The sequence below is a fragment of the Coffea arabica genome, chromosome 6e (genome assembly GCF_036785885.1).
Source record: "Coffea arabica cultivar ET-39 chromosome 6e, Coffea Arabica ET-39 HiFi, whole genome shotgun sequence".
Classification (NCBI taxonomy): Eukaryota; Viridiplantae; Streptophyta; class Magnoliopsida; order Gentianales; family Rubiaceae; genus Coffea; species Coffea arabica.
Genome location: NC_092321.1, coordinates 45,770,735 through 45,842,823, shown reverse-complemented (window position 1 = coordinate 45,842,823; position 72,089 = coordinate 45,770,735). Strand labels below are relative to the sequence as shown.

Here is a 72,089-nt window from a genome sequence, read left to right as displayed (position 1 = left end):
AGTTCCATTAGAGACCAAAAGATTCCAGATTTCTGGAAAAATTTTCCCCTTTCTGTCCGTTTTTTTTGCACCATGTTAGAAGCCGAATTGGCCTTATCTTAAAACATGAAAGTTGTAGGGAATGACATTTTAAAGGTTCCTACAAAATTTCAGGACAATCGGAGTAGCGTAGAATGAGAAAAGTCGAAATTACCCTTGCTGTCCTGTTTCTACCCGAACCTGAGAACTGCGATTATAATTGGTTATTTTGGTTTGGACTGTTTCAGAATTGGTTGTTGAGGCCTTCTGATAGAATTTATCCCTGTTTCTTAGCTTTCAGCTGGTTTTGGAATTTCTGGATTTGGACTTATGTAGGCTGTTTTATGATGTTTGTACTAGATTACGGTTTGTGAACCTGTTTTGCGATTCTGGTGTAGTATGTTACATTTTTGACGTAGTTACACTCGAAATTTGACTGAGTGGCCTTCTTCAACATTGTAGCCTCTTAAGTCTTCAATATTCCTGTAAAATTTTGGGTCAAACGGATTAGTGTATCATGAGTTATAGATGAAATACTCAAGCCTGTTTTGAACATCAGGTTCTGTGCGTTTTTAGTTTAGCTTCTGTCCGTGACTTTTTCGGTTTTGATCCCGTACGATCTGGGTTTTGACTCCTTCATAAGAAATGTAGATCTTGGTTTTGGCTTCGAAACGGTATAAAGTGAATCGAAATCCGAGTTCCGTAGCTCCTGTTATGACCAAAACAAAATCGATCGTCAGAACTGCCTTGAATCTGGACAGTTCTGACGAGTACTTTGACACTCAAATTTCGTTCTGTTCTGAGTGGATTCAGGTCTTGGCCAAAACATAAAAGTTTTAGCCTTATGTCTCAGCTTTCTAATGCCTTTAGAATTTCCTGATTTGGATTTGTGAGCTGGGAGTTATAGTCCAGCAAACATACCCTGTCCGTTACTCTGGAGTGCAAATTCCTGGAACGGTTTTCTGCACTTTCGACCTATTTCTGTTCAGATCCGGATTTAGGTGTCTTCATGAAAATTGTAACCCTTCCTCTTAGCTTCGTAAAGGTACCTCATGTACCTTGATCCGACACTCATAGCTTCGATTAGGTTCAAAACAGTTTTGACGGCAAAATGGCTAGGCCGCCATTCCCGTTTCCGTGTGTCGTTTCCGCACTCGTATGTGCCGATTTTGCCGTTTTGCTTGTTTTAGGCATATTAGTAGCCGTTTATGATATTTTGTGACGCAATCTTCTATTTCAGACGGTGGTGAGTTACGTGGAGCCGGTGGGGCCTACTAGCTACTCTTCGCGGCACAAATTTTGAATTTTGCTCTTTTGTTCGTTGTGTAAGTATTCAGGCCGCTCTTGTGTGTTAGTTGCTTATGTGTTTCGATATGTATGAAGAGGGTACCTAGGCGAGGGTGTACTTTATTGCACTCGACCTAAACCCTAACTTACGCACATATTTGTACATGGCTTGTGTATATGAGCAATTTTGAAACTAAAACCCTTGAGCTTGTGGCTCGGGGTGACTTTTGAATAATTTTGTGAAGTTTGTGAGTTTGGGGTTGATCTTCCGACCTAGATGGACTATTCGAGCCGGTCAGGACTTGGTTGAAGCCAGTCCAACTTAGTCTGAGGTCACCAAGTTTGTGAATCCGGTTCACCGAGAATGTGGACCAAGTTTGTGACCCGAGCTTGTGAACCAAGCTCAAGTTTGTGATTTCGTTCGCTCGAGCAAGTTTGTGAGGTGCCTGGCCAGAGAGGGTGATAAGATGTACGGTGGGTGTACAAGTGAAGTTCTACGGACCATTATTTGAGGTCGACGGAGTGTCGGCAGGAGGTCACACATGGCAAACGATCTGGCTTTGGAGCCACCCGTATCCTTACTATGTGATGTTATCTTTCTGCTTTTGCTTTACTCTTACCATATAATTGGTTGATACGTGAAAATTTACGCTTTTGCCCCTGTTTACTTACTAAGCATATAGCTTACCCCGTTCCATTTGTTTTCCTTAGCAGGGGGACGGCACGGGGATCGCTCGGGAAGGTGGTTAGATTTTGAGCTATAGAATACTTGAATTTGTATTTGTTAAAAGTTGACGAGTAAGATGTACATAGTTGGCGTGGTGATTGTAGTTATGAGGTTTTCTAGGTTTTACTTTCTGGTACTTGTGATATGTAATTCTTGGAGAATTGAATGTAATATTTGAGATTTATCTTATACTTCATTGGAGGACTGTAGTGAGTGAGTGAGTCCCGGCGAGAGTTGGGCAGGCGACCCGCCGAACCCTGGGGTACGCCCTAGGGGAAAGTGGGGCCGTCACATTAAGTGTGGTAAATGTGATGAATGTGGAGAAGTTTTATGTATGGAGATTATATTACATGGTATTATGAGCTAATTAGAGGTTAGCTAGTTTAATTAAATATTGGAAGACAAAGGAATAAGATAAACTTGAGAAAAGCCACATGTTGCATTCTTATTGGAGGTTGGACTTTTGACTAGTCTTTCCTCGCCTTTACTAAATCAATTTTTGACCAAAAATCATCTCCATTTCCTTCCTTTTGGCCGTGCAACTAGAGAGAAAAGAAGAGAGAAAAGCTTCGTCAATTTTCCTTCCTTTCTTGCTTAATCTTGTAAATCAACCATTAAAATTCTAAATTTCTCCACATAAGTAAGTTGATAAGCTAGTTTAAGGGCTTTGGTAGAGCCATTGGTGAAGAAGAACCACTAATTACCTTGCTTCTTGGAGTTGACAAGGTGAGTTGCCAAAATATCTCCTCTTTGATGATGATAATGATCAATTATGGGATTCTAGTGGTGAAGCATGTCATCTTGTGGATTATTTCATGAATTATGGTTGAGTTGTCCCATTTTCTTATTTATTGAGGATTTTTTTCTGTTTTATATAGTATATTATAGTTAGCCATGGAATGATAGCCTTATATTGAGTAATATAGGACCTCTATATGTCAATGGTGGTTTGTTGCGGAAATTCCAGCCTTTAGCGAAAAATTTCAGTTTTAGGGTTTATATATTTGGAGCTTTTCTATAGTTTGCTCATAAGTTTGTAATTGGTTGAAATTTAAGGGTATTGTGACCTTAGTAAGGTGTATTGACTGGCCTACTGACTGTGTTTGCTCTCATGGTCGTTTTGTGTGAACATTGGTGATGAGCGATAGATTGGAAATGTGAAAAATTAAAGGGGAAATGCTGTCCAATGTTAAGGAGATTTAGTAATCTTGAGTTGGGAGTGATTTTGAAGAGGTTTTACGGTTGTTCATACCTAACACCCACTGTCACTCCATTTTACGTTTAGTTATATTATACTAGTAACTCATTATAATGATTTGACTCGTGTTCGGGTCTCAATTGTGATTTTCTTGCTTGTTATAGGTCGTGCCGGTGATCCGGGGCTTATGTCTGAAGCGAACTTGTGAATTTGCTTATTTACTTCGGTGAGTGTACCATTATATGGTCTAATGCTTAAATGACTGTTTATACTTGCAATGTGAACTTGAATGGCTTGAATGAGACGAGAGTGTACTTTATCGCGCTCTCGATCTCTTAGTGGTACTACTGTTCCTGTTTAACTGTGCAATCATATCTGTGTATGTTTTGATATTGGTTGGGCTATGCCCGACAACGTAACTGTGATATTTGAGCTCATACACCATTGGTCGTTATTCGAGTCGAGCCGGCAAGGGCTTGGGCGAATCGATAACGGACCTTGGGTTCACTGTTAGTCGAGTGGAGTGTAACTCCTCGACGTTTTGGTATACTCGAGTATTACCCTCTTTGTTACTGTGAGGTGTTTGGGCCCGGTAAGGGGGAGACCGGTGGAAGGAATGTGGTGTAAAGTGGAAATCTACGGTTTGTTCTTCTCTTCAAAGGTTGACGGAGTGTCAACGGGTTTGAGATCAAATACGGCAAGTGGAAAGTGGCTCTTGAGAGCCAATTGTATCCTTTTATATTGCCTTGTTTCCTTATGAGTTTTGGATAACTATGTGACAGTATATGTTTACTTGTGTGTCTTGTTGGTACCTCACGAGCGTAAGCTCACCCTCGTTATTCTGTTTTCCTTACAGGAATCATTTTGGAATCGTGTTTGAGAAAACGAGTTGAGCTAGTTAGGCATTTTGTTCTTTTGTATAGCTCCTCGATTATTGGAGAAACCCTAACTGTAATCGATCAAGCACTGTTCATCAAATCCGGCCAAGTTCTGGCCGGATATGCAAGGGAAAAGAAAAAAATTTTGGGATTTGGCATCTGGCCTGAATCCGGCCGGATTACCGGCCGGATTGACAGGGGTTTTGATCCCTTTTGGTTTTGGCCATTGCCTCCTATCCGGCCAAGAATTCGACCGGCAATCCGACCAGATTCCGGCCGGATAGTGACGTGGCCGGCACTGTTCACCCGCGGCAATTTTCGTTTCTTCGTTTTCCGTGACCGTTTAAGCGTTCGAACGCTGTGTTGTTATTCATGATAACATTTCTTGTGTGTGAATGACTTGATAAGCTTCAATAGTTCATTTTATCGGGATTTCTCTTGGAAGTTAGATAGGTTTGTTTGTTTCGTCTCCGTAGTCCTGGCGAGAGTTGGGCAGGCGGTCCGTCGAACCCTTTGGTTTGCCTTAAGGGGAGGTGGGGTTGTCACAATCTCAGCCAAGAAACAAGATAAGAATGAAGAAAAATCAGCCAGTCAAAGCTGGCTGCCGAAGTGCCACGTCACAATCCGGCTGGATTGCCGGCCGAATTTCTGGTCGGATTCAAGGCAGTGGCGAAATCAATTTTTTTTCAAAACTCCAAGGCAATCCGGCTAGGTATCCGGCCAAGAACTGGCCGGATTCTCCAAAAACATTTCTAGCCAGAAATTTTTTCTTTCTTCGTCCTTCGTGGCTTCACACAACCAATAGCAACATGGATAGATTAGCTAAAACCACCTATGAGATATTTGAAAGATTAGAGGGGAGGATGGACCAATTGACCACTATGTATATAAATGTTTGTGAGGACCCCACCTCCCCTTAGGGAGTGCTCAAGGGTTTGGCAGACCACCACTTGTCCAGATCTTACCAGGATTCACTCACACACTGCAAAATTTACAAAACAATAACCTCAACAGTAAGAGCAATAGCAATTCCAACCTTAGATGTATATCATCGAGGGATATCAAATGCCAAACAATTCCTAAAAATAGTCAGGGAGTCAAGCTTACAAAATAAAAACCAAGCAAGCCCACTAGAAAGTTAAGGAGTGCTCATGCGAGCAGCAATTCCAACCTTAAAGACTTTGCCTTCTCCAACTCCCACTCTCACGTTCTCACCCCTGTAAGGAAAACAAATTAATGGAATGAGCTTTCACCCGGTGAGGTTCCAAGAAAGCATGCAAGTAAACTAACAGGCATGATACAATTCACAGGATATCAAGAAGCAGGTCATGTCCAGATAGATTATGACATAAAGTACAGTAAAACAGGTAATCAAATAGATCATGTGTGAGATTTTGAAAAAAAAATTTAAATTCTTTTCTCGTTTTGCATGCGTTAAATAACATTTTGACTTACTATAGTTTAAATCCTTTAATTTCTAAGGTATTTTTATGGTTGAGTTAAATTTTAATTGTTTGTTTTGTATTGTGGTGTGTGTTTAGTTATAGTGCATTTTGGTAGTGTGGCTCACTAGTAAGTGTGTATTAAATTTAGGGGACATGAACGAATGTTATATACCAAGGAATATATGCCTAGAAGTGTTAAGAGTGAGTTAGAGGAACACTACATAGATGAGTGATTAGAAACTAAGAAGAAAGATCAAGAGATAAGCATTAGTCAAAGTAGTGCCACGTGTCGCGTTTTCATTTAATCTTGGAGCCCTTAAGTCTTCATCTTTATCACTTCATTTGGAGCACAAAACACCCTTCATTCTTTTCTTGAAGCTGGCCGAACCTCAAGAGGAGCAAAACCAAGCAAGCTAAGTCCATTTTTTCTTTGATTTCTTTCACCAAATCTTGAGAGATTTCTTCCAATTGCCAAAATCTACTTCAATTAACTTCGTATCTAAGGTGATAGCAAGCTAAGGGTGGGGTGTTTTGAGAAGAAAAGGGTTTGCTTTGCTTGTTTTCAAGGTGTTGGAAGATATAATCATTAGAAACTTCTTTTGTTCTTTCATCTTAAGATTAAGTTGTTGGATAACTTGATTTTGATTGATTTTATGGAGATTCTTGCGATTTTAGGGTTGGGATGATAAATTTCAATTGTATTGATATTTTCCAGAATTTATCTAAGTTATTTCATCTTTGATTTGGCATTTATATGATTAGTAGAAGTTAGTTTAGTGTTAAGGTGGAATTTCTAGCTTTTAATCGCATTTAGTGATGGTTATATGCAAATTTTAGCTTAAGAAGTGTAATTTCAGTTCTGCCCTGTTTTTGGAATCAACTTGGGCTGCGAATTTCTCCATGTTTTAGACTGAATGAACTTTTGGATAAAACATGAAAGTTATATGGATTTGAGTTAACTTTCTACCTGCAAAACTTCAGATCAATTGGATCATTTTAGCTTATGATTTGGCCAAAGCACTCCTGACCGCGCAAAAACTCTAATTTTCCTGACCTGTTTTTCATGTGCTTCTAACAATCCATTTTTTTACCTTGAAAATGTGAGAACTGGGTGTTGATGTCTTCATAGGAAATGTAGGTCTATGTCTTATCTTCGAAACGCCATACAATTTGCCTTAATCCGATAAGTGTAGCTTCAGTGCCATCTTCATTGTTTCTCGTTGCCTTTCTCTTGTTTTCCGTTTCCTTGGTCCGACTTAACATATACTTCTCAAGTGTTCTAAAGCTGATTTCTAACATTCTAAACAAGTATTCAAAACATGATTTTTAGTTGCACATATTGGTTTTGAACTTAACCATTTTTTATCATTTTCTTTTACAAATTATGCTTCACCTTGCCTATATGAGTTACTATACTTTTCATGCCTTTTTCCTTAGACATAGAAATATAAGATATGCTGCTTGCAATCATGTATGATTGGCTCGTTGTGGATAATATTTGACTGCAGATTTCGAGAATGGCCAAGGTGCCGGCCCTGAACTGAATTTTGATAAAATGTGACTTGCTTAGGGTGACCCTGGGATAATGTTTGGTATACTCGAGTATGACCATGAAGGTTGGTGGAGAACTGGCCAGTGAATTGGCTAGTGGTGGGAAATGAAATTAATGAATGAATGTCAAGTACACTGAAGGAATTGTCACTTGCAAAAATGTTTTCTAATACTGGAGGGATAAGGAAAATGGTTGGCGAATGAATGAACGAATGGCTCCACGTGAGCATGTATCCTTTTAATGAGTGTGTTCTCATTGCTTTTATATTGTGAATGTTTTCTCGATTGATTGTTATTAAATGAATAATGTCCTTGTTTAAATTGCTTGGTTTTGTGTATGGGAACCTCGCTGAGCTTTAGCTCATTCCTTTTGTGATACCCCAACTTTTAGGATACTATTGTTGTTTAGTTTCAAAAGAAAAAAAAATATTATGCTTCCTTTAGTTTATTTTTATTTTCATATATTGTTTTCTTTTAAAGACTAGAAACCCTAAATTCTAGAAATAAAGTCTAATCAGAACCCTAGTTTCATTTGTGACTGACCGTTTTCTCAAATTTCTCATATTTTAACCGAAACCCTAAATTCAATTTATGGAATTATAAAACCCCTCACGTTTTCTTAAAAATGCCCTTTTTCTTGGAAATTATGATTTTATAATAGCCCTACCACCCAATCACCCCACAATAAGTGCAAATGAACATGAAAGTAAAGGTTTTCACTTTTCATTTTCAAGTTGGAGCAAGTTAGGGTTTTCACATTTTTTCGTAGGGTGATTCTTCGGTATGGAGTAAGGATCAAATTTGGTATTAATATGTGATTAGAAGCAATGATAAAAAGTTAGTGAATAGGAAGTAAAAACCCTAGTACGTGTGATTTAAAGAAAAACGGTGCGAACCGACGTGTACCGTGCACTACCGATTAAACGCACCACTTGACCACCACTTTCTTACCATACAAGATCATTATTATTTGAGCAAAATATCTCCTTATTTCCAGCTGGCTTTGACCGAAATTTAGGGCTAAAAATGCAAGGAAAGAAAAAGAAATTTTGGTTGGCTTTGGTGGTGACAAGTGTCACTCACCTATGGCCACTTGACCAAGCCAAAAGTCCAACCTTCTTATCCTCCATTTTGCTCCATTACCCTTTATTTTTCTACTGGTTGGCCGAGACAAGAGAAGAGAAAGAGAGAGCAAGAAACAACCTTCCTTCATCTTGAGTTTGAGCCATCCAAGTGAGGAAACAAAATTCTAAACTGATTAATTTGTGAGTTGTGACCTTGGGAAGCTAGGGGAAACAAAAATTTCAAGAGGAGGTGAAGTATTACTCTTGCAAGCTTCTTTTGTTGAGGTATAAGGTCTAACCATGGCTTTGGTCCTTTTATTTTTGCTTAAGTTGTTATATAACTCATATTTTGGTTAGATTAGTAGTTATCCAAGTTGTTGGGATGAATTTGAGGTGATGAATGTAAGTTAGGGTTTGATGATTTTCCACCTAAACTTGTTGTATGGATAATATATGTTGTATCTAAGCTTATATAAGAGGTTGTGGTGATGATTGGAGCAAGAAATGAAGAAAGTTCTATTGAAAACGAAAAATTCCAGATTTCTGGAAAAATGTACCCCTGTTCTGTCCGGTTCCAGTTCGTGATGTTCGATGCCGAATTAGGCTTAGCATAAAACATGAAAGTTTTAGATAATGATGTTTTATAGTTTCCTACAAAATTTCAGCTCAATCAGAGCAACGTATCCTGTGAAAAGACCAAAATACCCTCGCTGCCCTAGGATGTTTCCAGTGATCCGTTTTAGAAAGTTCATCTAGTTGACCGTGTCAATTCACTATGATCCGTGCTGATTTAGCCATTTGTCAAAACATAAAAGTTTTAGTACTCTGTCTTATATTTTCAACGCCTCAAAGAACTCCTTAAACGGACTTTGGTAGCCTGAGATATGGCCATTTAAATGTAGTACGGTTAACTAGCTAGTTAGTTGGAAGTCGGTTCTGTGAATTGGGAATTTGACTGGGTTACACTGAAAATTTGACTAAGTGATCTTCATGAAAGTTGTAGGCCTTCGTCTTAGCTTCGAAATGGTATAAGTTGCACCCCAATCTGATAAGCGTAACTTAGGTTGTGTCCGTTACGCAAAACTCTATCAAATCTGTCTTTTACTAAAGCTCATTTCCGCACTTGTTAATAGTTTGATTTTTGTCCTTGTATTGTCTTGAGCCTATGGAATGGCTATTGAAATTAGATTGTTGTGTGTGTACCTTTGGGTTTGAATGAGGAAAATAACGAAGCCATAAATGGCTGGAAATAGGAAAATACAAAGGGCATGCTGCCCAAATTTACGCTCGAGGACTAGAGAAATATACTTGCGACTTGAGTAAAGGTTAAGAGTGATTACTACTTGAACTATCTAGGATACTTGCATCTTCTTGTTCCGAGGTATATAAGTAAGGACTTGGCCGAACTTGTACCCTTGGGAAATAAAATAATGATTGCTCGAAGTATGTTTTCCTTGTACTTTCGACTCAAATGGCATTTCCAAGTATAAATGTTACAAAGTTATATAGTTTGAAAAGCGAGCGAGTGTTTCACGAATATTCTCCAAGTGAATTTCCATTTCTTGATTCTTATTGAACGAAACGTCTAAGTTTCTAATCTTAGTCATGTTTCAAAGTTCTCAAATTGAGTTTTATCGCAGATTTGGACTCCGAACCCGGAGTATAAACCAGACGTGATTACTAGGGGCACTTCATTTTGGTGAGTGCTTTCAAATACCGAATTGAACTTGATACTTGTATTTGATACCTGACCAATGTGATTACATGTTGTATACGTGAATTGTTAGGGCGAGAGTGTACTTTATCGCAATTGCCCTTATTTGATATATACTTGTTTATTGTTGAAATTGAATTGATATACTTGTTTATGTTGTGCGCACTTCCTGGAATTCCAGAAACCCTGCGACAAGTTACTCGGGTCGAGCCGGCAAGGGCTTGGTCGATTGGGTAACGAACCCTAGGTCTCTTGATTGTCGAGTGGAGTGATATCTCCTCGACTAATCGGTATACTCGAGTATTACCACCCGTGTTTATTGAGGATTTTGGGCCCAGTAGGGGGTTTGAATGGTGGACGGAGAGTAGTGTAAGTGGTGTTCTACTGGATTGGTTAATTACTTGAAAGTTGACGGAGTGTCAACTATTACGTGATCAAGCTCCTGATGATGAATGGAAGTTGGCTCCTGAGAGCCATCCGTATCCTTATGCTTTGGAATGATTATTGCTTATTGGATTATTATTTATTTTGAAAAACTTTTATACTCGCTCATTTTGAGATTGCTACTTGACGTGTTAGTGCTCCCTTTTATGAACTCTTCATGCTCGTTACTTTGCTATATCGAAAACTTGTACTTATAAATAATGGTCAATTTGCTATTTGGAACCTCACTGGGCTTTTAGCTCATTCCACTCAATTTGTTTTCCTTTCAGGGGTACGAGCGAGGCGTGAGATATGTAAAGACTAGCGTAGACTAGTTGTTTTTTACTTTTAACTTGTACTCGCGCTATTACTCGAATAGAATGTTTTGTATCTGGATTGTATACACTTTGAACCAGTTTGGGTATATTGAGGTTTTGTATCTTGATTGTGCATCAATGTAAATTATAAGCTTGAATTGCGATGTTATTTATTGTCGACGGTTGTATGCACGTGATACGAGGGAGTGAGTCCTGGCGAGAGTTGGGCAGGCGGTCCGCTAAACCCTAGGGTACGCTCAGGGGGAGGTGGGGCCATCACACCTTTAGTTTTTGTTTTCCTTACAGGGTTTATGAGCAAGGGCAGGTGATTAGAGGAAGACTAAACTTTTGGCTAGAACTTTTGTTGTGTAATAGTGATAGTATTAGTAGTTGGTCGGATCCTGAACTTTTGTACTTAACCTTGAGGATTGTATATTTGTGTTAATAATTGTATATATGTTAAGTTTGATTGACCCATCTTTACTTGCTCTTGAAGTGATACATGAGTGAGTCCAAGCGAGAGCTGGGTAGTCGGTCCGCCGAACCCTTTGGTTCGCCTTAGGGGGAGGTGGGGCTGTCATAGGTGGTATCAGAGCTTAGGCTTCAGATCTCTGTAGTGTATCCTAGACTTAAAGTTTAGGATGCCGGACTGTGGGATATTGTGAAGTTCAAGTGCAATATAAGCATCTATGTTCCTGATAGATAGTAAGATTTGATGTTTGAGGATTTTTATATTGGGTTGGCGAGAAGAGAAAAGAATTGTGCGAGATTGATTTGAAGAGTAATGGATCAGTTTTTTGAACAACTATGGGACTGACTTTGACTTTGGAAGATCATTAAGGTATCCTTTAGAGTTTTGACATTCATTTGCATCTGTAAGGAACTAGATATAATTCTTGGAGCGATTGCTTAAGTAGGGATCTTTTGAACTTTCTTTGACGGATGAACTTGGGGTTTAGAATCTACCCTTGGAGAAATTGGGAAATCGTTGTCTCTTATTTTGTTCTGCATGTATGTATGTGTTTGTCGTGTTGCGAACTGACATGTCTACTGACATGTATAGTGTACTAGACATGTTTTGTGAACTTGATTTTGCTTGGATGATATGTACAATATTTTTGTGATTTAGCTTGTGAATTTGTTGTGTTATATATTCTAAGGGTGTTTTCTCATTTTTGGCCTATATTGTTTTTCTTCTTATTCTATATATATAGCCGATCTATTTTTAGTCATACACGTATATAGTTTATAAAATTTAAAAAAAGGTATGGAGAGACGAAGAAATCGAGGACAAGGGGTTAATCGTGGACGTGGGGCTAGGCAAGCTCAAGAACCAAGAGAAGAAAGAGAAGTAGCAGCTAAACAACAACATGAACCACAGGCCGAAGCAGGGGATCAGGTAGCGACGGCCATACAACGAATGACCGATATTTTGGCGCGTTTAGCGGAACAACAAGGGCAAACACCTGTTAACCAACCCAAAGAACCTGAGGGAGGAGAGGATAGGGCTCTAAAGCGTTTTCAGAAGTTTTCTCCTCCAAAATTTCTTGGAGGATCTAATCCGGAGGCAGCCGAGAGTTGGTTAGAACAAATGATTAATAATTTTGCAGCGCTAAATTATCCAGATGAGAGACAGGTGACTTTTGCGGTATTTCAATTTGAAGGGCCAGCTCGTGGTTGGTGGAACGTGATTAGGGCTAAGTGGGAGAGGGAACAAATAGCGCGGACTTGGGTAAATTTCATTCAGGAATTTAATAAGAAATACCTTCCGCCCTTAGTCTAAGAGAAAAGGGAGGATGATTTCATTAGATTATGTCAGGGAACCTTGAGTGTATCAGAATATGAAATCCAATTCACTAAGTTATCTAAATTTTCCCCTGAGTTAGTAACTACGGAGCAAAGAAGAGTAAGGCGGTTTGTATAGGGATTAAATGTGGAAATCCAGGAAGCTCTTGCGGCAGCTCAAATCACTACATTCATAGAAGTTCTTGAGAAAGCCCAAAGGGTTGAAATTGCAAAGGCGCAAGTAAAGGCATTCCTAGCATGAAAAAGAAGTGCGCCGAGTAGTGAGCCTGAGGAACTTAAGGACACCGTACCACCTTCCAAAGCTAGAAGAGTAAACCTTCCACCTTACCCACCATGGATGCAAGGACAATATGAGGGAAGTTCAACAAGAGAAAGTCAGGTAGGAAGAGAACGACAAGAGGAAGTCTCTCTAAAGAATCCAATAGAAGCTCCTCGATTAGCTTGTGGTTACTGCGGGAAAACAAATCATACTAATGATGCATGCTGGTTAAAGGGAAAGAAATGTTTGATGTGTGGAAGTGCTGATCATCAACTTCACAATTGTCCAAAGAAGCAACAAAGAGGGTTGAATGTGCAGCAAAGGGATCAGATTACTTCTAGACCAAACCAAGAAAGAGGAAACAGATCCAGGGCATCAGCTAGAGTATACTCTTTAGATCAACAACCTATTCCAAAATCTTTTGAAGGTTAGAATTTCGAGGACGAAATTCTTTTAAGGGAGAGAGATTGTGAGATTTTGAAAAAAAATAAAAAATAAATAAATTCTTTTTCTCGTTTTGCATGCATTAAATAATATTTTGACTTACTCTAGTTTAAATCCTTTAATTTCTAAGGTATTTTTATGGTTGAGGTAAATTTTAATTGTTTGTTTTATATTGTAGTGCGTGTTTAGTTATAGTGCATTTTGGTAGTGTGGCTCACTAGTAAGTGTGTATTAAATTTAGTGGACATGAACGGATGTTATATGTGAGAACCCGAAAATTTTGTTAATATCTAGGCCTTATTTTCTTTCTTTGCACACGTTTTATATATTTTCATTAGTATATTAATTTTATAGATATTTTTATAAGTAAATATAGTTTTTAAATCATTTTTCTAGTATAATTTAGTTTTTGAAATATTAGGAGTGTATATTGGACGTGTGACCCGCTAGTGCGTTAAGTGCGATAAATTTGGCCAATTAGGTTAAGTTTTGCCTAAAGAGAGTAAATTACTAGGTGTTAGGAAATTATTAGAGGTTATCTAGATAAATTAACCATGAAGAGACAAGAAGATAGGTTTGAAATTAAAAGGGTGCTAGGTGTCGCGACATGACTGCATGTGGACTTTGACCACTATTTGCCATCTTTACTAAAAATCAAATTTGACCCAAAATCATCTTCATTTTGCTCCTTCTTGTCCGAGCTTCTTGAGAGGAAAGAAGAGAGAGACCATCAACTTATTTCTTCCATTTCTTGCACACAACTTGTGATCCAACCATTAAAATTTCCAATTACTCCATAAAAGTCCTTTGCTAGGAAGGATTAAAGAAGGTGGTGGAGTGATTTTAGAAGAGGAGGTTCTAAGTTGCTATTTTTCTTGAGTTTATAAGGTAAGTTGCTAAGAAATCCTCCCTTTTTTCTTAATAATGGTAAATTAGTCGTTGTAGTAGCTAAAAGTGCTATTTTGTGGAAGATTTTATGGTTGAAAGTAGAGTTTTGATAAAGTTTAGATTTATTGGTGATTTTTCTGATTTTATCTGATAATTATTGATTGGCCATGAATGATAGCTTGATATGGTGTAATATGGAGCTTGTGTACGTTAGTTATGGTTGTTTGCGGAAATTTCATATTTGTGCGGAAAATTTCAATTTTAGGGTTTCAAATTTGGGGTTTTTCTAGGGTTTGTTGTGGAGCTTTTAATTGGCTTTGATTGAAGGGTGTTATAACCATAATAAGGTGTGTCGTTTAGTCTATGATTGGTATATGTACTTGTGATGGGTTTTGGTGAAAATTGGTGATGAATGGTAGGATGGAAAATGTGAAAATTAAGGGGAAGTGCTGTCCAAAGTTGAGGAAATTGGGTACCTTTGAGTGGGGAGTGAAAGTGAGTAGAAACAAAAGGGTCTTAGGGTTGGTTGTGCTTAGTACCCAATGTTATTCCATTTCACTTCTTAGTTATATTTTGGTCTTGTATTGGTAGATCATTGAAGAGGTTATGACTCGTGCTTGAGTCTTAATTGTTGCATTCTTGCTTGTTATAGGTCGTGCCAGTAATACGGGGCCTACGTCGGAAGAAAATTTGTAAACTTGTTTACTTGAACCGGTGAGTGTACCCTTGTATGGTTTAATGCTTAAATGATTGTTTGTACTTGATTCTGTGAACTTGGTTGACTTGAATGAGACGAGAGTGTACTTCACCGCTCTTGTTCTCTTATCTGTATGACTGCTACTGTATAACTGTGAAACTGTACTTGTGCATGATTTGATGTCGTTTGGAGGATTGTATCCAATGACTTTATTGTGATATCTGAGCTCTTACCTCATTGGTCGTTATTCGGGTCAAGCCAACAAGGGCTTGGTCGGTTCGATAACGAACCAAGAGTGACTGTTAGTCGAGTGGAGTGTTATCTCCTCGACCCTGTGGTATACTCAAGTATTGCCTTCCCTGTTTCTGTGAGGTGTTCGGGCCCTGTAAGGGGGATGTCTGGTGGACGGAATGTGGTCTAAAGTGGGATCTACGGTCTTGTTCTTTTTTCAAATGTTGACGGAGGGTCAACAGGTTTGAGATCAAGTACGGCAAGTGGAAAGTGGCTCTTGAGAGCCGACTGTATCCTTTTAACCTTGGTTTTTGTGATGTAATCTCTTATGTGTTCCTTGATTAAGCATGATTATCTATGTGCATCTTGTTGGTACCTCACGAGCGTAAGCTCACCCTCGTTATCTTTGTTTTCCTTACAGGAACAACTTTTGGAATCACGTTTTGAGAAGCGAGTTGAGCTAGTTAGGCATTCTTTTGTTCTTTGTATAGCTCCTCGATAGTTGGGAAAACAAAGTGTATTTTGATCCTACGATTCCTTTTGACTTGTACATATACCAAAATACGTATTTCAAAGTGTTTTCTCGTGTATATGTGAACTATTCTCCTTTAGTAATGTATATTCATTAATGTTGGATAAAGTACTTGTTTTGGGTTGTGGTCCAATTGAGTATATAAGTTGAACGAGGAAGAAGAAATATTGGCGAGGTTATTGCTCACCAAATCCGGTCAAGAATCCGGCCAAGTTTTGGCTGGATACCTGGCCGGATATGCAGGAAAGATTTGAAAAATTTTCATTTTGGCCTCTGCCTCCAATCCGGCCCAGAATCCGGTCAGATTCCGGCCAGATTGTGACGTGGCAGTCACTGTTCATCCGCGGCTTGTTTTCGTTCTTCGTTTCATTTGTTTTATCGGTCATTGTAGCGCTCGAGCACTGTATTATCTTGCGAAACAAGTATTTCAGGGTGTGATTAGCTTAGTAGTCCTGGCAAGAGTTGGGCAAGCAATCCGCTAACCCCTTTGGTACACCCTAGGGGAAGGTGGGGCTGTCACATTATATACCAAGGAATATATGCCTAGAAGTGTTAAGAGTGAGCTAGAGGAACACCACATAGATGAGTGATTAGAAACTAAGAAGAAAGATCAAGAGATAAGCATTAGTCAAAGTAGTGCCACGTGTCGCGTTTTCATTTAATCTTGGAGCCCTTAAGTCTTCATCTTTATCACCTCATTTGGAGCACAAAACACCCTTCATTCTTTTCTTTAAGCTAGCCGAACCTCAAGAGGTGCAAAACCAAGCAAGCTAAGCCCATTTTTCCTTTGATTTCCTTCACCAAATCTTGAGAGATTTCTTCCAATTGCCAAAATCTACTCCGATTAACTTTGTATCTAAGGTGATAGCAAGTTAAGGGTAGTGTTTTGAGAAGAAAAGGGTTTGCTTTGCATGTTTTCAAGGTGTTGGAAGGTATAATCATCAGAAGCTCCTTTTGTTCTTTAATCTTGCGATTAAGTTGTTGGATAACTTGATTTTGATTGATTTTATGGAGATTCTTGCGATTTTAGGGTTGGGGTGATAAATTTCAGTTGTATTGATATTTTTCAGAATTTATATAAGTTATTTCATTTTTGATTTGACATTTATATGATTAGTAGAAGTTAGTTTAGTGTTAAGGTGGAATTTCTAGCTTTTAATCGCAATTAGTGATGGTTATATGCAAATTTTAGCTTAAGAAGTGTAATTTCAGTTCTGCCCTGTTTTTGGAATCAACTTGGGCTGCGAATTTCTCCATGTTTTTTACTGAATCAACTTTTGGACAAAACATGAAAGTTATCGGGATTTGAGTTAAATTTCTACCTGCAAAATTTCAGATCAATTGGATCATTTTAGCTTATGATTTGGCCAGAGCACTCCTGATTGAGCAAAAACTCTAATTTTCCTGACCTGTTTTTTATGTGCTTCTGACCATCCATTTTTTACCCTAAAAATGTGAGAAGTGGGTGTCGATATCTTGATGAGAAATGTAGGTCTATGTCTTAACTTTGAAACGCCATAAAATTTGCCTTAATCCGATAAGTGTAGCTTGAGTTATGATCAAAACACCAAAGGATGGCAAAGCTGCCATCTTCATTGTTTCTCTTTGCCTTTCTCTTGTTTTCCGTTTCCTTTGTCCGACTTAACATATACTTCTCAAGTATTCTAAACCTGATTTCTAACATTCTAAACAAGTATTCAAAACATGGTTTTTAGTTGCATATAGTGGCTTTGAACTTAACCGTTTTTTATCATTTTCTTTTACAAATTATGCGTGCACCTTGCCTATATGAGTTACTATACTTTTCATGCCTTTTTTCTTTGATATAGAAATATAAGTTATGCAGTTTGCACTCGTGTATGATTGGATCTTTGTGGACAATATTTAGCTGCAGATTTTGAGAGTGGCCAAGGTGCCGACCCTGAACTGAATTTTGATAAAACGTGACTTGTTTAGGGTGAGTGTTTCTTGCATATTTGTGTATTAAATGACTATGTACTTGTTGTGCATATTCGATTGAGTGTTAAATGCTTTCCAATAATTGCTAAATGAATTTTCGATGGGCGAGTATGTACTTTATCGCACTCGACCCAAGTAAAAGTGAATTTTCAATGATTGAATGCTACTTGTGCATGGATGTAAGCCTTTTGGCTGAACTGGACCCTTGCCCTTCGTTGCCAGTCGACCCGAGCTAGAAATGGATTCGGTCGGGCGACCGGTGACCCTGGGATAATGTTTGGTATACTCAAGTATAACCACGAAGGTTGGTGGAGAACTGGCCAGTGAATTGGCTAGTGGTGGGAAATGAAATCAATGAATGAATGTCAAGAACACTGAAGGAGTTTTCACTTGCAAAAATGTTTTCTAATATTGGAGGGATAAGGAAAATGGTTGGCGAATGAATGAACGAATGGCTCCACGTGAGCATGTATCCTTTTAATGAGTGTGTTCTCATCAAGGTTTGTAAAATCGGGATTCCACGTAGGATCGATTTTAGTTTCACAGAATCGGATCATAGGATCGTAAGATCCCACCAAAAGCTCCTAAATTTACTAAATTGATGAAATTGAAATTCATATACCATTTTGTACATCCTAAAAGATATCAAATAAATAAGTTACTCATAAATATATAACATTTTTACTTACTATCTGACAAGTAATAAAAAAGAGAATATAAACATGTTATCTGTCATGATTTCAAGTCTTAAAACCAAATGCTTCACAATTTACACAATTATAATTTCAAATATAAAATAATCATCAACCTTCACAAATACTAAAAAGCCAAACATCCAAAATGATTTTCAAGATCAAAATTAACTACTAAAATGTCATTTGTCAAGTTTAAACAAACATGAAAAAATAAAAATAAAATAGTAACAATTCATCGTTTTCAAGTATCATAATAATTCAGAAATACATTAATTTATAACCAATCATTGTCATCATTTTCATCAAATTCATTATCCCCATAATTCGTATTATCAAAATCATTATTTTCCCAATCATCTTCACCATCCCAATTCTCTTGGAATTCATCTTCGGCATTATCTTCATCACCATCCAAATTAGTATCATCCAAGTCATTAGTTCCCATTTGAACATCATATTAGAATCAATTTCAATTCCATGATCCCACCCGGGATCCAATCGAGCACCCGGTGCATTTTTTCTATTTTGTTTCTTTGAAGCAGATGAAGACATTTAAGCACTGCCAAATATATTAGAATATTCATAAGAAACCAAGAAATTTAGACCAGACCGGCACTTGATAAAAGAAAATAAAGCTAGCATTCAGAAAATAAGCTAGACCAGCCCAGCACAAGAAATGCAGTCTTATTACCAATGATTTTTGCAAGGCCAAGTGCAAATCCAATGAAAACATAGGTAAAGGACATAACAGAAGCAACAATAGAAGTTCAGAAATTAATGCCAAAACAGCAACAATCCATTTGTGTGCATTTTTCTGGAAAATAAAACAGTGTTGCTTCCTCATGTTTCGTGTATAAAAGTTCACAAAAAATCCAGTAAAAGAGACTTTTTCTCTTGACATCTAAACAAAATGTTGGATTTGTGTGTGCAAGGTCACATCATTAGCAAATGGCTTAGCAAATAATTCCGGTCCACAATGGGAGCTTATTGGCATAAATGTTTCTGTTTTGGTTGCATTTATCAAAATAATTTCATATGCGACCACGGGACATGATTTAAATATGTAAGTCCGCCAGAGACTTGCTAAAACATCTGCGCCTGTAGCTCAGTGGATAGAACGTTTGTTTCCTAAGCAGAAAGTCGTAGGTTCGATAGTGGTAATGTCTTCTGAATTCTGATTTAGTCTCCAATCATTATTACAAAATAATAATACTCCTAATTCCGATTTCTTCAACAAGTTCAGTGGGAAGATTTACGTGGTAGCAGAGTCTCGATTATCAGAGCTTCCTATGGAGAAGGCAAAAAAGAGTGTACCTAATGGACCCGTTAATGATTCTGAGAGCACAAATCCTAAGACAAAGTGCTGGTGCTTCAGAACCGTCAATAATTTTCAAGCAAGAAAACCAAATTTTCACAAATCCTAATGGACCCGTCAATAATTCCCTTCAACTCAATTCAATCAAAAGCAATATATGTTCAAATACCAAGAAAACCAAATACAAATCACAACTTTATCAATCACCATCTCCCAAAATATCAATTTTCAAGCAAGACAATAACCAGGCTCACATGTGACTTTAATTGAAGTGCTGGTGCTTGAACTTCAGTGTGGTGGCAGGCTGGCAGCACGAAAATTAGAGAAGAACGGGTGCTGGAGCTTCAAGCTTTGAAGCTTGAAACGGCCCAAATTCGGCTGCAACGGAGGATTTCGTAGCTTGATATTCTTACCGAAGCAATGGGTATTGGAGGCTGGAGATTGCTACTTTAAAACTTGAAGCCTTGAAGCTCTCGGCTGTAACTTGTGGGTTCTTGGTAGAAGATGCAGATTTTTGTCTTGTTAGTACTTAGTACTTGGTTTTTTGGTAAGAGATGTTGCCGTGGTGGTTTGATGGTTTAATTTAAGGATTTGGGCAGGAGGAGAGAAACGACAAAGGAGAAAGGGCTGCTTGAGGAGAAGATGATGAAGACCGAAGCTTTTTTGACGGAGCTTTTTGACTTTGAGGCAAAAATTGTTAAAACATTGCAACTAAAGGCTGCAATTCTTTGATAAATTACAAGCCTACCCCAAATGTTTTCATTTAGTTGGAAAATGGAGTATCATATTTCACAAATTAGGAAAAATTTGTAGGATCGAGGTAGGATCGTACGATCCTACACGATCCTACCTTGATTTTACATAGATTAATGAAATTTGCGATTCTAATGCGATCCGGATCGATTTTGATTCTCATTGCTTTTATGTTGTGAATGTTTTCTCGATTGATTGTTATTAAATAAATAATGTCTTTGTTTAAATTGCTTGGTTATGTGTATGGGAACCTCGCTGAGCTTTAACTCATTCCTTTAGTTTTTCTTTTCCTTATAGGGTTTATGAGCAAGGACGGGTGATTAGAGGAAGACTAAACTTTTGGCTAGAACTTTTGTTGTATAATAGTGATAGTATTAGTGGTTGGTCGGATCCTGAACTTTTATACTTAACCTTGAGGATTGTATATCTGTGTTAATGATTGTATATATGTTAAGTTTGATTGACCTATCTTTACTTGCTCTTGAAGTGATACATGAATGAGCCCTGGCGAGAACTGGGCAGGCAGTCCGCCAAACCCTTTAGTTCGCCTTAGGGGGAGGTGGGGCTGTCACTTCATGCAATAATGTACAGTAAAGAATACATTCATGTCAAAGGATATAATCTATTCTCTGGATCAAGTCCCACAGCTGCTCATCCAAGGTCCGTTGACACTCCGTCAACCTGTTCTAATATCCGTAGACCACCACTTATCTCCAGTCCCGTGTCTACAATCATCCCCCTATACTGGGCCTGCACGTCTATCAAGTACCCATGGTTCATCAGTTTCTTCAACCAAACCCTTACCGGCTTGATTCAACCAACTAGCCATGGGGTTGGGGTTAGAACCCCAAGTATTCAAGTATTCATGATCTGGGTTTAAAACCTCAGGTATTCAAGTATTCACGAGGGAAGTCATTGGTTGTCACTCAATGCTCATGCAAGTAATGATTGGAGCCGTTAGCTGTCACCTAACGCTCCGTATCAAGCACGTCACGAGTTCAAGTTACGAGTTCAAGTCACAAGTAAATAGGTTAGCAAATTCTTCCTTTACCCAAGGCTGTACAACTTATTCGACTGCTCTGAATCTGGTCTCAGGTAAGAGTTCCAACAAAGGGCCTAGTTTAGCCGTTATCGGCTTACATTCACGCATACGCATGAGTAACTCAAGGCTGCCTAGCTTACCCAACGTCTCGGATAAGGGTGCCAGCGAAGAGCTTAGTTCAGCCACTACAAGAAGATATACAGCCGGCCTATACTCATGCACATGTACATGCAAGTCTGCATGCAGGACCATATAATTCAACTTTGTAGAGGTCGAGTGCAAATAAGTACACATTTACCTAGCCAAGATCAAGTCAAGTAAGCTTAGCATGTTAAGTATCTCAAGCATTTCAAGTATTTCAAGGTCAAGTGTTTCAAGTCAAGCCACAAGTCATATGTATATCAAGTTACTTGTACATGCATAAACAAGATATCAAGAGTTTAGTCAAGTGAGGTCGAGTACGATAAAGTACACACTCGCCTATACAATAACAATTCAAGTGCCTAGCAATTTCTTGCAACAAGTCATATTTAATCAAGTAACATGGAACATGCAGTTGGAACATTCACCACTTGACCTCACCAATTGGTCATCCTGGTTCTTCCTCAAGAACATTCTCAAGTCCTGTGATCATGTAATCCATCAAGAGTCTAGCCACTTAAAGCCAAGAGGATAAGAAAATATGAGGTTCGAAACTTCACTTAGCAACCACAGAGACTACAGGTTTAACCATAATATTAGAAGACCAAAAGGACTGCGGTTTCTTGTTTAAATCAAGTTCAAATCAAGTGAAATATTTCATGCATGCTAAGGTTAACACATCACTAAGTATTTCAAATCAAAATATACAGGAATTAACCAAAGAAAGTTAGATTTAAAACCCAGAAAAGTTTTCTAAAGTTTTCCCAAGTCCCACTCAATCCACTTGATAAAATTTCCAGCTTTGGTGATGTGACAGCCCCACCTCACCCTAAGGCGAACCAAACGGTTCGGCGGACCGCCTGCCAAGCTCTCGCCAGGACTACGGAGTCGATTCACACAAATCCAATATAGTACGTGCGATAGGACCCAAAGAAAACGAACAATCGGAACCTACTAAGGTGAGAACATGCTTACCAAACCATAAAATCATAGCCTCAACGGAATACATTTAATAGACAAGGTTAAACACTTATACATATATTTAAATTGGAGTCTTGAACAAATTAACATACAGGGCAATCCGGGGTATTCATACTACACAAAATACAATTAGGGCTTCATTTTCAAAAGAGCTTAACAACATGACATATATACTAGCTTGACCCATTTCGTCCAAAATCGTGATTTCCAAGTTTGTCCCCTGTAAGGAAAACAAAGGTAACAGAAAGGGGTGAGTTTACGCTCAATGACGTACCAAACATATAAGGGTAAAATCATGGCCTTTCACGTGTAACCAATCAGATACATATACCAATTATAGAGGAAAGCAGTTAGACACAGTGATTCAAAGGGAAAGAATACAAGTGGCTCTCAGGAGCCAGATTTCCATTTGCAGTACTTGATCCGAACCCGTTGACTCTCCGTCAACATAAATAGAACCAACATATCCATAGACCCCACTATACACCAATTTTCGTCCACCAAACATACCCCTACCGGGCCCGAACGCCGAAGAGGAACAGTAATGGTAATACTCGAATATACCAGAATCAAGAGTCTCAATACCCAAAGATTCTCAAAACAGACTACCGTGGTTCGTTATCTAATCGACCAGGCCCTTGCCGGCCCGACTTGAATAACTAGCCACAGGTGTTGAGCTCAGAGGTCACAGAAAGGTCGCTGGATACCAGCCTCCAAACGACGTCCGAACAAACTCAGATACAGTTAACAGATTATACATAGTAAATAGGCATATGGACAGACAAGAGAATGAGTGTGATAATGTGACAGCCCCACTTTCCCCTAAGGCGAACCAAAGGGGTTAGCGGACTGCCTGCCCAGCTCTCGCCAGGACTACGGATCAAATTAGAGCTATCTATTGCGATCCGGAACTTACAAACGAGCGTAAACAGGTCAAAATGGTAAAATAACCCAAAATAAAAAAATGAAATCCGGAGTCGGTCATGAATAGTAACCGATCCGTCAAAACCCAACCGAAAGAGCACGCAAACATTCACATCTGAACTTTAGCGATTACAATCCAAAAGGACATACAAAAAGCTTTCAAAAGATAACACACATACACGGTTTGCCAAATCAAAAGAGAAACGCCCCAAAAGTACACTTAGGGTTTTAATACATGAGCTATACAAAAGATATGTTCAACTAGCTCAAGTCGGCAACCGATTATCAAATCCAGTCCAAAAGTATTTATTTTTCCTGTAAGGAAAACAAAAGGAACAGAACGGGGTGAGCTTGCGCTCAATGAGGTACCAAACAGATAGCATTAAAATCATGGCATTTCACATTTAACAAATCAGATACACATGTCAGATGTAAAGCAAAGGAACCAATGATTCAAATCAGAAGGATACGGGTGGCTCTCAGGAGCCAAATTTCCAGCGCAATACTTGATCCTAACCGGTTGACTCTCCGTCAACGTATATAGAACCAATGCGTCCGTAGACCCCTCTTATCACCGAATTCCGTCCACCAAACACCCCTTTACCGGGCCCGCTCACCTCAAACGAACAAAAATGGTAATACTCGAGTATAACCGGAATCAAGGGTCTCAATACCCAAAATCCCCGAACAGACTACCGTGGTTCGTTATCTAATCGTCCAGGCCCTTGCCGGCCCGACTCGAATAACTTAGCCACAGGATTGAGCTCATAGGTCATAGAAATCCGAACAGATGCAGACACAGATAACAGATTCAAATTTTGCATAGTAAATTGGCATATGAACAGACTAGAGAACGAGTGTGATAAAGTACACCCTCGTCTCGAACAAATAAACAGATTGCAGAGCAGAAATCAAGTTAAACAGCAATGGAGGGGAGTGGTACACTCACCAGCTCAACTTCAAAAGTTTTCACTTCAGATTGGCCTTAATCGCCAAGAAACCCTAAAATAATCAAAATAAATCAATTGAAGGTTTTACTTCCAGAATCGAGTAAACACAATGCACATGAGGCTCGACTACTAGTCGTATGCCTCGCCAAAATAATTACTAATGCAAGGGTGGAAAACATGATTTTCTTGGAAACAAAAAGGTAACATGAAGACTTAGGCGCAAACAACCCAAAAGCCTTTCATTCTACCAAAAGGCAAATCCAACTTAAAGGAACCAACGGCCTAGAAAATCGGGCAGCACTTCCCCTAAAATTCTTACTTTTCCAGCCATTAAGGCTTCATTATTTTTCTTCAATCACAACCCAACAACACACAGATAAGCATTTCATGTCAAGAGCCGTTCCATAGGCTCACAATATCATAAAACAAGAAACCATACCGAGCCATAAACAACACCAATTCACAACCCCAATAGGGTTTTATAAACATATACCAGCATGAAAGCAAACCAGAAATTAAGAAAGGGCTTTAACCTAAGCCTTGATAAGAAAACCGGATTTGACCTCATAATGCGGTAATGGCACAACTCTCACTACAAATGTCGGATGGGGGTGTAAGACCCACCGATTCGAAGCTATGAAACAGGGCTACAACAATGCAGAAGGGCACTCAATCCAGTTCCTAGCTTAACTAGGTCGAAAGTGCCAAATACTATACCAGAATTACCAAAACAGGTTTGCAAAACACAGAAAACTGTAATTACTATAACTCAGTCTATACAAGTCCAAATGCCGAAATTCCAAAGGAATATGATAGCTAAGACATCCAGTAACATTTCATCAGAAGACACCAACTTCAAAATCCAAACCAAATCCAGTCAAAATAGGCAATTACTATCGCAGTTCCGCACATTCTGTTCACCAAAAACAGCAACAGTAAAAACGGTATAACTCTCTCTATACTACTCCAAATTCCCTGAAATTTTGCAGGCACTTCTTACTCACCAATACCTACAACTTTCATGTTTTGAGAAAAGTCCAATTCGGCCTCTAGCTATGACCTAAAATTTCGGACAGAATAGGGGATTTAAGAACCCTAACTTTTCAATTTTCACACCAAATCCAAAATTGATTGCATTTAACCACAATTCACACTCACTAGAGTCATTTCCAACCATTACAATCCATCATACAAGCACCCAACATCAAGATCATATTAAACCAGAAAAATCATCAATAAAATGAAAAACTTCACCAAATCACTTCAAACCAAGATAAAACCAGAAATTCCAGCACTTCAAGCACTACTAAGCATAATTTAAGCTTCATAGGGTGTAAGAGGGTGTTCAAGCTTCACTTACCAAGAAACAAGAGAGAAGAGGTTGTTGAACACCTTAAACCTTCAACCAAGCTTCAATAAACAACTTACTAGCACTAGAAGGTAAGATTGTATGGAATGGAATTGGATGTAACCAATGTTTTTGGTTGATTTGCAACAAGTAGAAGCTTGAATGGTGAAGAAAGTTTCTTCCTTCCTTGCTCAAGGTGGCCGGCCAACAAGAGAAGAAAAATGGTGATTTTTTTGTGCATTTTTTTGATATATAATCCTTTGGTCAAAAAAGTCAAAATTGGGAATAGTAATTCTTAAAAAAAACTTCCAATGAGGAGGTGACACTTGTCACCTCCATAAATGCATTCTTATCTTTCTTTCCTCTCTCACATCAATCACTTCACACATTCTACTAATCTCTTAACACCCGATAAATTTTAAACAGTATCCGAAACTTAACCTTATTGGCCGAATTTTTCCGAACTTTTCGCACTAGTGGGTCCCACGTCCACTATTTACTCTTAATTTTCTAAAATTTCTCCAATGCTAGAAAAATCATCTTAAAACTATATTTAGAAAATTTTCCGGATACAGAAAGTGTAGAAACAAGCCATTGACTATAAGAAAGCCTAGAAAAATTATAAAACCTAATAAATGGAAAAGTTACGGGTTCTCACAGATAAAGTACACCCTCGTCTCAAACAGAATAAATAGATAGTGCAGTCATTTAAATCGTAGATTGCAGGGGCAGAAATCAAGTTAAGCAGCAAATGAGGGGAGTGGTACACTCACCGGTTCCAATATAGATACTTCAAAAGTTTTTTACCCAAAGTGGCTTTAATCACCAAGAAACCCTAAAATAATCAAAATAAAACAATTATAGTTCTCACATCCACAAACCAAGTAAATGGAATGCATAAATGAGGCCCGACTACATGTCGTACGCCTTTCCAGGTTAAGTACTAGTACAGAAGAATAAAAATATGACTTTTGAGTAAAAAGATAATAGTTGGTCCTAGGGGTACAAACAACCCTCAAAATCCTTCATTTTTACTAAGAGCAACTCAACTTGAAGGAATCGCGTAGCCCAAAACTTTTGGGCGGCATGCCCTTTGTATTTACCTATTTTTCAGCCATTTATGGCTTCATTATTTTTCCTCAAGTCAGTCCAATTCAACACATAATAAATCTCAATACAATAGCCCTTCAACTAGGCTCAAGTTCATCCAAATACAAAGCAAGTCTTGGAATGCAACTAGAAATCAAGTTTTAAGGACAAAGCTAAATAGTAGGTTTGACGTCTCTTAGCGGAACAAACACAACCGAAGCTACGCTTATCGGATTGGGGTGCAATTTATACCGTTTCAAAGCTAATATGAAGGCCTACAACTTTGATGAATATGACTTAGTCCAGTTCATAGTGTATCTAGGTCAAAATGTCAAATTACAGAACCAGCATCTCACAATCAGACTAGTTAACCGCACTATGATTAAACGAAATAACTCAGGCTACCGAAGTCCGATTGAGGTGTATCTTATGGAGTTTCGAAGCCAAGACATATACCTACATTTCTTATGAAGACCTCCAAAGTTAAATCATGCATTTTCGGTGTCAAAAATTGAAATTTCCAAGGAGACAGAAAACGATCCGCGAAAATAGGGCTTATGGGTAGTCAAGGTTATTTCAGTCATTTCACATGCTACGGTGCTCCGATCGAGCTGAAATGTTACAGACAGCTATAAAACATCATTTCCTACAACTTTCATTTTTAAACCTAAGGCTAATTCGGCCTTCTTCCTATCCAAACAGTACCGGGCAGAACTGAAACCCTAATCTGGAATTTTCCGCACAAAGTGGAAATTTTCCGCAATTAGCTACAATTTACGCACTAAGAGTCCATTCTAGACCATTCCACACCATCAACCATGGCCAACCCATATTAAACATATAAAAACAGAAAAATCATGAATAATTATGAAAATTCACCAATCTCAACCAAAAGTCACTAAATCTTTCACAAAACCAATTCTATGACTAACACAAGTCATTAATTTCGCATTATCAAAACCAAAGAAGGAATTCCTTAACTACTCACCTTGCAACTCAAGAAAGGAACCCACTTAGTACCACTTTCTTCCAAACCACTTCACAACCAACCTCACTACTACTAAACTAAGAGTTTTTATGGAGAAATTGGAAGTTTAAACGGTTGATTTGCTAGATGAAGCAAGATTGAGGCAAGAAAGTTGAGAGTTTCTTTTCTTTGCTTTCTAGAGAGGGCCGGCCAAGAAGCTTGCAAATGAGGATAATTTTGGGTCAATTTTTGCTTAATTGGTAAAGTGATGAATAGTAGTCAAAGTCAAGATTAAATCACAAAGTGACACTTGTCACCCTTATTTAATGCAAAGCTGTCCTTTTGTCTCTCCAATGATAATCCATCTAGGTAACATCTAATTGTCTCTTAACACCTGATAAATTAAACCCGGTATACACAACTTAACCTAATTGGCCGAATTTTATCGAACTTACCGCACTAGTGGGTCCCATATCCGGTATACACTCTTAAAACCTTAAAAACTAACTTATACTAGAAAAATGATTTTAAAACTATATTTACTTATAAAAATCTCAAAAAAACAATATAATAGGGTTTCATGAAGAAAATGCATGCAAGAAAAGAAAATAACATATTATGAGATAATGAAAATTTACGGGTCCTCACACTCTCTCCCCCTTAAAGAAATTTAGTTCTCGAAATTTTCTTATCAACGGAATCTATCAAAATCTAAGGTACCCAACGGATCGTACCTTCTACGTCCTCAGACGAGTCAGGAACCTGATGGTGCTCTAAAAAATATACCCGAGCCGGTACCTTCAATCCAGTCCCTTCCTTTTCCGACTGTCCAAGGTTAGTCTTAGTGGGTTGCGGGGTCCCTTTTCCTTTTCGCAATCGAACTGGGCAGTCAGCAATCCGATGATCGGCACTTCCGCAGCGCAGACATTTTTCCTCTTTCTTCCAACAATTTGCCTCCGTATGATTTGGCCCTCCGCAATATCCACAGGAACCACGAGTAGCAGAGGCCGGTCCCCCCTGAGAGACATCACTCAACACCCCCGGTTGTCGTACTCCCCCGTTTCCCTTTCCAATCTTAGGGGGTGTACTTGTACCTGCTTGCTCAGAGCTACTCCCAGGAAAGCCCATTTTCTTGGCTTGGAAGTTTTTCACCCGCAGCCTAGCATTCTCTACTCGTTGCGCCTTCTCTACGGCATCGCTGAAGTCGTTAATTTGGGCTACGGCTAGATCTTTCTGGATCTCCACGTTCAGACCCTGGACGAATCGCCCTATTCTTCGTTGCTCGGTCACGATGAGTTCGGGCGCGAATTTGGACAGCCGAGTGAATTGGCTCTCGTACTCGGCCACTGTCTGGGTCCCATGACGAAGCCGGATAAATTCATCCTCCTTTCGTTCCTGAACTAGAGGAGGGAAGAATTTAGCGTTGAACTCCCGCGTAAAGTTCACCCAAGTCCTGGGCGTTTGCTTTCGGTCCCACTTTTGTCGTATTATGTTCCACCAGGAACGGGCCGCCCCTTCCAGTTGGAAAACAGCAAAAATAACCTGCCGTTCCTCCGTGTAGTGCAGGGCAGCAAAGATATCCACCATTTTCTCTAACCACCTTTCGGCTACATCTGGATCGGGTCCCCCAATAAACTTTGGTGGGGCAAACTTCTGGAACCTCTCGAGGGCCCGGTCCTCGCTCTCCACGTGATTACCAGGGTTCCCAGGGTTGGGGTTAGGGTTGTGACCCTGTTGGTGCACCACTTGGGCTGGCAAATCAGTCATTTGCTGCATGGCAGCAGCTATTTGGACGTTGGGGTCAACCCTAGGTTCAGGATTTGGTCCAAACGAGGTTTCCCTAGTGCCTCTTTCAGACGTGGGTTGCCTAATTCGACGCCCACGGCCTCGTCCACTACGAGTGCCCTCCATTGATCTAAGTCAATCTAAGGTCGAGGTGCAAAACTAATATTAAAGATAATTATAGGCATAAGCAAGTAACAAGAGTTACACACAGATCAAAAGCATATATACACACAATTGTACCGAACCAGTCACACAGTAGCAGTCAACTAGATACAACCAAAAGAGGTCCATGAAGGTAGCGGGGTCATCCAAAAGTACTATAAACGAACTAGATTAAAAGCACAAAAGCAACTAACGAAAAGTTATTTCCCTTCTAGGCCTCCATCCCTAATCTACGAGAATGCCGCAATTTATATCTTAATCCAGGTTAATCATACTTACGAACACCCAAACAAACCACATGAAGTTCCATAGAATCAAATTTCTAGTTCGCCCAAGTCCTTTCTAACCTAGGCTCTCATCGAGTAAGTAGCCGGGCACAAGAATCCCAAATAAGATAATTCACAACTTGAGCCGGCCGGTTCCAAGAGTAAATCATCCGTATTAAAGATTCCTACCCGACATACATATCTAGCTTCCTCAAGTCCCATGATAAAAAGCTTTACACTTATGACATGCACGGTTCATAGCATATGCTTCAACGAGCACTTAGACACATTCACGAAATCAGGACCATAACACCACATGACCCAAACTCATTCCGCACAGAGACCGCGCGAAGCGGCTCTGATACCACCTGTGACAGCCCCACCTCACCCTAAGGCGAACCAAAGGGTTCGGCGGGCCGCCTGCTAGCTCTCGCCAGGACTACGGAGTCGATTCACACAAATCCTGTGACAGCCTGTGACAGCCCCACTTTCCCCTAAGGCGAACCAAAGAGGTTAGCGGACTGCCTGCCCAGCTCTCGCCAGGACTACGGATCAGATTAGAGCTATCCGCTTCAATCCGGAACTTATAACGCGCGCAAATAAGGCAAAAGGGCAAAATAACCCAAAATAAAAGAAAATGAAACCCGGAGTCGGCCATGAATAGTAACCGACTCGTCCGAACCCAACCAAACATCGAATTACATAAACCACATAACATTTAGCTTTTACAAACCAAAAATGACATTTAAAAGTGATACAAAAGTCGCTACATATATGGTTTGCCAAAACAAAAGTGAAAACGGCCCTAATGATACATTTAGGGTCCCATTTTATATACAATACAAAAGAGTCATTCATCTAGTTCATTTGGCAACCATTTATCAAAATTCATTCCAAAAGAGTCATATTCCTGTAAGGAAAACAAAAGGAACGGGGTGAGCTAATTGCCCAGTGAGAATACAACTCAAGCAACCAAGTTCATGGATACATCAAGCTTAACAGTCCAATTTACCAAAATAAATAAAGCCACACATTAATAATGAGGATAAAAGGATACGGGTGGCTCTCAAGAGCCCTTTTCCTCGTTTGAATTCTTGATCGGTCTCATTGACTCTCCGTCAATGTTTGAAAAGTAACCAACTGTAGACTCCTCTTAACTTCCATTCCCTTCCTCCTAACATTCCTCAACCGGGCCCGAAATCCAAACACTTGCATTGTGGTATTACTCGAGTAAACCGGAATCAAGAGTCTCTCATACTACAAGATTCCCTATGATGTTGCCCCAAGGCACATTAATTGGCACGACCAAGCCCTCGCCGGCTCGATTCAATCAATAACCAATGGGGTTGAGCTCATGGATAATATTTGAAGTCATGTATTTCATTTCATATAACAGTTCATATAACTTTCCAATAACTTTTCAATAACATGTGAAACAATAAGTGAGAGTGATAAAGTACACTCTCAAGTTCAAATATCAAAGCCATATAATAGCACACAAGTGAGTAGTACACTCACCAATCAATTAAGTGCTATTTCATGCACTTCCGTCAGGAGAATGTCGTGAACCACCGTCACGCCCTAGAACACGTAAACAAATGCAATGAGACTCGATAGCGAGTCACAAAACAATGCCAATCACAACCCCAATAGGGTTTTGTAAACATATATAAGCATCATAGGAAACCAGAAATTAGGAAAAGGGCTTTAACTTAGGCCTTGATAAGAAAACCGGTTTTGACGTCCTAATGCGGTAATGGCACAACTCTCACTACAATTATCGGATGGGGGTGTAAGACCCACCGTTTCGAAGCTATGGGACAGGGCTACAACAATGTAGAAGGTCACTCAATCCAGTTCCTGACCCAACTAGGTCAAAAATGCCAAACACTAAACCAGAATCACCAAAACAGGTTTGCAAAACACAGAAAACTGTAATCGGTATATCTCAGTCCATACAAGTCCAAATGCCGAAATTCCAAAGGCATAAGTTATTTAAGACATCCAGCTACATTTCATCAGAAGACACCAACTCCACAATCCAAACCAATTCCAGTCAAAACAGGCAATTACTATCGCAGTTCGGACCTTCTGTGCACCAAAAACATCAACAGTAAAAACGGCATAACTCACTCTACACTTGGCCAATTGCCCTGAAATTTTGTAGGCACACTAAACTCATCAATACCTACAACTTTCATGTTTTGAACAAAGTCCAATTCGGCCTCTAGCTATGACCTAAAATTTCGGACAGAATAGGGGTTCAAGAACCCTAACTTTTCACATTTCATTCCAAATCCAAAATTGATTGCATTTAACAACAATTCACACCTACTAGAGCCAAAGCCCCTTATTACCAACCATCATACTAGTCCAAAACATCAAAATCATATGAAACCAGAAAATTCATCATAAAATGGAAAACTTCACCAAATCAAGCCAAACCAAGAAATAAATCATATAATCCAACACTCAAGCCTCTTCTAAGCATAATATAACCATCATTAGGTGTAGTAGGGTGTTCAAGCATCACTTACCAAGAAATTAAGAGAGATAGAGAGGTTGGCCACCTTAGAGCTTCAAAACAACTTCACCAAGTCACTTACTAGCACCTAATGGAGTGATTTTATGGAGCAAATCTAAGTTTAATTGGTTGGAATGGAAGATTGAGATAGTTTGAAGCTTGTAAATTGAAGAAGTTTTTCTTCCTTGTCCAAGAGAGAGAATCGGCCAACAAGAGGTAAGAAAGAATGAATTTTTAGTCAATTTTTGAGATATTTAATCCATGATAAGAAAAGTCAAAAATGTCCAACAAGTGGACCAATCACATAGTGCCACTTGGCACTTCATTTAATGCCTTCCTATCACTTGGTTCCTCTCACATCAATGCCATGTCACCCTCTACTTATCTCTTAACACCCGATAAATTTCCACCAGTATCCGAAACTTAACCTTATTGGCCGAATTTTGCCGTACTTTTCGCACTAGTGGGTCCCACGTCCAAAATATATTCTTAATTTTCTAAAAACTCACCAATACTAGAAAAATCATCTAAAAACTATAATTACTCATAAAATCTACCAGAAAAATATTCCTAGGCCCGAAAATGCAGAAAACATGCAATTAAGGGGAAATAAACCCTAGGAAAATTATTAGGGTTTTACGGGTTCTCACACAGCCCCACCTCCCCCTAAGGCGAACCAAAGGGTTCGACGGACCGCCAGCCCAACTCTCGCCGGGACTCAGTCGTTCACTTCAACCCTCAAACAAAATCAGAATAAATATAATGACGATCCAAAACTTATATACAGCACTATCTCAAAAGGGAGTACAAACATCGAATATACAAAGGTTCTCAATTCACCACACATCCAGCCCATGCCAATCACTAGGGTGAGAACCATTACAAAATCAAAGAACTAGACTAGGCTAGTCTATACAGAACTCTCATCCTGCTCGCCATCCCCTGTTAAGGAAAACAAAACTAAAGGAATGAGCTAAAAGCTCAGTGAGGTTCTATACATAGAAACAAGTAATTAAACAAGGACATTAATCATGTAATAACAAATAATCAAAAAAACATGTCCAATATAAAGCAATGATAATACATTCATTAAATGGATACAGGCTCACAAGGAGCAATTCGTTCGTTCGTTCCCCTTTCATTCCCTTATTCCTCCAATTATTTAAAAAAAATGCATTTTTGTAAGTAAAACCCCTCGTTTTTTACGTTCGTTCGTTCATTATCATTCACCTCCTCCTGGACGTTGGCCAGGCTTTTCACCCCCATCCGGACATTGGCCGGACTCCACCCGACAACAAGGTAATACTCGAGTATACCAAACGTTCACCCAGGTCACCAAATCGTCCGACCGAGTCCGCTTCTGGCTCGAGTCGATCGGTAACAAGGGCAAGGGCCCAGTTCAACCAAAAGGCTTACATTCATGCGTAACTAGTATTTCAACATTTAATCATCCAAAATTTCATATTTATTTAGGTCGAGTGCGATAAAGTACACACTCACCTAGCGAAAGTTCATTTGAGAAATCATAGAAAACAATTGACATTTAATCAAATATTCACAAATAATCACATAGTCACAACAATCTACATAGTCATAGAAACAAAACGTATATAGAACACTCACCTATTTAAGCAAAATAATGTCCAAATTTTCCTCCCGGATAACACTCTCAATCGCCAAGAAACCCTAATAATAGCCAAGAGAAAATATTACAGTTAAACCCCTCCAAAGTTTAAATGAACCAAAGAAAATCTGAATAACTACTAGTACAAAGTATAAGTATAGTTTTGGAAGTGAAAAGAGTACATTTAAACCAAAGGCTATGATTAAAATATTTGTAAAACGTATGCTTGCTCGTAAAACTTTGAAATCTCCATTTAAGTCGAAGTGACAAAGAAAACGTACTCCGAGCAGTCATTATTTTATTTCTCAAGGGTATAAGTTCGGCCAAGTCCTTACTTATATACCTCGGTAAAAGAAGATGCAAATATCCTAGATGGTTCAAGTGATATTCACTCTTAACCCTTACTCAAGTTGCAAGTATAGTTCTCTAGTTCTTGAGCGTAAATTTGGGCAGCACGCCCTTTGTGTTTACCAAATTTTTCCAGCCATTTATGGCTTCATTATTTTCCTCAGCCAATCCCAAAGTTATATACAATATAAATTCATCACAATAGCCATTCAATCGGCTCAAAGTCATATTAGTACAAAATCAAGTTAACAACATGTGCGGAAATGAGATCTAACAAAAGACAGATTTGATGTGTTTTTGCGTAACGGTCACAACCGAAGCTACGCTTATCGAATTGGGATGAAACTTATACCGTTTCGAAGCTAACACAAAGGCCTACAATTTTGATGAAGACCACTTAGTTCAAATTCCAGTGTAACCCACTCAAATTCCCCAATCACAGAACCAAATTCCAACTAACTGGTCAGTTAACCATACTGCCTTCAAATGGCCATATCTCAAGCTACCAAAGCCCGTTTGAGGCATTCTTAGAGGCATTGAAAATCTAAGACAAAGTACTAAAACTTTCATGTTTTGGAAAATGGCTAAATCAGCACGGAACATCGTGAATAGACACGGTCAATTGGATGAACTGTCTAAAACGGATCACTGGATGCATCCTAGGGCAGTGAGGGTATTTTGGTATTTTCACAGCCTACATTGCTCCGATTGGGGTGAAATTTTGTATGAAACCATAAAACATCATTATATACAAGTTTCATGTTTTGTGCTAATCCAAATTCGGCCTCTAAAATACTGAAATAGAATCGGGCAGAACTGAACCACAATTTTCCAGAAATCTGGAATTTTTGTTATTTCAAGCTATAATTCATATTTTCACCTTGAAACTACCACTACTTTCACCTTCAAAAGATCATATACCATATATATACATCATACCACACCTGACCCACAAGAAACCCTAACTCAAAATTATCCATCCAATCATCACAATCACTTGAAACAAGCTTCACAAGCACAATACTAACATTAATACTCAACTTAATCATGATTAATGGAAAAAGAATGGTTGATCAGCCTTTATAACTCAAGATACAAGCTTGCAAGGATGATCCTTCACCTCTCCTTGAAATTTTTGGTTCCTCAACCTTCCCAAGCTTCCACCTAGTGATTAATCGGTTTAGTTTTCCTTGGTTGCACTCAAATGGTTGGATTCAAGATGGATTGAAGGTTTTTCTCTCTTGCTCTCTCTCTCTCTCCCTTGCTCGGCCAAAGAAACAGAAAGAATGAAGGAAAATAAGCTGAAATGAAGGATAAAAGAACAAGAAAAAAAAAAGTAATCAAAGAGCCATAGGGTGGTGACACTTGTCACCACCAAAGCCATGCAAATTTCTCTCTCTTTCCCTTGCATTTTGGCCACAAATTTCGGCCATATGGATGAGTATGAGGGGGGGATATTTTGCAAAAATATCAAGGGTATGTGGTGGTAAGAAAGTGGTGGTCAAGTGGTGGGTTCAATCGGTAGTGATCGATACCCGTCGGTTTGACGCGATTTCTCTTAAATCGCGTATACTAGGATTTTTAGCTTATAATCACTAACTTATTATTATCACTTCTAGTCATATAGTATTCCCTCATCCAAAAATCACTTTTACCTATCAAATTTGATCCTCACTCCGTACCAAAGAATCATACTACGGGAAAACGTGAAATCCTAATTCGCTCTTAACTTGGAAACGAAAAGTGAAACCCTACTTCCTAGGTTCATTTGCACCTATTGAGGAATGATTGGGTATTAGGGCCATAATAAATGAATAATTTCCAAATGAAAGGCATTTTTAAGAAAAACGTGAGGAATTTTACAATTCCAGTGATTAAAATTAGGGTTTCAATTAAAATATGAGTGATTTAAGAAAACCGGTTAGTCACAAGTAAATTAGGGTTTTTGATTAAAATTTTTAGGATTTCTAGTCTTTTAAAACAAAATAAGGTTTTAAATCAAACCCAAAGAAATACACTTTAGTATTTTCTTTACAAACAACCTCCTAATTTTCGGGGTATCACAATCTCGCCTCCTTCAAAAAATTTCGTCCTCGAAATTCCAACTGGCATTAATCAAATTAAACAATTCTCGAAATTTTTACCTTCTGTTGCCTCAGAGGACCCCGGAACTTGTTGCTGATCTACGGCATAAACCTGTGCTGATACTTTTGTTCGGTTTCCTCTTTCATTAGTTTGTTTCGGTTTGGTTCCTTCCACTTGTTGAGTACTACCCTCTCGTGGCTATTTCTTTGGGCAATTGCTAAGTTGATGATTGTTATCCCCACAAATCAAACATTTTCCCCCTTTCCGCCAGCAACCATTCTCAGTGTGATTTGCCTTTCCACAGTATCCACAAGCCAATCGAGGAGCTACTGTTTGACCTTCTCGAGAAATGTCCTTTGATCCGATCTGACTTCCTTTCGTAGACCTTTCATATAATGCTCTTAATGTCCAAGGTGGGCGAAGTGAATGGTTCACTTTTTGTACTTTAGAGAGCATTATCTTTTCTCCGGATTCCTCAGGTATGCTGCTGGATGTATCTCTTTTCCGCGTTTGAAGGGCTTTTACTTGGGCTTTCACATCCTCAATTCTTTGAACCTTCTCAAGAGCCTCTGTAAACGTATTAACTTAAACCGCCGCTAATGCCTCCTGGATTTCCAAATTTAGTCCTTGTATAAATCGTCTTATTCTCCTTCGCTCCGTAACCACCAATTCGGAAGCGAATTTAGACAGTCTAGTAAATTTGGTCTCATATTCGGCCACACTCAAGGTTCCCTGACGCAACCCAATAAATTCGTCCTCTCTCCTTTCTTGGACCAAAGGTGGGAGATACTTTTCGTTAAATTCCCTTACAAAGTTCGCCCATGTCCATATCGTCTGTTCTCTTTCCCACTTGGCCTTAATTACATTCCACCACGCGCGGGCTGGTCCTTCGAATTGAAATACAGCAAAATTTACTTGTCTTTGCTCCGTGTAATTCAAAGCCGCGAAGATATTAATCATTGCCTCCAACCACTGCTCAGCTATATTTGGATCAGGCCCCCCTTGAAATTTCGGAGGTAGAAACTTTTGGAACCTCTCAAGAGCCCTATCCTCTCCTATCTCAGGATTCCGGGGTTGATTCACTGGCATTTGACCTTGTTGATCTACCAGTCGTGCTAGGATATTTGTCATTTGTTGCATCGCCGTCACCATTTCATCTCCGGCCTCAACCCTTGGTCCATGTTCTTGCTCGGCCACTGTTTCTCTTTCTTCTCTCGGTTCTTGAGCTTGCCTAGCCCCACGGCCACGACTAGCTCCACGTCCACGACTACGTCTCTCCTCCATGCTTTTTTTTTTCAAAAATGATTTAGTATGTAACAAAGTAAATTGACTAGAATGGCAAAATTTACCACACCAAGTTCACAAAGAAACATATCAAGTAGACAAGATCAAATGCAACAAGTACTATACATGTGGATATTACCATGCCACAAGCCAAATACACACGGTAGCAGTACAAAGACAAAACAAGAAGATAACACGACAAGCCGTTTCACACTTGGTTAATATAGCCCTCGTCCGATCTCTCACGTCACTTCCTATTCACTAGATGTCCGTTAACCTCTTATACTCATTCTAGCTGAACAAAGTCTGTTCATGTTCCAAAATACAAGTCTCAAATACCTAGTAGCTAGCATCGCCTCAACTCCAGAGTACTCGGGCACGAGAATCCGAAATAAAACAGTTCACATCTTGAGCTGGCTAGTCCCAAGAGTAAACTATCTACATTCGAAATTCCTACCTGACGTACCTATCTATGGTCCTCAGATACCATGAGAAAGATTTAAGACCTATAACACTTCAGGGTTCATAGCTTATGCTCGAACGAGCACTTAGTCCTTCATACTTTTTCATCACTCACTACAAGAAATTTGGTCATTAGTGACAACATTTCTCAGTGATGAAAAAAAATCCTCACAGAATGGTGTCCTTTAACCACAATACAGCAAGTTGTCACAATTGAGTCAAGGGAGCCAACACATCAGTGACGACCTTGCATTGTTGTCACAATTCGATTCCCGCCAAGAGTCATGGAGAGAGCGGGAACTGCAATAGTGACGACTTTCTAAAAGTTGTCAGTATTAATAGCACTTTCTTTGACAACTTTGCAATTGTTGTCACTGATAACATTGTATAGCCTTTAGTGACAACCTAGTCTTGTCACTGTTTGATTTAAAATATTTATTACTTTTTACAACTATTACTCCTAATTTTTTGTAATTATTATGTGTTCTCTAATGATTTTTGATTGTTATATACTTATGAGCCTCCTTATTAGTTTAATTTTCTTGTATATGTAATAACTTCATTAGAATAAAAATAATTAAAAAATAAAAAATTCATTAGTGTAAATAAACTTGTGACTACTTAACTTAGAATGATTATTAGTTAATATGATATGAATATAAATAAGAGTTTTCAAATGGAACTATTTATCGAAGTGGATAAATCCTAAACTCCATAGTTAATTAACTAGTACACATTATGTATTAGTTTAATTGTGCATTTTTTTTTCTTATTTGAAGATAATAGATTAATAGTGAAGTTTTGTATTGGATGTTAATTGAATAGCCGCTATTTAAAATGTGCTTTGTTAATTGAATATGCTCTATTTAAAATCTACTAAAAATTAATGGCAACCTAGGTTTGTTTTGCAAATTAGTAGTACAATAACTTCAAACAAAATCAACCGATAACATACATGGCTTATCAGTATAAAATAACTAAAGAGTTCATTTACAATAACTGACTTTAAAAAACACTATATACAAACCAATAGACACAAATATATGGGAACTCCTAAAAATTAGGGGTGAACCATCTTTTAGTTTATGCGGGTCATATAAGTCATATGTTATTTAAAGTAGAATTTTCCATAACTAAAGACCTATGGTACTACTAGACTAAATTAAAAGAATGAAAGAGATTTAAGATATAATAATTTAGTTTTGCAATTTTGAGGAAGTGATATAAAGTTTTAACACCTGTATGAATTATTTGAAGTTATTCAACAAAAAAATATTTGAAGTTATTACCAAAAAAATTGAACTATTTGATGTTGAACAAAAGTACATTTACCACTTGTATTAATTTAACAAAAACTTGACTCCCATTATGAAATTTTTTGACAAAAATGTTAAAAGGTAGCAATTAATAATGTATTAGTAAAATTATACTTCAACTAAAAAACTTGATTGAAATTTTGAGGAACTCAGTGAACCGATATTTCACTGAAACTAAATAAACAAAGTATGTGAAAAATATATGGTGCGGGTCAAATGTGAAAAACAAACATTTTGTAACCCAATAGAAAAGCTCTCTGTTTTACTCTCCGTTGGTCTCCCCTCTCTCACTTTACACTCTCAACAGAAACTATTAACAAAAAACAATTCTCCTTTCTCCTCTCCATAGATCGATCATGTCTTTGTGATGTTGAACAAAAGAAGTACTCCACCAACTCTTTGCAAGAAAAGGTATCTCATGTCTCTCCTTCTTCTCCCCGATTTTTCCCCAATTTTTTTTGCCCTAATTATTTTTTTGCCAAAAATTTGTGCCCAATTTTTTTGGATAATTTTGAGTTATGGGTGAAATCATCTCCACTAGAATTATTTTAGTTGTGAATACCATTACTTCATTCTTTTTTATTGTACAAGATAAAGGTTTAAGTGGGGTTGGTGGTGGATACGGGTTTGAGGTTGAGTTTGGGGACGAAGGTGATTATGATGTAGAGGGGTTTGTTTCTTGGAATGGGATGGAAAACGGGGACAAGAAGATGGGAATAAAATGAAGGGGGGAATTACAAGGGTGTGCGTAGGATAAAACAGGGAGCCCCCAACAAAGATTTTAGCAGTACGGACCAGACATCTCATTACTGGCACCCCTTAATACCCTCTCACTCAAACCCATAAAGAATACCCATTTCCTGGTCACACTCCCTCTAGATTTAAGGGTTCCTTTGTTCTCTAGCTTCATCAAATTTGGGTCTAGGAAACTTTCGGAATGTAAATATTCCTTAAATTATGGCAAGAGAATAATTTTATTGTAGTATAATCACTTTTGTATTCTTCCTGTCCGGCTTGGCGTTTGTTTGTTGAATGGGTTGGTACTTGTTAGCAGTTAGCAGCACTTGGGTTTTTGAAGAATTATATGATCCTTAAGATCGGTAGAAAATTCATTAATGTAAACCTCTCAATGTTAATGTTTACGTCTGTATGCGACGACAGGATAGTGATAGACTATGGGAATGAAACCTATACTCATGTCTGTCATTTGCTTTTAGTGTCTGCTTTGTGTTTACTGGGATGAAAATGAATGGATTTACAAACAGTTTTTCTTTTTCATTTTTGTCTTTTAAAGTACTCTCCTGAAGCAGCCTTCATTTATTTAAAACACCCTTTTTAAGTTTTAACACAAAATTACTACTCTTCCAATTTCTAATTATAAACAATATTATATGAGTTCACTTCTTCTTCATGCGGTTTTAAACAAACAAAAAATGAAACAAGAGCTGGCCAATCGCATCTTGGCAAATTTAGTGATTCGTTAAGTTAGGTAAATATCCAAAAAACGCTTTACCATGACCAGTTGAAAGTGAAACTTTGTGAACTGTTGGATTCTTGTATGCTTTACATCCTAATTAGCTATAGTGGTAGGAGTGGAAAAGATTTAAGAGGTGATTATGATGTAGATATGTCTATGAGTGGTTGCAAGTGAGAAAAATAGTGGGTTAAGTGGTGTTGGGTGGAGAGGGAATTGGGAAATCATAAGGTTTAGAGGAATTTTTTCTGATGTAAAAAATTCCCCTCTTTTCTTTTTTTGTGTTGAAATTTGGTAAATTGTCATGGGAATTTCAAGAGAAAATCTCATCTCCATTTTCTACACCATCACCGACGTTATGTCCATTCAGTACTCCATCCAATAGAGATCAAGTTTTGGTACATGAATGAAATTATTTTTTATTTTTTATGTTTTTTAATAGTTCTTCAGTTTTGGAAGTGAAGTTCTGATTTCTTTAAATTGCAAGAGAAAAGTTATATTGCCTTTTTTTAAGTTAGGTAAGTTACATTTGAACTCCCAATGTGCAACTAATGAAGTCAATAAAAGGTTCATGGTTGACTGTAATGCTAATTCTAGAGGCTTGCTTATGAACAACTTTTGGTTGCTGAAGTGGAGCATAATTCAAATATAATACAAAAGCCGCATGGGAAATTTGTATATATTGCACATCTTTTGCATTGGGAGTCGTAATTTTCTCAAGTTTTGTGGTTAGTTAAGGAGTATGGACTTTGTGATACTACTTTTAATTGCCTTGTATAGCTAACTATGTTACAAGCAGGTGTTTTTAGTTTTTGTGAGGAAATCATGATATTCAGATTATGGTATAAGCTGGAGACAGCATTTTCCTTGCCAAAGGTATACATCAAGCTTGATTTTCATTGTCCAAATTCTAGAGTTTATCTTGAATAAGTAGTTCTTTCCTACCATTTTTTTTCATATTTGGTGATGGACTACCTGAATGAATATGTAAGTTTTGACGATTATGTAGTGTTCTTGGAATGTGTAGTTGTTACGTTATTAGGTACAAGTATAGATTAGTATCAAAATTGAAAGAAGGAAACATATGTTTTATATGCAAACATTTTCATATGAGAACTACAACTACCATTTTATTCATTGTCTTTGAGCTTATAATGCACAGTATCATTTCATAGCGACTTCATTGGTTTGTTATTGTCTTGCAGCTTATTATGCTGATGCTATTGGTCCTTGCTATGGAATTTCCAAATATTGTGATGTTTTTTGGGTAAGTATATACTCCTTTCTATCTATGTTAGACTTGTTTCAAATGGTTGGGTCTTGTCAACAAAGTTTCTGTAAAAGTGACAATTGTCACTTTGTTCTAGGAGACATTTGCATATAAACAAGCTACAAGTGGTCTCTAAGCTAACTAGTAGAAAAGAAATTTCATAATCTAGTATTTCATGACATCTTATGCAAACTTTTCTTGATAACTACTTACTTTTATGCTATTTAAGCTACTAGCATGTGATATTTGCTATTAGAACTTCTGAAAATTGAAAGTAGGTTGGTTAGTGAATGTACTGGTTCGCCTCATGGTCAGACGCTTCGATTTATAATGGAGCATCTTTTCCATTTTTTACACAGTTTCACTAAAATATTAGATGCATCATTTTATTATTAAAATCATTAAAATATTACCAATGGGCGCTAAGAATCTCTAGATATGTCGAATTTTATTTGTCATCAAAATTTGGTCTAGCGATAAACAATATGCATTTTCAATACCTGAAAAGTTGAAGTTGCTATGCATAATCTATAGAATGAACCATACAAATGGAGCCTATGAAGCCATAGAAGGAACACTGTTTGGTTCTTAATATGGTAGCATAAGCATATTAATTGTTTTGTGAGTTCTTAATAACGTAGTAAAAGTAAAAGAAGTGTTTCTTGAGCTCTAATGTTCTAAGTGTTTATCTCTTACTTTACCCTTATTTAGTCATTGTCTAGATTATACTTAAAAGGAATGATTTAGCTTATTTTCTTGCAAATTCTTTAGTTATCTTTATTGTTTCAAGTTTTTCTTATGACCTACTAATAATTGCAGTACTTCACTGCAGATATGTTGCTCATTTTAGCTTTTTGGAAGATCAGCAGCAGGAGTTGCCAATTCACTCAAGGACGATAAAGAAAATCTTATACTTAGGAAATGTCATGACAACACATATTTTTTTTGGGACTTGTATTTGTTTTATAAAGCTACCTCAACTTATATGTGAAATTTAGGCCAAATACCACTTATCATACCATTTGTAGGGTGTTGTTGAACTTCATTATGATATTTGAATGCTTGATATGATATTTTGGCATTTGGTAATGCAATGGATGCGTTCATTTGCTAATTGTCAAGCATTGTCATTTTTTTTCATTTATAGATATAATTGTAGTAGGAAAATCTGACAAATTTCATGGTGATAAAGTGTTATCACTGAATCAGAATTTTCCATTAATAACAACCTGTTGTCATAGAATTAAAAAGTGTTTAGTGACAACAAAAGTTGTCAGTAATTAGTCTATACCAATGACAATTACGGACCACTTTTAGTGACAACATTGCTTTGTATATCATTGACAAGATACTATGTCATCACTAAAATTACAACAATTAATGACGACACATGTTGTCACAAAACAGTCCCATTCACTGACGACTTTTATTGTCGTCACTATGTACTTTTACCGACGGGCCTTCAGTGACGACCCTGTGACAATTAGAAAGTTGTCAATAAAAGTCATCAGTGACAACTTTTTATTTTTTTGTGACAAAAATAGCCTGTCACTGAAGACCAATTTTCTTGTAGTGACTTAGCCCAATCTCACTCCGCGCAGACCACGCGAAGCAGGCTCTGATACCACCCGTGACAGCCCCACCTCCCCCTAAGGCGAACCAAAGGGTTCGGCGGACCGCCAGCCCAACTCTCGCCGGGACTCAGTCGTTCACTTCAACCCTCAAACAAAACCAGAATAAACCCACAAGAAGGTTCTCAATTCACCACACATCCAGCTCGTGCCAATTACTAGGGCGAGAACCGTTACAAAATCAAAGAACTAGACTAGGCTAGTCTATACAGAGCTCTCATCCTGCTCGCCGTCCCCTGTTAAGGAAAATAAAACTAAAGGAATGAGCCAAAAACTCAGTAAGGTTCTATACATAGAAACAAGTAATTAAACAAGGACATTAATCATGTAATAACAAATAATCAAAAAAACATGTCCAATATAAAGCAATGATAATACATTCATTAAAAGGATACAGGCTCACAAGGAGCAATTCGTTCGTTCGTTCCCCTTTCATTCCCTTATTCCTCCAATTATTTTTAAAAAAATGCATTTTTGTAAGTAAAACCCCTCGTTTTTGACGTTCGTTCGTTCATTATCATTCACCTCCTCCTGGACGTTGGCCAGGCTTTTCACCCCCATCCGGACGTTGGCCGAACTCCACCCGACAACAAGGTAATACTCGAGTATACCAAACGTTCACCCAGGTCACCAAATCGTCCGATCGAGTCCGCTTCTGGCTCGAGTCGATCGGTAACAAGGGCAAGGGCCCAGTTCAGCCAAAAGGCTTACATTCATGCGCAACTAGTATTTCAACATTTAATCATCCAAAATTTCATATTTATTTAGGTCGAGTGCGATAAAGTACACACTCACCTAGCAAAAGTTCATTTAAGAAATCATAGAAAACAATTAACATTTAATCAAATATTCACAAATAATCACATAGTCACAACAACCTACATAGTCATAGAAACAAAACGTATATAGAACACTCACCTATTTAAGCAAAATAATGTCCAAAGTATCCTCCCGGATAACACTCTCAATCGCCAAGAAACCCTAATAATAGCCAAGAGAAAATATTACAGTTAAACCCCTCCAAAGTTTAAGTGAACCAAAGAAAATCTGAATAACTACTAGTACAAAGTATAAGTATAGTTTTGGAAGTGAAAAAAGTACATTTAAACCAAAGGCTATGAGTAAAATATTTGTAAAACTTATGCTTGCTCGTAAAACTTTGAAATCTCCATTTAAGTCGAAGTGACAAAGAAAACGTACTCCGAGCAGTCATTATTTTATTTCTCAAGGGTATAAGTTCGGCCAAGTCCTTACTTATATACCTCGGTAAAAGAAGATGCAAATATCCTAGATGGTTCAAGTGATATTCACTCTTAACCCTTACTCAAGTTGCAAGTATAGTTCTCTAGTTCTCGAGCGTAAATTTGGGCAGCACGCCCTTTGTGTTTACCTAATTTTTCCAGCTATTTATGGTTTCATTATTTTCCTCAGCCAATCCCAAAGTTATACACAATATAAATTCATCACAATAGCCATTCAATAGGCTCAAAGTCATATGAGTACAAAATCAAGTTAACAACATGTGCGGAAATGAGATCTAACAAAAGACAGATTTGACGTGTTTTTGCGTAACGGTCACAACCAAAGCTACGGTTATCGAATTGGGATAAAAATTATACCGTTTCGAAGCTAACACAAAGGCCTACAATTTTGATGAAGACCACTTAGTCCAAATTCCAGTGTAACCCAGTCAAATTTCCCAATCACAGAACCAAATTCTAACTAACTGGTCAGTTAACCGTACTGCCTTCAAATGGCCATATCTCAAGCTACCAAAGTCCGTTTGAGGCGTTCTTGGAGGCGTTGAAAAGCTAAGACAAAGTACTAAAACTTTAATGTTTTTGTAAAATGGCTAAATCAGCACGAATCATCGTGAATAGACACGGTCAATTGGATGAACTGTCTAAAACGGATCACTGGATGCATCCTAGGGCAGTGAGGGTATTTTGGTCTTTTCACAGGCTACGTTGCTCCGATTGGGCTGAAAATTTGTAGGAAACCATAAAATATCATTCTATACTACTTTCATGTTTTGTGCTAAGACAAATTCGGCCTCTAAAATACTGAAATAGAATCGGGCAGAACTGAACCACAATTTTCCAGAAATCTGGAATTTTTGTTATTTCAAGCTATAATTCATATTTTCACCTTGAAACTACCACTACTTTCACCTTCACAAGATCATATACCATATATAAACATCATACCACACCTAACCCACAAGAAACCCTAACTCAAAATCATCCATCCAATCATCACAATCACTTGAAACAAGCTTCACAAGCACAATACTAACATTAATACTCAACTTAATCATGATTAATGGAAAAAGAATGGTTGATCAGCCTTTATACCTCAAGATACAAGCTTGCAAGGATGATCCTTCACCTCTCCTTGAAATTTTTGGTTCCTCAACCTTCCCAAGCTTCCACCTAGTGATTAATCGGTTTAGTTTTCCTTGGTTGCACTCAAATGGTTGGATTCAAGATGGATTGAAGGTTTTTCTCTCTTGCTCTCTCTCTCTCTCCCTTGCTCGGCCAAAGAAACAGAAAGAATGAAGGAAAATAAGCTGAAATGAAGGATAAAAGAACAAGAAAAAAAAAGTAATCAAAGAGCCATAGGGTGGTGACACTTGTCACCACCAAAGCCATGCAAATTTCTCTCTCTTTCCCTTGCATTTTGGCCACAAATTTCGGCCATATGGATGAGTATGAGGGGGGGATATTTTGCAAAAATATCAAGGGTATGTGGTGGTAAGAAAGTGGTGGTCAAGTGGTGGGTTCAATCGGTGGTGATCGATACCCGTCGATTTGACGTGATTTCTCTTAAATCGCGTATACTAGGATTTTTAGCTTATAATCACTAACTTATTATTATACACTTCTAGTCATATAGTATTCCCTCATCCAAAAGTCACTTTTACCTATCAAATTTGATTCTCACTCCGTACCGAATAATCATACAACGGGAAAACGTGAAACCCTAATTCGCTCTTAACTTGGAAACGAAAAGTGAAACCCTACTTCCTAGGTTCATTTGCACCTATTGAGGAATGATTGGGTATTAGGGCCATAATAAATGAATAATTTCCAAATGAAAGGCATTTTTAAGAAAAACGTGAGGAATTTTACAATTCCAGTGATTAAAATTAGGGTTTCAATTACAATATGAATGATTTAAGAAAACCGGTTAGTCACAAGTAAATTAGGATTTTTGATTAAAATTTTTAGGGTTTCTAGTCTTTTCAAACAAAATAAGGTTTTAAATCAAACCCAAAGAAATACACTTTAGTATTTTCTTTACAAACAACCTCCTAATTTTCGGGGTATCACAAATCCAATATAGTACGCGCGATAGGACCCAAAGAAAATGAACAATCGGAACCTACTAAGATGAGAACATGCTTACCAAACCATAAAATCATAGTCTCAACGGAATACATTTAATAGACAAGGTTAAACACTTATACATATATTTACATTGGAGTCTTGAACAAATTAACATACAGGGCAATCCGAGGTATTCATACTACACAAAATACAATTAGGGTTTCATTTTCAAAAGAGCTTAACAACATGACATATATACTAGCTTGACCCATTTTGTCCAAAACCGTGATTTCCAAGTTTGTCCCTTGTAAGGAAAACAAAGGTGACAGAAAGGGGTGAGCTTACGCTTAATGAAGTACCAAACATATAAGGGTAAAATCATGGCCTTTCACGTGTAACCAATCAGATACATATACCAATTGTAGAGGAAAGCAGTTAGACACAGTGATTCAAAGGGAAAGGATACAAGTGGCTCTCAGGAGCCAGATTTCCAGTTGCAGTACTTGATTCGAACCTGTTGACTCTCCGTCAACGTAAATAGAACCAACATATCCGTAGACCCCACTTTACACCAATTTTCGTCCACCAAACATACCCCTACCGGGCCCGAACGCCGAATAGGAACAGTAATGGTAATACTTGAGTATACTGGAATCAAGAGTCTCAATACCCAAAGATTCCCAAAACAGACTACCGTGGTTCATTATCTAATCGACCAAACCCTTGCCGGTCCGACTTGAATAACTAGCCACAAGTGTTGAGCTCAGAGGTCACAGAAAGGTCGTTGGATACCAGCCTCCAAACGACGTCCGAACAGACTTAGATACAGTTAACAGATTATACACAGTAAATAGGCATATGGACAGACAAGAGAACGAGTGTGATAAAGTACACCCTCATCTCAAATAGAATAAACAGATAATGCAGTCATTTAAATCGCAGATTGCAGGGGCAGAAACCAAGTTAAGCAGCAAATGAGGGGAGTGGTACACTCACCGGTTCCAGTATAGATACTTCAAAAGTTTTTTATCCAAAGTGGCTTTAATCACCAAGAAACCCTAAAATAATCAAAATAAAACAATTATAGTTCGCACATCCACAAACCAAGTAAATGGAATGCATAAATGAGGCCCGACTACATGTCGTACGCCTTTCCTGGTTAAATACTAGTACAGAAGAATAAAAATATGACTTTTGAGTAAAAAGATAACAGTTGGTCCTAGGGGTACAAACAACCCTCAAAATCCTTCATTTTTACTAAGAGCAACTCAACTTGAAGGAATTGCGTAGCCCTAAACTTTTGGGCGGCATGCCCTCTGTATTTACCTATTTTTCAGCCATTTATGGCTTCATTATTTTTTCTCAAGTCAGTCCAATTCAACACATAAGAAATCTCAATACAATAGCCCTTCAACTAGGCTCAAGTTCATCCAAATACAAAGCAAGTCTAGGAATGCAACTAGAAATCAAGTTTTAAGGACAAAGCTAAATAGCAGGTTTGACGTCTCTTAGCGGAACAGACACAACCGAACCTACGCTTATCGGATTGGGGTACAATTTATACCGTTTCGAAGCTAAGATAAAGGCCTACAACTTTGATGATTACGACTTAGTCCAGTTCATAGTGTATCTAGGTCAAAATGTCAAATTACAGAACCAGCATCTCACAATCAGACTAGTTAACCGCACTGTGATTAAATGACAATAACTCAGGCTACCAAAGTCCGATTGAGGTGTATCTTATGGCGTTTCGAAGCCAAGACATATACCTACATTTCTTATGAAGACCTCCAAAGTTAAATTGTGACGCCCCCACTTCTCCCAAGGGCGAACCCGAGGGTATCGGCGGGACGCCTGCCTAACTCGCGCCAGGACTCGAAAATACAAAATAATAAAAACTAAAGAAACCAAAGAGCACTATTCACATTATATAATCCCCAAAAGATTTCTATTTACATCCTCAAAAGTAGCTATCCAGATCACTACATCGTCGTATGATAGTAATCAAAATTAGAAAGTAGACCCAAATAAGGGTTTTAATACAGGTCACCAAAACAAACAAAAATATCTTAGTTGTTCAACTATTACAAACCAAACCTAACTATACTAGTGATAGTGTTACAAGGGTCCCCCGCGTCGTCCCCTACTAAGGAAAACAAAAGAAAAAGGGTAAGCTATATGCTTAGCAAGTAAATAGGGGTAAAACTGTAAATTTCACATATTAAACGAACAATTACATCATAAAGAAGTCAAATCGAAAACATAAAAGTAACAACACAAGTTAAGGATATAGGTTGGCTCCAAAGCCAAATCGTATGCCACGTGTGATCTCCTATCGACACTCCGTCGACCATAAATAATGGTCCGTAGAACTCCACTTGTACTCCCACCGTACACCTTATCACCCTCACTGGCCAGTCACCTCACAAAATGGCTCGAGCAAACGAAATTGAGCTTGGTTCACAAGCTCGATTCACAAACTTGGTTCACATACTCGGTGAACCGGATTCACAAACTTGGTAACCTCAGACTAGGTTGGACTGATTTCGACCAAGCCCTGACCGACTCGAATAGTCCATCTAGGTCTTGAGATCGGGCCCCAAACTCACAAACTTCACAAAATCACCCAAAAGTCACCCCGAGCTACAAGTTCAAGGATTTTAGTTCCAAAATAATTCATATACATATGCCATGTACAAATATGTGTGCAAATTAGGGTTTAGGTCGAGTGCGATAAAGTACACCCTCGCCTAGGTACCCTCTCATACATATCAAAACACATAAAGCAACTAACACATAGGAACGGCCTGAATACTTACACAAAGCACAAAACTAGCACAAGTGCGAAAATCTCTTCGTGTGTGATAGCTAGTAGGCCCCACCGGCTCCGTCTAGCTCACCACCGTCTGAAATAAAAGATTGCATCACATTATATCACAAATGGCTACTAACATGCCTAAAGTAAGCAAAACGGCAAAATTAGCACATGAGCACGTGCGGAATTGGCAAACGGGAAACGGAAACGGGCAGATTTGCTACCCCGAACCGTTTGGATTAAAAGTTAGGCTAGGAATGTCGGATCAAAGTGTATGAGACACCGTTACGAAGCTAAGAGGAAGGGTTAAAATTTTCATGAAGACACCTTAATCTAGATCTGAATGGAAGCAGGTCGAAATTATGAAAAACAGTACCAGAAGTTTGCACTTTAGGGTGACAGACAGGGTCTGTTTGCCAGACCATAACTCACAACTCGCAAATCCAAATCAAGAAATTCCAAAGGAGTTAGAAAGCTATGTCATAATTCTAAAACTTTTATGTTTTGGCCAAAACCTGAATCAATACAGAGTAGGGTGAAAAATGGGTCCAAAGTTCCTGTCAGAACTGTCCAATGGCAGTTCTGACACCCGATCTTATTTTGGGTATAACTGGAGCTGCGGGTCTCGGATTTGGACGCACTTTATACCGTTTTGAAATGAAACAAAGATCTACAAGTCTTATGAAGACCTCAACACCCATTTCAGACGTTATCAAGGTGAACTGAGCATGGTCAAAAGCAAAATCAAGAAACGTCACTAAATTCAGAAGTTTGTACAGCCATTTGGGGTTTTTGGTCATAACTCAGGTTACACTGATCGGATTGGGCTGAAATTTTGTAGACACGACAAGGACTTTAGCAGATACAACTTTCATGTTTTGGGCAAACCCTGAATCCATACGTAGCACATATTAAAATGGAGCCAAAGTTCGGTTTCTGGGCTGCCCTGTTTCCAGATTGAACGGTTCCGCGTGCCGCAAATGCATGATTCGTTTCTACCATTCTCATGCAAGTTTTCCAAGAAAATTCATACCAAATAAACACACATAAATCACCTCCTATTTGCTCTACAAGTGAACTGAAATTCCTTTCCCAATTTAATCCCAAGACTTACCCAATACTAACCATAATCTAGGTGCTAATCCTACTAATTTTACTAGTTTCACCACCTAATCAATCAAACTCTAATCACTTAAGCCCTAACCCAACCAAACTAACTTTCCTTTGAATTAGGGTTTCATGACTAATCTGGAATTTGCTACTTACCAACCATACAAGTGAAATTAATACATCAAAGATTCCATTAACAAGCCAAAATCCAACCAAACCAACTCTATGAATCATGAATCAAGAAACCCTACCTTTTCCTCCTAGCCTTTACCAAAATCAGCAATATAACCATCAAAATAAACCATAAAACTACTCCATAATTATCATACAACCCATAAAAATGCATAATCACAACAAAAGCATCACTTCCATAGCTTCAAGATTAAAACCCCAAAATTTAATTTCCAAGTAAGATGATATACCTTCAAATAAGCTTTGTAGATGATCAAACCACAACAATCAAGTGCTCAAGTTGCTACCCTAAGCTTCAAAAGCAAGATGGATGGTTAAAAATTGATGAACTTTGGAGGAAATTTCCCTTTCTTTTGCTCTCAAAATTTCGGCCCTTTCTCTTGCTTTTTCCCTTGGTGATGGTTTCATTTATGTCTTGATTCCTCTTGTATATTCTAGAGTTAAGGTGAGTCATCAACCACTAAGGATATTTTGCACCCAACCAATCACATAAAATATTACAATTTGCTCCCAAGCCCTTACAACCTTAGTTTAACTTTCTTACACTCTTGCCCACAATTATATGAAAAGCTTTCAATTAACTCCATAGGTCATACACTTAATCTAGTCTAAACTACTTAGTCACACTTAATCATTTCACTAATCACCTTCCTATCTTAACCTCCCATACTTAATCATACTTTCTCCATAATAAAAACAATGAAACAACAACCTTTATAACATTGGCAAAATTAGGATTTTAAACCCAACTTAAGCTTTCTAATGGATTGTAACACTAGAGGTTTGACTAGTTTAGGGTTTTCTAAATCTCAAACCTACCTAACCTTTGCCAAAAGAATCGAATCCTATACTTACTTGCACGATAACATATATTAGCATGCCTATTAATATAATAGCACAAACTTGTAATTCATTACAAAAACTAGGGTTTTAGTATATAGACGAAATAACCTTTTAAAGTATTACCACCAACCTTAAAACCAAATCTTATAGCAAAATAACGATAATACTCCTTATTCAAATACTATCAAAATTAAGGACTAACCAGGGTCTCACATAAATCATGCATTTTCGGTGTCAAAAATTGAAATTTCCACGGAGACAGAAAACTGTCCGCGAAAATAGGGCTTATGGGCAGTCAAGGTTATTTCAGTCATTTCACATGGTACGGTGCTCCGATCGATCTGAAATTTTACAGACAGCTATAAAACATCATTTCCTACAACTTTCATGTTTAAACCTAAGGCTAATTCGGCCTTCTTCCTATCCAAACAGTACCGGGCAGAACTGAAACCCTAATCTGGAATTTTCCGCACAAAGTGGAAATTTTCCGCAATTAGCTACAATTTACGCACTAAGAGTCCATTCTAGACCATTCCACACCATCAACCATGGCCAACCCATATTAAACATATAAAAACAGAAAAATCATGAATAATTATGAAAATTCACCAATCTCAACCAAAAGTCACTAAATCTTTCACAAAACCAATTCTATGACTAACACAAGTCATTAATTTCGTATTATCAAAACCAAAGAAGGAATTCCTTAACTACTCACCTTGCAACTCAAGAAAGGAGCCCACTTAGTACCACTTTCTTCCAAACCACTTCACAACCAACCTCACTACTACTAAACTAAGAGTTTTTATGGAGAAATTGGAAGTTTAAACGGTTGATTTGCTAGATGAAGCAAGATTGAGGCAAGAAAGTTGAGAGGTTTCTTTTCTTTGCTTTCTTGAGAGGACCGGCCAAGAAGCTTGCAAATGAGGATAATTTTGGGTCAATTTTTGCTTAATTAGTAAAGTGATGAATAGTAGTCAAAGTCAAGATTAAATCACAAGGTGACACTTGTCACCCTTATTCAATGCAAAGCTATCCTTTTGTCTCTCCAATGATAATCCATCTAGGTAACCTCTAATTGTCTCTTAACACCTGATAAATTAAACCCGGTATACACAACATAACCTAATTGGCCGAATTTTATCGAACTTACCGCACTAGTGGGTCCCACATCTGGTATAGACTCTTAAAAGCTTAAAAACTAACTTATACTAGAAAAATGATTTTAAAACTATATTTACTTATAAAAATCTCAGAAAAGCAATATAATAGGGTTTTATGAAGAAAATGCATGCAAGAAAAGAAAATAACATATTATGAGATAAAGAAAATTTACGGGTCCTCACAGGTGACATTTTTTGAAAAGGTACAACTTAAATTCCGTAGGTCAAAAAATCACAAAATTTACCATTAGTGTCACGACCCCACCTCCCCATAGGGCGTACCCTAGGGTTTAGCAAGTCGCCTGCCCAGCTATCGCTAGGACTCACTCACTCGTGACTCGAGACAATAACTTACATCCATAAAAAATAAATAACACAATAATTCACACTTAATATATACATTGATGTTTAGATCCAGCTACAAGGCTTATACATGCCCAAATAACAAGCCAAACACAATCAACCCTAACCGGGTGCTAGCGCGAGTACAATTCAAAATTTCAAAACTAGACTACTCTGTACAAGTCTCACGCCTCGCTCGTACCCCCTGTAAGGAAAACAAATAGCGTCGAATGAGCTAAAGGCCCAGTGAGATTCCAAATAGCAAGTTGACCATTATTTAAAAGTGAAAGTGTCAGAATAGGAAAATAGCGAGCATAACAAAACAAGAAAATAAGCTTTAACACTTCGAGTAGCAAATCTCAAAATGAGCGAGTGTAAAAGTCTTTTCTAAAAGAAACAATAACACTATGAATAACAATCAACGCATAAGGATACAGGTATCTCTCAAGAGCCATGTTCCCATTGCTTTACCAGAACTTGCTCAAGTAGTAGTTGACACTCCGTCAACTTTCAAGTAAAGTAACCAATTCAGTAGAACACCGCTTAGCTACAGTCTCCGACCACCATCCAAACCCCCTACTGGGCCCAAAATCCTCAATAAACACTGGTGGTAATACTCGAGTATACCGATTCGTCGAGGAGATAACACTCTACTCAACAACACTAACTACCCAGGGTTCGTTATCTAATCGACCAAGCGCTTGCCGGCTCGATTCGATTAACTAGCCACAGGGTTTCTAGAATTCCAGACAAGATACAACTCATATACATGTAGATCAATTCAATTGAAATCAATTAACAAGAATAAATCACATTAGGGCAAATGCGATAAAGTACACTCTTGCCCTATAAATCCACTCATATATCATGTAATCACATTGGTCAAATATTAAACACAAGTGTCAAGTTCAATCAGGTATTTGATGCTCAGGTTGTACTCCTGGTTTGGAGTCCAAATCTGCGATAAAACATCGTTTAAGAGTTTTGAAAATCGACCAGGTTCGAAACTTAAACGTTTCGTTTAACGAGAATCACGTAATTGAAACTTATTTGGAGAATATTTGTAAACTCATGCTCGCTCTTAAAACATTGAAACTTTGAAGTGATTAAACTTTGAAATCTCCGTTTGAATCGAAGTGACGAGAAAAATATATTTCTATTAGTCGTTACTTTCATGTTTTCCAAGGATACAAGTTTCGGCCGAATTCTAACTTATATAACTTTATGAAAGAAGACTTGAATATCCTAAACGATTCAAGTGATATTCGTTCTCAAATCCTTACTCAAGTCGCACTTACATCTACCTAGCCCTCGAGTGTAAATTTGGGCAGCACGCCCTTTGTGTTTACCTATTTTCCAGCCATTTATGGCTTCATTATTTTTCTCAATTCAGTCCCAAAACACACACAAGCAATGTTACCAACATAACCCTTCAATCAGGCTCCACAATCATCCAGTTAAATCACAAGTCTAACAAAACAACCAAAAATTAGTTTTGAGGACAAAAGCTAAACAACAGATTTGACATCTTAGAGCATTTTAGTCACAATTGAAGCTACGTTTATCAGATTGGGGTACACTTTATACCGTTTCGAAGCTAAGACAAAGGGTTATAACTTTCATGAAGACAACTCAACCCAGTTCATAGTTGATCCAGGTCGAATTTACAAAGTTCATTGTCAATCTGGTTGTCAGCACTGGATTCAAATGGCAATAACTCAGGCTACACAATTCTGTTTGAGGCAGTTTTAGATGCGTTGGAAAGCTGAAACATAGGGCTAAAAGTTTTGTGTTTTGGCCAAAGGCTGATTTGATACGGATTAAGGTGAAAAATGAAGCCCAAATTGTGAAATCACAAAACTGTTCGCGAAATAAGGCTTTTGGCAGTCAGGGATATTCCAGTCATTTTACATGATACAGTGCTACGATTGCACTGAAATTTTATAGGTAACTATATAAAATCATTTCCTACAACTTTCATGTTTTGACCTAAGCTTGATTCGGCTTCTAACATGGACGAATTACACTGGTTAGAACAGAGCAGATTCCACTATCAAAGCTGGAAATTCAACTTTTAAGGCTAAAAATCACAATCAAGCCACTAATCATCTCACAAATTCCATATCCAAACCCATTACCAATATTTGAAAGTTAAAAAACATATTCAAGGCTTAAAATTATCAAACCCTAGCTGAAATTTCATGAATCACCACCAAAACTACAAAATCTTCCATAAAACCTACTACAAACAAGCATAATCTCATTCAAGTGCAAGATTAAAAAAATAAAGTAGCTTTGTGACAGCCCCACTTTCCCCTAAGGCGAACCAAAGAGGTTAGCGGACTGCCTGCCCAGCTCTCGCCAGGACTAACGGTGCAGTATAGAGCGATCTTTCACGTTCCGGAACTTATAACGCGCGCAAATAAGGCAAAAGGGAAAAATAACCCAAAATAAAAGAAAATGAAACCCGGAGTCGGCCATGAATAGTAACCGACTCGTCCGAACCCAACCAAACATCGAATTACATAAACCACATAACATTTAGCCTTTACAAACCAAAATGACATTTAAAAGTGATACAAAAGTCGCTACATATATGGTTTGCCAAAACAAAAGTGAAAACGGCCCTAATGATACATTTAGGGTCCCATTTTATATACAATACAAAAGAGTCATTCATCTAGTTCATTCGGCAACCATTTATCAAAATTCATTCCAAAAGAGTCATATTCCTGTAAGGAAAACAAAAGGAACGGGGTGAGCTAATTGCCCAGTGAGAATACAACTCAAGCAACCAAGTTCATGGATACCTCAAGCTTAACAGTCCAATTTACCAAAATAAATAAAGCCACACATTAATAATGAGGATAAAAGGATACGGGTGGCTCTCAAGAGCCCTTTTCCTCGTTTGAATTCTTGATCGGTCTCATTGACTCTCCGTCAATGTTTGAAAAGTAACCAACTGTAGACTCCTCTTCTCTCCCATTCCTTCCACCAAACATCCCCCTACCGGGCCCGCACTCCAAACACTTCCACTGTGGTATTACTCGAGTATACCGGAATCAAGAGTCTCTCATACTACAAGATTCCTTATAACTTTACCCAAGGCTCATTAATTGTCACGACCAAACCCTTGTCGGCTCGATTCAATCAACTACCAATGGGGTTGAGCTCAATGATAACATTTGTAGTCGTTGGATACTTGTCCAATCGATATCAAGTCATGTATTTCATTTCATATATCAGTTCATATAACTTTCCAATAACTTTCCAATAACTTTTCAATAACATGTGAAACAATAAGTGAGAGTGATAAAGTACACTCTCACATCAATCCATTAACATACAACATCTCAAGTTCAAATATCAAAGCCATATAATAGCACACAAGTGAGTAGTACACTCACCAATCAATTAAGTGCTATTTCATGCACTTCTGTCAAGAGAATGTCGTGAGCTATCGTCACGCCCTAGAACATGTAAACAAATACCATAAGACTCAATAACGAGTCATAAAGTCAAACCAATTATCGCCCAATAGGGTTTCATGCATGGAAATTCAAGGGTTAAATACTTAACCTTTACTCAAGTCGAGAATATAGTTTTCTAAATCTCGAGTAAAAATTCGGGCAGCATGCCCTTTGTGTTTACCAAATTTTCCAGCCATAAGGCTTCATTATTTTTCTTCAATCACAACCCAACAACACACATATAAGCATTTCATGTCAAGAGCCGTTCCATAGCTCACAATATCATAAAACAAGAAACCATACCGAGCCATAAAAAACACCAATTCACAACCCCAATAGGGTTTTATAAACATATACAAGCATGAAAGCAAACCAGAAATTAAGAAAGGCTTTAATGTTGGCCTTGATAAGAAAACCGGTTTTGACGTCATAATGCGGTAATGGCACAACTCTCACTACAATTATCGGTTAGGGGTGTAAGACCCACCGTTTCGAAGCTATGAAACAGGGCTACAACAATGTAGAAGGTCACTCAATCCAGTTCCTGACCCAACTAGGTCAAAAATGCCAAACACTAAACCAGAATCACCAAAACAGGTTTGCAAAACAAAGAAAACTGTAATCGGTATATCTCAGTCCATACAAGTCCAAATGCCGAAATTCCAAAGGCATAAGTTATTTAAGACATCCAGCTACATTTCATCAGAAGACACCAACTCCAAAATCCAAACCAATTCCAGTCAAAACAGGCAATTACTATCGCAGTTCGGACATTCTGTGCACCAAAAACAGCAACAGTAAAAACGGTATAACTCACTCTACACTTGTCCAATTGCCCTGAAATTTTTCAGGCACACTAAACTCATCAATACCTACAACTTTCATGTTTTGAGGAAAGTCCAATTCGGCCTCTAGCTATGACCTAAAATTTCGGACAGAATAGGGGTTCAAGAACCCTAACTTTTCACATTTCATTCCAAATCCAAAATTGATTGCATTTAACAACAATTCACACCTACTAGAACCAAAGCCCCTTATTACCAACCATCATACTAGTCCAAAACATCAAAATCATATGAAACCAGAAAATTCATCATAAAATGGAAAACTTCACCAAATCAAGCCAAACCAAGAAATAAATCATATAATCCAACACTCAAGCCTCTTCTAAGCATAATATAACCATCATTAGGTGTAGTAGGGTGTTCAAGCATCACTTACCAAGAAATTAAGAGAGATAGAGAGGTTGGCCACCTTAGAGCTTCAAAACAACTTCACCAAGTCACTTACTAGCACCTAATGGAGTGATTTTATGGAGCAAATCTAAGTTTAATTGGTTGGAATGGAAGATTGAGATAGTTTGAAGCTTGTAAATTGAAGAAGTTTTTCTTCCTTGTCCAAGAGAGAGAATCGGCCAACAAGAGGTAAGAAAGAATGAATTTTTAGTCAATTTTTGAGATATTTAATCCATGATAAGAAAAGTCAAAAATGTCCAACAAGTGGACCAATCACATAGTGCCACTTGGCACTTCATTTAATGCCTTCCTATCACTTGGTTCCTCTCACATCAATGCCATGTCACCCTCTACTTATCTCTTAACACCCGATAAATTTCCACCAGTATCCGAAACTTAACCTTATTGACCGAATTTTGCCGAACTTTTCGCACTAGTGGGTCCCACGTCCAAAATATATTCTTAATTTTCTAAAAACTCACCAATACTAGAAAAATCATCTAAAAACTATAATTACTCATAAAATCTACCAGAAAAATATTCCTAGGCCCGAAAATGCAGAAAACATGCAATTAAGGGGAAATAAACCCTAGGAAAATAATTAGGGTTTTACGGGTTCTCACACTCTCCCCCCCTTAAAAGAATTTCGTCCTCGAAATTTTCCTTCAAATTTAAAGTATCCAATGGCCTGTACCTTCTCCGTCTTCAGAGTCAGAAGAAACGAGGTTCTTCATTCCAGTCCCTTCTCCACTTGACGGTGCATGGTCGGTCTGGGTTGGTTGTTGAGTTCTTTTCTTTTTCCGCACTTTAATCGGGCAATATGCAATTCGATGCTCGATGCTCCCACAGCGCAGACATCTACTCCCCTTTCTCCAGCAATCATTCTCAGTGTGATTGGCCTTTCCGCAATAGTCACAAGTCAAGTGGAAAGTCATCTTTTTGCTTTTCGGAGAAATCTCCCCCTGTCTGGTTTGGCTTTCATTGACAAATCTTTTATCTACCGCCCCCATTGTCCATGGCGGCCCGAATAACTGGTTCACTTTCTGTACTTTAGAAGGTTCCTCACTCACGCTACCCACTGCACCCCTTTTCCGTATTTGGGAAGCTTTCACTTGCACCTTTGCATTCTTGATGCATTGAGCCTTTTCCAGGGCCTCCTCGGAAATCCCTTCATATTTCCTTTTTAGCTCTAAGTTTTTGTGCAGGAGCTCAATTTTCTCTGTATACTCGTGCTTCCAGCGCCCTTCCCAGTATGCGACTAGGTTCTTTTGGACTTCTATTTCGTCTCGAAGACCCCCGATTTCATTATACATCTCAACCCTACGTGCCATTTTACAGAGTTGCTGGACCTCAGATGGTAGCCTGTCGGCAAAACAATGGGTCATAAGAAAGTCTTGATTACAAGTAGCACTCTTGGTCCATGTTCGGTTCAGGTGTTGTTTCCTCCCTTTCTTCTCTTTGACTCTTGGTCTCGTTTTGTGTCACTGCTATGACCATGTCCGCGGTTTTTTTTTTTTTTTTTTTTTTTTTTTCCCAAAAGGGTACTTCCATGCATGAATGCAATAAATTGACTAACATAACAAAATCTATCATACCAAGAACATATCGCATATAACACGTTATATTAAAAGACGGATAAGCAGGTAAGCAAATATAGACTTAGTCATATACAGTCGAAAAGTCATCCCAGTACCAGCCCGTCTGGTCTCTCACGTCACTTACTATCCAAACTAGATGTCCATTGATCTCTTGTGCTCATTTTAGTCAGACAAAGCCTGTTCACGTTTCCAAAATACAAGGCTTGTTTCCAAAACACAGGGTTCAAATACCTAGTAGCTTGCATCACCTCAATTCTGGGGTACTCGAGCACGAGAATCCGAAATAAGATAGTTCACATCTCGAGCTGGCCAGTCCCAAGAGTAAACCATCTACAAATCAAAATTCCTGTCCGACATACTTATCTAGGGTCCTTAAATACCATGAGAAAGATTAAAGACCTATAACACTTCAAGGTTCATAACTTATGCTCAAACGAGCACTTAAACATATTCATGAAATTAGGACCACAACACCACTTGGCCCAGTCTCACTTCGCGCAGAGACCACGCGACGTGGCTCTGATACCACCTGTGACAGCCCCACTTTCCCCTAAGGCGAACCAAAGAGGTTAGCGGACTGCCTGCCCAACTCTCGCCAGGACTAACGGTGCAGTATAGAGCGATCTTTCACGTTCCGGAACTTATAACGCGCGCAAATAAGGCAAAAGGGAAAAATAACCCAAAATAAAAGAAAATGAAACCCGGAGTCGGCCATGAATAGTAACCGACTCGTCCGAACCCAACCAAACATCGAATTACATAAACCACATAACATTTAGCCTTTACAAACCAAAATGACATTTAAAAGTGATACAAAAGTCGCTACATATATGGTTTGCCAAAACAAAAGTGAAAACGGCCCTAATGATACATTTAGGGTCCCATTTTATATACAATACAAAAGAGTCATTCATCTAGTTCATTCGGCAACCATTTATCAAAATTCATTCCAAAAGAGTCATATTCCTGTAAGGAAAACAAAAGGAACGGGGTGAGCTAATTGCCCAGTGAGAATACAACTCAAGCAACCAAGTTCATGGATACCTCAAGCTTAACAGTCCAATTTACCAAAATAAATAAAGCCACACATTAATAATGAGGATAAAAGGATACGGGTGGCTCTCAAGAGCCCTTTTCCTCGTTTGAATTCTTGATCGGTCTCATTGACTCTCCGTCAATGTTTGAAAAGTAACCAACTGTAGACTCCTCTTCTCTCCCATTCCTTCCACCAAACATCCCCCTACCGGGCCCGCACTCCAAACACTTGCACTGTGGTATTACTCGAGTATACCGGAATCAAGAGTCTCTCATACTACAAGATTCCTTATAACTTTACCCAAGGCTCATTAATTGTCACGACCAAACCCTTGTCGGCTCGATTCAATCAACTACCAATGGGGTTGAGCTCAATGATAACATTTGTAGTCGTTGGATACTTGTCCAATCGATATCAAGTCATGTATTTCATTTCATATATCAGTTCATATAACTTTCCAATAACTTTCCAATAACTTTTCAATAACATGTGAAACAATAAGTGAGAGTGATAAAGTACACTCTCACATCAATCCATTAACATACAACATCTCAAGTTCAAATATCAAAGCCATATAATAGCACACAAGTGAGTAGTACACTCACCAATCAATTAAGTGCTATTTCATGCACTTCTGTCAAGAGAATGTCGTGAGCTATCGTCACGCCCTAGAACATGTAAACAAATACCATAAGACTCAATAACGAGTCATAAAGTCAAACCAATTATCGCCCAATAGGGTTTCATGCATGGAAATTCAAGGGTTAAATACTTAACCTTTACTCAAGTCGAGAATATAGTTTTCTAAATCTCGAGTAAAAATTCGGGCAGCATGCCCTTTGTGTTTACCAAATTTTCCAGCCATAAGGCTTCATTATTTTTCTTCAATCACAACCCAACAACACACATATAAGCATTTCATGTCAAGAGCCGTTCCATAGCTCACAATATCATAAAACAAGAAACCATACCGAGCCATAAAAAACACCAATTCACAACCCCAATAGGGTTTTATAAACATATACAAGCATGAAAGCAAACCAGAAATTAAGAAAGGCTTTAATGTTGGCCTTGATAAGAAAACCGGTTTTGACGTCATAATGCGGTAATGGCACAACTCTCACTACAATTATCGGTTAGGGGTGTAAGACCCACCGTTTCGAAGCTATGAAACAGGGCTACAACAATGTAGAAGGTCACTCAATCCAGTTCCTGACCCAACTAGGTCAAAAATGCCAAACACTAAACCAGAATCACCAAAACAGGTTTGCAAAACAAAGAAAACTGTAATCGGTATATCTCAGTCCATACAAGTCCAAATGCCGAAATTCCAAAGGCATAAGTTATTTAAGACATCCAGCTACATTTCATCAGAAGACACCAACTCCAAAATCCAAACCAATTCCAGTCAAAACAGGCAATTACTATCGCAGTTCGGACATTCTGTGCACCAAAAACAGCAACAGTAAAAACGGTATAACTCACTCTACACTTGTCCAATTGCCCTGAAATTTTTCAGGCACACTAAACTCATCAATACCTACAACTTTCATGTTTTGAGGAAAGTCCAATTCGGCCTCTAGCTATGACCTAAAATTTCGGACAGAATAGGGGTTCAAGAACCCTAACTTTTCACATTTCATTCCAAATCCAAAATTGATTGCATTTAACAACAATTCACACCTACTAGAACCAAAGCCCCTTATTACCAACCATCATACTAGTCCAAAACATCAAAATCATATGAAACCAGAAAATTCATCATAAAATGGAAAACTTCACCAAATCAAGCCAAACCAAGAAATAAATCATATAATCCAACACTCAAGCCTCTTCTAAGCATAATATAACCATCATTAGGTGTAGTAGGGTGTTCAAGCATCACTTACCAAGAAATTAAGAGAGATAGAGAGGTTGGCCACCTTAGAGCTTCAAAACAACTTCACCAAGTCACTTACTAGCACCTAATGGAGTGATTTTATGGAGCAAATCTAAGTTTAATTGGTTGGAATGGAAGATTGAGATAGTTTGAAGCTTGTAAATTGAAGAAGTTTTTCTTCCTTGTCCAAGAGAGAGAATCGGCCAACAAGAGGTAAGAAAGAATGAATTTTTAGTCAATTTTTGAGATATTTAATCCATGATAAGAAAAGTCAAAAATGTCCAACAAGTGGACCAATCACATAGTGCCACTTGGCACTTCATTTAATGCCTTCCTATCACTTGGTTCCTCTCACATCAATGCCATGTCACCCTCTACTTATCTCTTAACACCCGATAAATTTCCACCAGTATCCGAAACTTAACCTTATTGGCCGAATTTTGCCGAACTTTTCGCACTAGTGGGTCCCACGTCCAAAATATATTCTTAATTTTCTAAAAACTCACCAATACTAGAAAAATCATCTAAAAACTATAATTACTCATAAAATCTACCAGAAAAATATTCCTAGGCCCGAAAATGCAGAAAACATGCAATTAAGGGGAAATAAACCCTAGGAAAATAATTAGGGTTTTACGGGTTCTCACAAGCTTCTTGCCGAAAGTACCTTCAAACCTCAAGAAAGATGGAAGCTTAGTGCTTTTCCTTCAAAAATCTCTCCACTCAAGTCCTTAATCTTCCCTAGTGAACCACTTTTATGGAGTATTTTGTAAGCTTGTGGATTGAAACTCAAGATTCAAGCATGAATTTGGGGTTGAAGATGAACTTTTCTCTCCTATTTTTCCTCTCACACTCACGGCCAAGATGGAGAAAAAGTGCAGGAATTTTTGGTCCAAAACAAAGTTAAGAAGATAGGAAAGTTTGTTGATCAAACTTGGTTGGCCAACACTTGTCAAGCCGTCATTGGTCCTCTTGTTTTTTTTTCTTTCTTCCTTTTCTTTTGGTAAAAAATGGTGGCTGTTTTATAGGATATTTTAGGGGTGATTAGCTTAAATAAAAGCAAGGTGATTAAGGTAATAAAGTAGTGTTCAAGTGGTGTACTCACTCGGTGACAAACGGCACATGTCGGTTCACACCGTTTTTCCTTAACTCACACGTACTAGGATTTTCAATTATAATTCACTAACTTATTATTATTACTTCTAATCACACATTTTTTCTTATCTAAAACTCACTCTTAATCACCAAATTTAGTACACACTCCGTATCGATTATTCACACTACCAAAAACCGTAAAACCCCGTAGAAACTCTAATTTGCCCTAACGATGAAAGTAAAGGGAAAATTCTTAATTCTATTCTTTATTCCAACTATTGAGGGAGTAAATAAATAGTAAAAAAATATTATAAAGTAATTTAATCAAAATAAGAGGGAATTTTAAGAAAACATGAGCGAATTTTCCAGTCATCACAATTAGAAAATAGACTCGAAGCACTAACAAGCTTTAGAGACATCTTTATGAAATTCAGCTCATAGATTAGTCAAATTTCAGTTTAAAACTCCCTACTATCACAAGTGTAAAAGCAGAACAGTCATGATTTTCAAGAAAATTTGCAGATTTGCTGGTCTTTAAAGATATTGAACCTGTGACGATCCCACCTCTCCCTAGGGCGTATCCTAGGGTTTAGCGGACCGCCTGCCTAGCTCTCGCCAGGACTCACTCACTCACATCAGGTAAATAGGGTGCAACCTCAAGAATAAAAGAAATAACAGTTCCCAAGTTTGGAACATACAAATACCTTCATTTCTATCTCAAACATCCATACAATTCCAAATATATCAAAAGATTTAAGTTCTCAATAAATTCAACCCTAATTGAGCGACTAATACGAATACAATTGCAAAATTTCCAAAAACTAGACTATGCTAGCCTATACCAGTCTCACACCTCGCTCGTATCTCCTGTAAAGAAAACAAATGGCGTGGAACGAGCTAAAAACCCAGTGAAGTTCCAAATAGCAAGTTGACCATTATTTAAAAGTACAAGTATCAACGTAACAAAATAGCGAGCAGAACAAGTTCATAAAAGTGAGCAATAACACTTCAACTAGCAAATCTCAAAATGAGCGAGTGTAAAGTTTTTCAAAAGAAACAATAACCCAATAAGCAAAAATCATTTTAAAATATAAGGATACGGATGGCTCTCAAGAGCCAAGTTCCCGTTGCTTCACCAGAGCTTGATCAAGTAGTAGTTGACACTCCGTCAACTTTCAAGTAAAGTAACCAGTCTAGTAGAGCACCACTTAGCTACAATTTCCGTCCACCATCCAAACCCCCTACTGGGCCCAAAATCCTCAATAAACACTGGTGGTACTACTCGAACATACCGATTAGTCGAGGAGATAACACTCCACTCGACAACACTAGATACCCATGGTTCGTTATCTAATCGACCAAGCCACTGCCGGCTCGACTCGATTAACTAGCCATTGGGGTTTGGGTCCCCAAAAAGTTGATGAGATAACACTCCAATCAACTGAATCAAGATAAAAGTACGGAGACAGGAAGGAGAGGCACCTCCCACTCGGATTGAGTGTGGTACATGCAGCCGCTCAGCACTTACAAGCACAAGTACAAATACAAGTATATCAAGTCAATTGCAACAATAAACGAGTACATATCACATTAGGGCAAGTGCGATAAAGTACACCCTTGCCCGACCATACCAATCACATATCATTCGATCACATTGGTCAAGTATTGGAAACAAGTGTCAAGTTCAATCAAGTATTTGGAAGCACTCACGAAAGATTTAGTGCTTGTCAAAAATCACGTTCAGGTATAACTCCTTGGTGGGAGTCCAAATCTGCGATACAATATCATTTAAAAGCTTGAAATCAACTAAGGTTTGAAACTTAAGCGTTTCGCTTCAAGAAGATCAAGTAAATAAAACTCATTTAGATAGGGTTCATGTTACGTATCAAACTCTAGAAAATTCATGCTCACTTTTTTGGTATTGCTTAAGAAGCAACTAAAACTTTGGAACTCACATTTGAGTCTAAAAGACGAGAAAAGCATATTTCGAGTGGTCACTACTTTCATTTTTCCAAGGGTACGAGTTTCAGCCAAATTCCAACTTATATACCTCTACGAAAGAAGATTCGAAAACCCTAGACAATTCAAGTCCAATTCCTTCTCAAATCTTCGCTCAAGTTGCGAGTACATGCGCCTAACTCTCGAGTGAAAATTTGGGCGGCATGCCCTTTGTATTTAGCTAATTTTCAGCCATTTATGGCTTCATTATTTTCCTCAATTCAGCCCAAAATCACACACAAGCAATGTTACCACCATAGCCCTTCAATTAGGCTCCAAAATCATCCAATTACAACACAAGTCTAATAATGCAACCGGAAATCAGTTTTGAAGACAAAAGGCTAAACAGCAGATTTGACATCTTATAGCATTTTGGTCACAACTGGAGTTAAATTTATCGGATTGGGGTACACTTTATACCGTTTTGAAGCTAAGACAAAGGGTTACAACTTTCATGAAGACAACTCAACCCATTTCATAGTTGATCTAAGTCGAATTTGCAGATTACAAAACCAGAAGTTCATTGTTAGTCTGGTTGTCAGCACTGGATTCAAATGGCAATAACTCAGGCTACACAATTCTGATTGAGGCATTTTCAGATGCATTGGAAATCTAAAATATAGAGATAAAATTTTCATGTTTTAGTCAAAGGCTTATTTGATACAAATCAAAGTGAAAAACGAAGCCAGAAAGGTGAAATCTCAAAACTGTCCGCGAAGTAAGGCATTTGGCAGTCAGGGGTATTTCGATCATTTCACATGATACAGTGCTCCGATTGAGCTGAAATTTTACAAGAAACTATATAACACCATTTCCTACAACTTTTATATTTTGACCTAAGCCTAATCCAGCCTCTAACATAGACGAATGAAGCAGGTCAGAAGCAGGGCAGTTCAATCTTAAAGCTGGAAATTTGATGAATTCAAGGTTTAAAATTCTCATTCATTTCTTGAACCACTACTTCAACTTCCTATACAAGCTTATCATCATCATATGATATACAAACAACAAGAAACACAACTGAACAACTTAAACCCTAACTCAAAAATCCACCATATCCATCAAAACTACTTAAATAACCATCATTAGCCAAGAGTAGGAGTTGCTATACAAACTTAAACAAGATTAAGGGAGAGAAATAAGAAAGACAGCCATAATACCTCACCAAGATGCTTGCAAGAGAAATCCACCACCTTTCCTTCCAAAACTTTAACACACAAAGCTTCCTAGGTTCCTAAGTAAGAGTTTAATCGGTTTAGATTTTGAGATTCAACTCAAACAAGGCTAAATCAAGATGTAGCTGGAGGTTTCTTCCCTCTTGTTTTCCTCTCCCAAAAATTTCAGCCAAGCCAAGCTAGAAATGAAGAAAATTTAGCCAACAAGAGAGATAAGAAGAAAGAAATGGTCTTGGTCAGCAACTCTTGGATCTTTGACACTTGTCAAAGCCAAGTTTTCTCTCTTTTTTTCTCTTTTCTTTCCTTTTTCTTAGTCAACAAAGATGGCTGGATTAAGGGGTAATTTAGGGCTGATTAGCTCAAATAAAAACAAGGGGATTAGGGTAAGAAAGTATGGTCAAACAATGTACTTAACCGGTAACAAACAGTGCACGTCGGTTCAAGCCGTTTTTTCCTAACTCGCCCGTACTTGTGTTTTTACTTATGGTTCACTAGCTTATTATTATCACTTCTAATCACACACTTTTTCTTACCTAATACTCATTCTTATCCACCAAATTTAGTACACACACCTCACCAAGTGATCACACTACCAAAATGCACCAAAAACCCTAGTATGCACAAAAAAAACCCTAGCTTATGCCATCCCTTTAGAAAAATCATAACTTGAGTTATAAATGTCAAACATTCATACAATTTGGCCTGTTAAAAACTAGACTTCAAATACTAATAATCTTTAGAAGACACCTCAAAGAAAGTTCATAAGTTGGTCCAAATTTGAGCCATAAGCTACTACAACATTCCTATTGTTACTTGTGCAGGGCAGAATTTTCAGTCAACTTTGCCAATTTTCTGGAATTTATAGAAATTGAATCAAACTCTGAATTTTCCACCGTAGGAAGCCCTATGAGTCTAGTTTCAAACGCAACAAACGGAACTCAATTCCGACCTTCCTATACGAAGTTATAGCCAATTTCCCAAAGCTGCGCAGAGCCTCCTGCGAAAATTTTTAAATTTCTAACAACTTGAGAATATGAAACTTTTCTTAACAAAATTCACTCTCTTGGCTCAAATTCAACCATTAAAGCAACCAAGAATCACAGGTAAGTGAGTTCACATAAGGGTTATAAAGACAAGTGAAATTTCGGGGTCTCACAGAACCATACCCTAAATTTTATCTCATTGGAAGCTCTATGAGCCTAGTTTCTAACGCAATAAACAGAATTCAATTCCGACATTCCTATATGAAGTTATAGCAAATTTCTCAAAGTTGCACAGAGCTTCCTGCGAAAATTTTCAGATTGTTAATAACTTAAGAAAATGAAACTTTCACTAACAAAATCTCACTCACTTGTCTCAAATTCAACATATAATTGAAGGATAACATGTATAAAGCAAGAATTAACCAAGAATCACCATAAAATTGCAAAAAAATAGGTTCAAAACCTCCTTCCCTGTTTTCGGCCAGCAAGCAGAAGAAATTTTTCCAAACATTCCTCCAACCAATTTCCCAAGTTCAACCAAACCTACCAAGCAAATCCATAAGGTGTTATCACCTACATAACAAGAGATATCTATAGCCAAAATCTCAACAAGAAAACCACCATACTTGCATATAGTATCCAAAACCTAAGAACTCAAACATCAAGTTCTAGAATCATCAACTTGGAAAACTTTCAAGATTCACCACAAGATTCACTTATCTTAAACATAAGACAAAAAAAGAAGGATGATCTAATATTCTTACCTCTTTTGCTTTCCAAACCAAGATGAAACTCACCCCACAATCCACCAACTCTTCTTCCCTTCCAAGCTCAAGCCAAGTTTGATGGATAAACCAAGTTCTCCCTTTCCTTTTCCCACAAAATGGAAGCTAGATTGGATGAATTTTTCCTTTATTTTTTTCCCTCAAGATTCTACTCTCTCTCTCTCTTTTCTCGTGTTTTTCCTCCAAAAATCAGTCAAGGCAAGAAGGAAGGAAATTGTGGTCTTGAATGGAAGCATAGTGAAGATAAGAAGAAGGCTTGGTCAAGCTCTTGGTCAACTTTGGTTGGCTCCTTAACAAATGGCAAGAAAATAAGAGATATCTATCTTTTATCTCTCTTAAGCACTCAAATATCTATTACTCCTCCAATCATCACTTAACACCGCTTATCACATAAATCCTTTTGCACAAAACTCCTTCTAATCCTCCAAATTAATTGTACATACCTCACTAGTTGGTCACACTAGTATAATACACTATGAAACTAAACATGCACCAAATTAAATATGCACTAAGTTAAATAAGGTAATAGGGTAAAAAGTGTGATTCAACCAGTAAAGTAACCAAGAATTTAAGGTAAGTAAGTTCAAATAAGAGCTATAAAGACAAGTAAAATTTCGAGGCCTCACAACATTGAAGTCCAATTCAGTCAAATTGCAAATGCCATTAACTCTAGGAACCAAAGGGAGTTGTCAAGTAAAATCGAAATCAAACCTAGGGAACATTGCAAAGCAATTACCCTCCAGAGCGGTAGATAATTAGATGGCCCCTCTAGTGCTGAGCATGAGAGAGAAGAAAGTGAGAACTCAAGTGATGATCAAAGGGTAAGTGTGGGGGAGAAGGTAAGGAGAAAATTGTAGATAATGTAGAATCACCACTCAAACCAATGTGCTAGTACCTCCGATATCATTCCCTCAAAGACTCAACCAAATTAGATTGCACAAAGAGTTTGAAAATTTTGTGAAAATGTTTAAATAATTGCATATTAACATTCCTTTTACAGATGCTATTGCTCAAATTTCATCCTATGCTAAGTTTCTAATGGAGATCATGTCAAAGAAAAGGCATTTGGAGGACCATGAAACCATAGCATTGATGGAGGAATATGGTGCATTGATATAAAAAAAAGTCCCTCCAAAGTTGAAGGAGATGGGTAGTTTCTCTATTCCTTGCACTATTGGTAACATAAATTTTTCAAGTGCTCTATGTCATTTGGGTGCAAATGTTTAATTAAAGGAGTGATTGATTCAAAGATGATGTGTTCGGAAAAGCAATTTGCTAAGCATTTTTTGGTCTCAATGGCTATCCTACTTTTTTTTATTACACCATCAAGTGAATTCCTACTATACCTAATCACGCTTAAGTTCACTTAGATTAAGTGAATTAAAGCGTACTAGCATTTCCTTGCAAGTAACGGACAAGTTGGTAAATTATCCTTTTGGTATGCTTGAAAATGTGTTAATAAAGTTTAAGAAATTCATTATTCCTATTGATTTTGTTATTCTTGACATGGAAGAAAATGTTAATATGCCACTTATACTTGGTAGACCTTTCTTAACTATCATCGGTGCCATTATTGATGTTAAACAAAGAAAGCTTAAGTTCTAAGTATGTGAAGATGAAATCGAGTTTAATTCACATGAACTTGAAAAGTTTGAATTTCAACTAAAAATCTAAAACGTGATTGAGCAGGCAGGAGTAGACATTAAATTCAAAGCTTTCATTCCTTCAATGTAAAAATCAAAGCTCGATTTTACATGCCACAATAGCTAACCATTACTATTGCAGTTGTTCGTGTACGTAGTCTAGAATAAGCATTGTATGCTAGACGGTGGGCCACTAAGAAAGCCTTATTTGATCCCTGTCATAATAAAGCCTAGTGATTTACTTGTCCAAAAACTGGAGCTGAATAGATATTCGGATCCATTAAACTTGTTTCATTTCCACCAGCAATTTTGTATGATCTTTTTCCATTCCACCCACTCCAAGGCCCATGCAACGTGTGAGAAATTCTTAGACAAGATTCATTACAATTAGAAAAGGATTTATTGTGATTGTTACCTATGTAGACTGAGTATCATCTACAATTTTTACTGCTGCTTCCTTCTAGACCTACTCCATGTAACATTCACAAAGTAATGAACTAGTGGATTCTAAACTCCTTGAAAAGCACCATATGATGATGCACCAACCTGGCATCTTGAGTCACCCATGTTGTCATTGTATTGAACACTGGTGACTTGGCTTTGGATTCTTAATACATCTATTTGTTTTCTTCTTGATCTTGGGTTTGTACAATGAATTGCTTCAACTCCTGAACTGCCATATGCATTATAACCGCACAAGTTACGGGGACATGTCTTTTGTTGTGGCCATCACGCAACCAATGATTAGGGAAAAAATGAATGGAATTACACCTAATGCATTGATAATCTAATTTATGATTTTCAATTACTGCTATGTATAAAACGACAACTAACCCTCAGTTTCCACACTTAGTAACTTTGCTCTTGCTACTTTGAACATGATCACCTTTAGCTCTTGTCCTCTCGAGGTCCTTCACATAACATTTCCTTAAATGTGCTCCATCCGAATCTACGACCGATCTTCCATTTGTGCCACAGTCAAACCACACTCCACCCAAGCTCTCCTCTAGGTATTAATCTCATTTTTAGCATTACTTGCACGAGTAAATCCATCGTCCACATAGGATGCAAAGAAACACTTTAGTTCTTGTCCTCTCGAGGTTCTTCACATAACATTTCCTTAAATGTGCTTCATCCGAGTCTACGACCGATCTTCCATTTGTGCCACAGTCAAACCACACTCCACCCAAGCTCTCCTCTAGGTATTAGTCCCATTTGTAGCATTACTTGCACGAGCAAATCCATCGTCCATATAGGATGCAAAGAAACACATTTCCTTGCAAATTGATGTCAAAGTTCCAAATCTTGCGGTTTGACCCAATTCAGTACATCTCTGGAAGAACTTCATTTTCCACCTCCTCTTTACCCTCGCATGTCCATCTTTTCAAGATGCAAGATTTTGGTATTGATTGCATATTTTTTATCAACATTACACAGAATATGTGTGCACATGGTAGCCCTCTCCATTCCATTTTCTTGCATGAGCACTTCAATGATTGGGTCCTCCTATTGATCTGCACTGTT

At 38.0% G+C, this 72,089-nt stretch overlaps 1 long non-coding RNA gene across 1 annotated transcript; it reads left to right on the top strand.

The window, feature by feature from the left end:
* Positions 1 to 39,877: 39,877 nt before the first annotated feature.
* LOC113697610 (uncharacterized) lies at positions 39,878 to 43,177 on the top strand. The gene is made up of 4 exons (XR_003449906.2): positions 39,878 to 39,910; positions 41,773 to 41,849; positions 42,179 to 42,240; positions 43,076 to 43,177. It is a non-coding gene; the product is annotated as an uncharacterized lncRNA (long non-coding RNA).
* Positions 43,178 to 72,089: the final 28,912 nt, after the last annotated feature.